At 40.1% G+C, this 70690-nt stretch overlaps 5 protein-coding genes across 5 annotated transcripts; 1 reads left to right on the forward strand and 4 right to left on the reverse strand.

The window, feature by feature from the left end:
* Positions 1 to 239: 239 nt before the first annotated feature.
* On the reverse strand, positions 240 to 8790 carry ahcy (adenosylhomocysteinase). The gene is made up of 11 exons (XM_084543929.1): positions 8699 to 8790; positions 6331 to 6521; positions 5033 to 5108; positions 4722 to 4874; positions 3890 to 4002; positions 3525 to 3732; positions 3339 to 3426; positions 3055 to 3172; positions 2150 to 2272; positions 1913 to 1984; positions 240 to 1499 (listed from the first exon to the last, which is right to left on the reverse strand). The coding sequence occupies exons 1-11, from the start codon at positions 8724 to 8726 to the stop codon at positions 1368 to 1370; spliced, it is 1302 nt and encodes a 433-aa protein (XP_084400055.1). The 5' UTR covers positions 8727 to 8790; the 3' UTR covers positions 240 to 1367.
* A 2212-nt stretch (positions 8791 to 11002) lies between these two features.
* On the reverse strand, positions 11003 to 19422 carry chmp4ba (charged multivesicular body protein 4Ba). Its single transcript, XM_084542759.1, has 5 exons — positions 18923 to 19422; positions 14319 to 14496; positions 13841 to 13955; positions 13450 to 13576; positions 11003 to 13333 (listed from the first exon to the last, which is right to left on the reverse strand). Exons 1-5 carry the CDS (start codon positions 19104 to 19106, stop codon positions 13269 to 13271), a joined length of 669 nt encoding a protein of 222 aa, XP_084398885.1. The 5' UTR covers positions 19107 to 19422; the 3' UTR covers positions 11003 to 13268.
* Positions 19423 to 20406: 984 nt separating this feature from the next.
* On the reverse strand, positions 20407 to 22530 carry LOC311487109 (ciliary microtubule inner protein 1-like; the record flags this gene model as incomplete). Its single annotated transcript, XM_084543228.1, has 4 exons — positions 20407 to 20645; positions 20736 to 20834; positions 21588 to 21669; positions 22472 to 22530. The coding sequence occupies 4 exons, from the start codon at positions 22528 to 22530 to the stop codon at positions 20490 to 20492; spliced, it is 396 nt and encodes a 131-aa protein (XP_084399354.1). The 3' UTR covers positions 20407 to 20489.
* A 1851-nt stretch (positions 22531 to 24381) lies between these two features.
* Positions 24382 to 28810, reverse strand: LOC311486483 (rano class II histocompatibility antigen, A beta chain-like). Its single transcript, XM_084542351.1, has 4 exons — positions 28664 to 28810; positions 26172 to 26462; positions 24768 to 25046; positions 24382 to 24666 (listed from the first exon to the last, which is right to left on the reverse strand). Exons 1-4 carry the CDS (start codon positions 28716 to 28718, stop codon positions 24527 to 24529), a joined length of 765 nt encoding a protein of 254 aa, XP_084398477.1. The 5' UTR covers positions 28719 to 28810; the 3' UTR covers positions 24382 to 24526.
* A 24084-nt stretch (positions 28811 to 52894) lies between these two features.
* Positions 52895 to 56251, forward strand: pck1 (phosphoenolpyruvate carboxykinase 1 (soluble); the record flags this gene model as incomplete). Its single annotated transcript, XM_084542154.1, has 9 exons — positions 52895 to 53118; positions 53256 to 53440; positions 53878 to 54081; positions 54314 to 54501; positions 54596 to 54758; positions 54900 to 55124; positions 55305 to 55436; positions 55538 to 55633; positions 55788 to 56251. The coding sequence occupies 9 exons, from the start codon at positions 52895 to 52897 to the stop codon at positions 56243 to 56245; spliced, it is 1875 nt and encodes a 624-aa protein (XP_084398280.1). The 3' UTR covers positions 56246 to 56251.
* Positions 56252 to 70690: the final 14439 nt, after the last annotated feature.

The following is a 70690-nucleotide window of genomic DNA, read 5'->3' on the forward strand; positions in this document are numbered from 1 at the left end:
TTAGGTTAACAAAAAACTTCAAACCCCAACAGCGACATGTTATTATAGGGAAAATGTCGTTACTCTGAATAAGCCATAGAGATCACTCCCGAGTTGGAATAACGTTTTTGCATTTGAAGAAGAAATATCGTTTTAAATCGATTTAGGGTTTAAAAAAAAATCTCAGTAAGGTCTTTAGGTCTTTTGTCATAAACCTCTTGTAACACGACCATCTGAGCAGGAGTAATAACAAGGCAACATGTTTTTAAATTTTTTATTGTCACATTTGTCAGTTTGAACATCAACCCATCATTCACAAGCAGTTGTGCTTCAGGCTATAACCGTTGATAACAAAACGACCACTTTAATCAGTTAACGCCCACAATCAGAATAACCTGATTGGCTACAGTGAGTCATGAATCATGAAGTCAAAGAATTGGGGGTGGGGGGCTGTTGCACATGTTTTGGCCCATCAAGAGAAATTAAATAATTACAATGAAAATGAAGAAAACGAGGCGACAAAAAGAAATAAGACTTTTCTAAATCATGTAAAAACATGATGCGCATTGGTGATTACTTTGGCAACGGTGTCTCTCGACTCTCCACCACCATCCAATAGCTCTTTGTGAGCATCTCCAGTCTCGTCACACAGTGCAAGTAGTTTTATTAAGTGCCAGCACAGGGCAGTGTCAGTGTGAGAACACTGGAATAAGGCCGCTGTTCACACGTTTGTCTCGATTCATCAGGTTACAGAAGAAAAAAAACATAACTGTACCTTCCATCTCGAGTTGCTGCTAGACAGAGAGATAAGTTCAGATAGAAAAGTATCAGGATTTGTTTAATTCCATAAAATGGAGAGGGAATGACATAAACAACAAGAGGAATTCTCTTTGATGCGATGTTTGTTTCAGAAGAGTCGCAATGAGAAGGAGGAGAGACGGCCGAGGATGTCGGTGTGTCAGAGCAAAAGAAGACAGTGATGATGCAAATAAATACATTTTCAGTTGAAATACACCGCCCTAAATGTCCAAACTCCTACAGAGTTACTGATGAAAGCTTTGGGTAGATGCAGTATTTCAATTTTGCCTGCAAAGTTTTTCTTCAAGCATTAGCTAGTCATTCAAAAGTAGCTGGTTGGCAGATTATGTTTGAGCTCCAAACTCCAGTTGTGCCCAATCACTTTGACACGGATGCAATTTGTGAAAAATAAATGTCTTTAGGATTTGAAATAAGAAGCTTTTTAAAAAGGGAAAAACAAACAGAAATCTGCAACCTGGTCAGACTCTACATGTGCTGCCTCCAAACCCTGCTACAGCATAACACCAACACCAACCGTTCTAGCCACACCACCTCCTCCTCCTCCTCCTGCTACTGCTCCTTCTTCTTTCTCAGTAGCGATAGTGGTCCGGTTTGAATGGCCCCTCGGTGGGCAGGCCCAGGTACTTGGACTGCTTGTCTGTTAGCTTGGTGAGTTTCACACCCAGTTTATCCAGGTGAGCGGCTGCAACCTGCTCATCCAACTATTCAGACAAAGAGAGAAATGTGGGAGAGCAAAATTATTGTTAGATTAAAGTGGTGGTTACTTGTTGATCCACATTTCATCTACTTTTCTAGTTTTGCTTTTTTTTTTTTTTTTAACTGTTTTCAGCCATCTCACAAACATCAAGTTGTTTTCTCAATTTCAAAACAAGCCTTTCCTCCTTGTAGTCACTGGAGGTGTCTGACAATAATCAGGATTTAAATGAACACACTAAACAGATGAATTAAGGTTGGCCCTGCTGCTATACAACATCCTAAACCTCAGATTGCATTTGCAGTTTTGACTCTGGATGACCTACAGAAGGACTTTCATTCATTTAAAAAGTGTGACTCATTTCAATAAAAATGTAATACTGTAGAAGACACAGGGCATTATCACAGTGTTGCTTCTGACCTTCTTGGGCAAGAAGTAGACTCCCACAGGGTACTTGTCGGTGTTTGTCCACAACTCAATCTGAGCCAACACCTACAGGAAGGAACACAATACAGAAAGACAAAGGAAACTGATTACATACCATTCCCATTGCCATGGAGCAAACAGAAATCAATATGAACTTCATTTTAATTAACCATTACTGCTGCATGTATTATAATAGTATTTTTTATTGTCTAGCTCACACAGTCACAGTACCTGATTGGTGAAGGAGTTGCTCATGACAAACGATGGGTGTCCCATGGCACAGCCCAAGTTGACCAGTCTGCCCTCAGCCAGGATGATGACATGACGACCGTTCTTCAAACGATAACGATCAACCTGAGGAGGAGAAGGATAAGCAGCTTTTCAGGAATAATTCAGTCTCCGGACTGCCATGGGAGTGAAGCACCTATAATATGATAAATTACTAAAGCTTTTAATTTAAAGATAAGACACTGTGTGTTAAATCTGTTGGTGGTGAGAATCACTCCAAGTCCTCTGTGTGTTATAGAGTCTCAGTGCAGACTACCACCAGTCTCTCTCTGCCACCTTATGACACAGCTGCAACACTCACAGTTGAGCTGCAACGCCTCAAGGGGCAATAAATTGCTACTAGTTTTCTAGATTTTTTCGATTCAATATCAAAACTATGAGATATTTCTAATATAACTAATTTGCTTAATAATGTAGAGATTTTCACAAAACTAAATCATTTGTTTTGGCATTTCCTCAATATTTTAACCTTTAACTGGCAGAGCCAAAATGCTTTCAGCAGAGTTTAGCTTCTGTCATGTACTGAATTTTCCCTCACATTTGGACTAATCTCATTGCCTACCACGAGATTTCAAACAAGAGGATACAGAAAAATGTATAAGTTTAAACAAGTAAAATAAATACATTTTATCCATCCAACATCAGATCCTTCACATCAGGAACACTTTGAATGAGAAAGTATTCATTTATTTTTAAATAAAGTAATGTCAATGCAATAAATCTTTTCTGTTCTCCCTTCAACTGTAGCCCGACTACTTCATAGAATCATTTTCAAATACGGCAGCAGATAAAAGGCACTTAATATAAAAGTATATTTTAACTATTATTTAAGTTTTAAATCTTCCTACCTGAGGCTTGACATTGATCTTCTCGGCTGAGTTTTTGTTGAGCCAGCTCACGTCGATCTCACAGTCAAAGTGTCCAATGTTGCAAACGATGGCATCGTCCTTCATGTTCTCAAAGTGACTGAAGGTGAACACAGACGATAAACAACATGCTGCTTATTACTGTGTATGAGTAGACATTTTAGAGGAAGGCTGTAAGAATTAATATTATTTCAAACATACTGAAAGTTCAACTCTAAAAGTATTGGAGTTCAGTCGCAGCAGAAACCTCGGTCACTCAAACTTACTGTCCCATGATGATGTCTTCACAGCCAGTTGTGGTGACAAAGATGTTTCCTTCCTTACAGGCTTCATCCATGGTGGTAACCTCATAACCTACAGAGCAACAGACAAAAAGGAGTTAATATGGAGAACTGTTTAAAGCTTCAAGAATATACTGCTGACGGTTTAGATTTAAGACCATCATCACGTACCCTCCATGGCAGCCTGCAGGGCGTTGATGGGGTCGATCTCCGTGACAATGACGCGAGCGCCGAACCCACGCAGAGCCTGGACACAGCCCTTACCCACGTCACCGTAACCTGCCACCACGGCAACTTTACCAGCAATCATCACGTCAGTGGCTCGCTTGATGCCATCGATCAGACTCTCCCTGCAGCCGTACAGGTTGTCAAACTTGCTCTGCAGGTGGAAGAGATGACCAGACGGGATGTTCATGTTATATTTCCAGAGACAAGCGATAAATAAGGTTGACTACAGAGTCACTTTACGGATGAACTTTCAGCCAAGTCATATTTAATAATGCTGCTTAAGAGGCTTACAGCTCAAGACTGGTTACCTTGGTGACAGAGTCGTTGACATTGATGGCAGGGATCTTCAGTTCGCCCTTTTTCATCATCTTGTAGAGGTTGTGGACACCTGTGGTGGTCTCCTCAGACACTCCACGGATACCTGAAAAATATCAACCAGTCACAGAAATGTTACAGTGTATACCATGTTTATTGAATGACAATATTTCAGTAGTGAGCAGAGCCTTTTGGAGCACTTTTAGGAACACAAGTTTAGTATAAAACACAAAACTGAATTGAGTAGTATGTTTTTAAGTCACAAATCAAAGCTCCACAGAGGGACCACTTTGTGCATGTTAAAAACTTCTACTGTGCTGCAGTGTGATAATTTTATCTAGAGTCCATATAAACAGTTAAGTCGGATTCTTCCGATTACAGATTCTAACTTGAGTCGAAGAAATATTGTCCATGTAAACACTGTTGGTGGTGAGAATCACTCCAAGTCCTCTGTGTGTTATAGAGTCTCAGTGCAGACTACCACCAGTCTCTCTCTGCCACCTTATGACACAGCTGCAACACTCACAGTCGAGCTGCAACGCCTCAAGGGGCAATAAATCAAAACAATGATGCAAATATAGATAAGATTGTTCGAAGTCTGTGTAAAAAATATTATCAGCCTATTTTAAGATCAAATGTATTTAACATGAATGAGTTGTAGATGCTACAGTACATCTTGTGAAAAACATTTACAGCCCAAAGAAGCAACTATGGGTTATTATGAGAGAAGAAAAAAAATTAAAAATAAAAAAAGATTCATAGGAATCATATTTTAAGGACACTAAACAGAAACCTTACAATAAACTGTGCACGCATAAAACCCACCTGCCAACAGTTTGGGGTACTTCTGGTGAACCATGTTGGTGAGGTCTCCTCCATCATCCAGGATCATGTTGAGGGGCTGACCGTCTTTGAAGTAAATAGTCTGCTCGATGCACCACACGTACTCCTCGTCTGTCTCACCCTTCCACGCATAAACTACAGAGACAAACGGTTGTTTTCCTTGTAAGGTTCAAGTGAGAATACGCAACCTTAACAATGCCTTAAAGCATGAGCACACACTTGCTTATAAAAGCTGATTTAGGAAAGTTTGGAAAGACTGTAACAATTCAAACATCATATACACAGTGGGTTACCTGGAATGCCAGACTTGGCAATGGCAGCAGCGGCATGGTCCTGAGTAGAGAAAATGTTACAGCTCGACCACTGAACCTGAGGTGGAAGAGAAAAGGCAGGTCAGTAAGAGCTTCAGTTCATCCATCTCTTCGAAAAAGACAGCAACCTAAAAACAACTGGTTGTAATTGGATTACCCATGAATTTGTTCAGTAATATGATTTTACTCGATTTATAATCGACTCTTGGGTTTGTAATGTACATTTTGGGTTTTCTTATGTGCTGCAAACAGACTGGGAAGATTACTCTGCATTTACACGTTCGTATTAAAAATCTCTGAATTCAACTAAAAATGAAAGTTATATCAATATATTCACTAGAACATGCTATTTTAAGCCCTATTTGGTCAGTAATGACAGTAATATGCGTGTATTTGGTTAATTTAACAATTTCACATCTACAGTACACCTTGTGTTAAATCTGTTGGTGGTGAGAATCACTCCAAGTCCTCTGTGTGTTATAGAGTCTCAGTGCAGACTACCACCAGTCTCTCTCTGCCACCTTATGACACAGCTGCAACACTCACAGTTGAGCTGCAACGCCTCAAGGGGCAATAACTGCATTAATATGCAGAATACAGGTACTGAATTTTTAATATAAACTCTAAAACTACTATATTTTGTAGAATCAAAGTTGGAATTGCAAGTCACACAGAATTAGAGCGTCATTACTGCCACAGAGCGAAACGTAAAGCCAACATGCTGAGAGGGCAGGTTGTTATTGACTCTCTGTTGGTTCTCAGGCTGCAGGTTCCTGCAGGATGAGACCAGTCCTGGTCTGACAGATAAAACCAATACGATAACAGAACGTACTGGCCTTGAGACACACAGTGAGAGAGTATATTCCTCAATTATGTGAAGGTCTGTTCCAGTAAATGGATCAATAAACTTGTCCTCTTGCTAACTATTGCTGTAGTGCACCTCAGCAGGGAAGAGGACCGACTGTGCAGACATTTTGCAAAAGGTCTGTGATATAGATCATAGATTTGGGAAAAAAAATTCTTCTGTCCTAGAAAAAATAAATAAAAAAAAAACATAAAAACAAAAAGATATTAATAGAACTCAGCAGGGACACTCTGATCCCAGTTCTATGTGGTGTATGAAAGGATGACAAGCCTTTAAATAAATAAGTAACAGATAACGTTTTGTCTGTCTAAATTTCCTTTCATTCGTTTTTTTTTCTAAAAAAAAAAAAAAACACCATTGACCATTGTGTTCCATCTGAAAGGATAAACTCTAACAAGCAGCTGCTAAATGTCACCTCAGCTCCGAGGGCTGTGAGGGTCTCGATGAGCACGGCAGTCTGCAGGGTCATGTGGAGGCAGCCGGCGATACGGGCGCCCTTCAGGGGTTTGGACTGACCGTACAGCTCCCTCATTTTCATGAGGCCCGGCATCTCGTTCTCTGCAATATCGATGGCCTTGCGTCCCCATTCAGCCAGGCTGATGTCGGCTAGGGAAGGGGGAAAGAAAGCAGGATGTCACAAAAAAAATAAAACATGACTACTAAAATACACCTATTCTCGGGTGAGTTACTTCGTTTTTGCTTTATTGGAAAATGAGAGATGAAATAGTGAGTGTTTTCAAGCCAAAACCCTCAGTCTTTATTTTGTTCTGTAAATATTTAGGCCAATATAGGTGTTAAGTATCAGCATAAATGTTTTATTACGACACAAGTCTGACAAGAGTCTGAACATGATGTATAATGAAAAAAACAAAGATTTACACACGATTCAGTCAAAAGCTATAGCTGAACCACTAAAACCGGTTCTGGGCGAGTCGCGTAAGCTGTGGTGTGAGAGCTACTGTTACAAAAGCTTGAGGCAAGTTTTGTACAGTGTTCATTTTCAGCATTCCGCAAATGTTCATATAACATGTTTCGAGACTGTGCTCGACGTACAGAGCAAGTTGGAAAGATTTCATGCGGTCCATAATGACCAGGAGACGGACACAATATTGAGTTTTCACCTGCCAAACGTTTCCTCAAGAAATCCGACATGTGTGATTTAATGAAGTCAATGAAATCATTTGTTGAACAATGTATTAGCATGATGGTGTTGCTAAAAGGCTTTGAGCCATACATTTTTTACTGGAGGATTTTATTTAGCACCCGTGTATACAGTTAGGTTGGAATCTTGAATCAGAAGGATTTCAATCAAACTGAATGAATATTGTCCATTTAAACGCAGCCTGTGTTGGTGGCGAGAATCACTCCAAGTCCTCTGTGTGTTATAGAGTCTCAGTGCAGACTACCACCAGTCTCTCTCTCCGCCACCTTATGACACAGCTGCAACACTCACAGTTGAGCTGCAACGCCTCAAGGGGCAATAAATCAAAAAAAAGATAAACTTGAATTACAATTTGTTTCCCCATCAACTAAAATAATAATCTAAAAATAATACTGTAGTTCTAACAACACTGTTCTATACATGTATCATAGAAGAATTCTGAATTGGCTTGTTCTTCTACTTCCTGCTGTAACCCCACTAACCGGAAGCAGCAGCATGGCTTATACGTAGTAAATGAGTGATATTGCCCTAATTAATATGTCAGCGCTTGACAAGTGCGCCGTTGAGTTTAACTCTTGACCCCCGATTGCATGTAGTCCCTGGAGAATGTAGACTTTGCCCCAAACCTGTTAGCTGGCCATTGTGCAACTTCTTCTGGTTCAAAATGACCCGTTTCTCACAGTAGAGACCAGTGGTCACAGCAGGTGAGCTTCACATTTGGTAGATAACGACCAAGTTTCAGTTGCATATAAATGGACAATGTCAATCAATTTCTTACATTTCCCCAATATCTTATTATTATCTTGTTATTTTAAAATAAAGTTTTAAATTGCCAATGCAACTTATGCTTAATTTTAAATTCCCATTTCATTTGGAGCTTCCCTACTTAAAGTCTAACAAAAACATTTTAACATTAAATAAAAATGTTCTTCTAATAAAGAAACTTTAAGACAAACAATCAAAAACATTCACCACTTCAAACTAAGGCGCAGTGACAACACGTGTAGTCACAGCATTAGTGGTATGTAAGTTGCGTACAGTGCAGCTTAATTCCTGCCTGTTCCTGTCACTCACGCAGAAACTGGCGCTGAGGCGCAAGACATCACGGGAAATGAAGTTTACAAACACAGTCCAACGCAGGGGGCGTTACGCCTCCCGCTAAGGTAGTAAACTACAACATCCAGAGGCTTTGGGTGTCGTTTCTGTTCACAGCATGCTCGGCACTACTCCGGCTGTTACATGTCGATTCATTCTCAGATTTGAATTAAAGTCTACAAATTGAAAATGTGTGAAAGTGAAAATCTCCAAGTTACAAGCTATAACGTCTAACGAAAAACTAACTAACTAAAAAAGGACAGTTATATGGTAATTGCAACGCCATATAAATTGCCACATGCTAGCATGTTAACGTTAGCTACGACGTAAAGAGCAGAAAACCCGCTCTATCTTAAATGTCTTTATCGTTGCAGTTAGCTCATAGGCTAAATCCAGCTAAAGTGAGAGCAGTTACCCGACATGCGCATTACCACAAACTTAACACCACTCCTGTGCGCAAACCGCTATCGCACTCACCAAAACTTTACTCACACGCACGGCGTAAGCAATAAACCTTCACACTCACCAACTTTGAATTTAAGTTTCTCAGACATTGTTGCTTTCAGGTGTTTTGTTCCGGGGAGGTTGAGTGCAGCAGCAGCCTGGCCGACAGACAGAGGCAGAGAGGGAGGGACAGAAACATGACGGCTCGGTTTTTATCGTCGGAGCTACATTCAGACGAGTTTGCACGAGAGGGCGGTCGAAACGCGAATATACTCTTGACTCCTATTGGCTGCAGCTGCTCCCGCCCAGCGATTGAGTGACGTGATTGGATACGCTCAATTTGGGCACGTTTGCCAATCACAACTTGAGATAGAGTGTGGGCGGGGCGTTGTGCGTCAGTGTGGCTGGAGCAAGTTTTGTCCTGGTTTTGTCTGGACTCCGCTGGTGTTTACTGGCTGGCAAATAAGTGAAAGTGTTGCCCATGGACGGTCAGTGGTCTTAACTTTGTATTGTGTTATATTGTAGCCGACTGCTGGGTTCAAATAAAACATTAATGGTCACTCATGCACTTGCATAACATTTTATTCCACACATGCTGCAGACTTCCTGCTTACAAAACATAAATATTTGTGCACGTTTTTTCCCCCTGAACAAACAGGTAATGGTAGAAAGCTCAAAAGGCTTCAAGGTGGCTGTCTATGTATTCTCGTAGACCTGATTTAAAAAAATACAATAAAATTAAAACAATTAAACATGTGACCCTAACATATACAAGGGTCCTGTGTCAAAATCTTTTAATCTGCATGTGTTTGTTGTTGTGTGTGGTCCGGTCTTCTCTAATCCAGGCCATGGTTATGTTTTCCAGGCTGTATCTGCTGATGTGATCACGGAGAACAAAACTGATTCGAGATAAGCTTGACTGAAATGGTCCCATGGCCAGAGGTCAGCTTGTGCCCCTTGGTAGAAATACTGCACTACAGCTAATTTAGGAGCATGTTTCAAGTTCCCCCCCGAGGGTCTCATGTCTTCTGGGTTTGAGTTTGGTAAACATGATCAGAGACTGAATGTGAACGGAAGAGCCATATTGTCTAGTTTAACTATTTATAATCGGTGTACATTACACTTATATCGCTTACCTTGTGTGCAACTACTGTTTACTGTAGTAACTACTGTTTACTGTAGTACTTATATATTTTTTTACTACTGGCTGCAGGTACAACAGTACATTTCACTGTGCATTGTACTATGTATAACTGTGCATGTGACAAATAAAACCTATCTATCTATCTATCTTATATTAACTATAATTATATTAACTATTACGTGTGAACATTAAATTTAAAAATATTGTATACCCAAACACGGAAATTTCATCATTAAACTCTAATATTTTTAGACCTGAATCAGGGGGAGAAGGTCATCGTCCGCACAAAACAAACAAATAGCCCCAATCAACCAGGTTACCAGCGAACCTAATACTGTCTTCAATAACGCTGTGACAGGTCACAACTCTTGCTCTCCATAATTCCACTTCTTATTACAGTTTGGCTTGGAGTTTGGAATTTGAAACAGCTGCGAGCGACTGTCAGCGTATTCTATGATTTATCTGAGGTATTTCTGCATTTATTCCAGTAGCACATGTTAATGTTTCTTGGGTAACATATGGAATTGCACATTTAGAGTTCACATTAGCACACGTGTGTTGCCTTTTAAATATTAATAGTGAGTCATCCTGCCTGTATATCCAGTCTATCCATAATTTGAGGTCACAAGCCAACCATCATAGCTCACTGTTACATGACACAAATAAAAGAGAAGTCAAAAGATTTGATCAAATCCTTTGGTAATTATGCTTTAGTCCCAACCCACACGTTCAGCCAGGGTGGTTTAAGGGCTGTGACACACCAAGCCAATGGTTTGGCGTTTTCTCGTGTCAGGCTGGCTGTGAGCATACTGGTAGTTTCGGTGTTGTGTCCCACACCATCACCACTAGTTTTAATATTATTGGACCCCTATGAACATTCAAATCCACAAATATTTCCACAACAACATGATCATCTTGAATGAATGTGTCGACAAACTGATCAGCATGATTCAGCAAAGGGCCAGCTCTGTACGATGGTGTACAGACTACTGCCACCTGCTGGTAGGAAGATTTATTTCCTTTCAGGTGCAGAACATGTGTCATTGGCTGTGGTCTTTGCGCCATGTTTTCAAGAGCAACTTTTATGTTTTTGAGTGTGTACAGCAGTGCCCATTGCCATCTTGGTAGCACCTGACTCCCCCAGTAAATTTTGTTATTTTAACAGGGTGGTAAGTAATTCATAGGTATCAGCATGATAGAGAAACTAATTCCTCTATTTACATATGAAACAGTGGCGACACATGCATTGAATCCCAACTTTATTAAGATAAACTGCATACAACCGCACACTGACAACAGTCACATGACTGCCACACAGAAAACCCCCAGGGTTCATCCTTTGTATAGATCTGAGAAGAACTGGCTACGGATCACATTATATATATCTGTACAGCCAGAGAGAACATGAATGATATCTGAGGTAAACAGAAAAAAAAAGAAAAACAAACTCTATTGTCATATATGTATATAAATATGTGTGTAACTACTGGGGTCTTAACCCAGACGGTCCATTCATAGACCTGAAGGAGGAAGTGTTGCAGCATCCATAAGTAGTGGGGCAGTGAGCAAAAGTTAGGCTAATTTTTGGATCAGGAAGACCGACACGGAGCAAACACGTCTCATGCTCTTTACTCAGTGCTTAAATTAATTTGTACCGCAGGTAAGACAACTGAAAATGAAAAAAAAAATATCATTTTATAAGAGGTCACTATGTCAAAAGTCAACACACACTCACACACAGATGATCTCGAAATTCAAACAATGCAGGATTTTCTCAGATTCTATCACTGTTAAATCACACACAGAGAAGGCGCTGCAGGTGTCAGGCACAAGCAGTTTCAAAGTAGCAGATGTTGTAATGTGCCTTTTGGCAGCCATATATCCTAATATTAAAATAACACAATATTAGTTGTTTTTTTTTTTCCTTCTTCCACATTTTGACTACAAAATGGTCCCATTCATGCAAATCAATCAATTTTTTTTGGATGATGTCAGCTAGCTAAAAACCCCTGTCTTGTTAAGGCTAAAATACAGCTCAGATAGTTTTGCTTTTATTTGCCTCAGCTTTTAGGTCTTTGTCTCTGAGATTTCCTTTTTCAGCACCACTATTTCTTTTGTACAAAGTGTGTTTTGTGGATAATCGAGAGTTGATGGGGGGGCTTTAGTATTAGAAATATCTTTAAACTTAAATAATTAGACTGTTCTCTTGTGTTTTTTTGTTGTTGTTTTTTTATGAATGGAAAGGACCGGTGTGTAGGGTGTAAGGATTGGTTAGCAGAAATGCTAATGCTCGACAAAACATTGTCCTTTATGGCACTGACAGCTGAATTAATGACCAAGTTTATATATGATATGACACAGCCTGCACATTGTTCTATGGAGGTTGTAATTATAATGCTGCTTTAAGGAAAGGAGGAGCAGCCATTCAGGACTAAAAGTGAATTCTCAACTCATAAGAACTTCATTAACTTGTTTTCTTTAAATCCGTCTATGGTATGGCAGGTTTGAGCTGAAATTCAGAATAAAGACCAATCAATTTAACGCCTTCTATGTCTAAAGCACGTGTTCACAGAGCTTCCCACACTATGAAGTGGGTTCAAAACGAGTTTTGCAGGGGCCACAATTTGATCTTAAAAGGATTACTCTTTAAATGAAGCAAACTGACAAATCCTTTCACACTCGTGTCTATATACGAATAGTTCTCCTGGAAAATGTGTTTTGCTTCCGATTTTATTAGTAACTTAACCTATTTACACCCAAAGGTTCCCCTGATGAGTGACCAGAGGTTTCCATCTGACATTTCAGCAGGCGATATGACTGACAGAGGGATTGAACCTCAAATCCTTCCATTGTCCTACTGATTTTCCACTGCAGCAGCATGTCCTCCTTTTGTAATTTGACAGTGACATTTCCATCCTACATATTTATATTTTATTTACCATTTATGCCTGCTGTATATTTAGCAGAGATGGGTTGTCGTCATATCAGGAGAAGAGCAGAAAGATGACAACACAGGAAGCAGAAAAATGACGAGTCATATTGGGTTTCTGTTTTTTTTGCATTTTTTTTCCCACACATGTTGATTCTTCACATTCTTTCCAAAAACAAGCCTCGTCCTGTTCCTCCACACACCCTTTCCTACAAGTATGCACCTAAGTGCTCATTCATGCATCTTTGATATAGATAACCACAGGCTGACAGGCATGGCATTTTCCCAAAATGTTCCCAGACTCTATGCCCTTCAGAAATAGAGGAGTGTGCAATTGGAGCAAAGAGATTCATTCTGTGACAGTAATCAGAAGAGAAAAGCCCGGGTTCATTTCATTTGTAGTCAGCAACAGTGCACAAGTGCATACTTTAGAGTTGGGGTATGGTTAGATACTGGGATGTAGGCTTTAAGACAGAGCAGCAGCCAGCTCAGCCCAGAGTCCCTGTCTCTTTTACAGATGTCTTGCAGCTAAGAGACAGACAGGAGAGGGGGGCTAGCTAGCTAGCATGGCAAGCTAGCTCAGTTAGCTGCCCAGGCCGTTAGCTCCGACATGTCGTCTTCGTCTTCTTCCTCCTTCTTCTTGGCTAAAAGAAGAAACAAGATAATAAAACATGACGTTTAACTTTGATGTGACACAGATTTCGATGACGTGCATGTGGCTCTGAACTGAAATGGTGATTCTTTGTGCGTCTTGTCATACCTGGTCTGGAGGGAAGTGATGAAGATGGTACGCTGGGTAGAGGGACGTCTTCTGTTCCTTCGATTTCCAGAAGATTTTTGTCCAGCTCTTCCTGTTCCAGCTCCTCAAGCTCTGCCATGAGCTCATCCTAAACATACACAGGGAACAAGGAAGTTAAAAGAAATCAGCAAGACAACCTCAAAAAGCCAATGAGGAAAACCACAACTTCTGTTATGACATATGATACACACTGTAAAGATGATTATTTTCAAGACAGGATCTCATTAAAACATTATTTAATTCAGTCAGTAGCAGCTCTAACTGTCGTCCCACCTCAATGTGTTCGAGCACTAAGAAAACTAAGTAAACGTCACAGAGTTTCAGTGTTTGATATGCCTTTCTTTGCTCTCACCTCATCGTAGTCTTCCCCAAAGCCGACTGGTCTGGAAATGACATCTGAGATCTCCTGAGCCACTTCCTGTTGTTCTGTGATTTCAGCCATCAGATCGTCTACTTTGTCTATGTCCCTGTGAAATGGGAGGACAAAAACAGAAAGAGAGAGAGAGGTGGCATGTAAAACATATGATTCAGGCCAAGCAAGTAAAAAACAACATGTATTTCTATAGCCAAAGTACGACTAAGCAGGAGAGAAAATTAAAGGAGAACAGAAAATGGAATGTGGAACGTGGAAATGAAGAAAACTGATTAGTTAAGGGAACAAAAGGTAAGGGGGACAGAAATGGGGAAATAGGCTAAAATATAAATGCAGAGAATAAATTGCAGAAAGTTGAGTTTAAACAAGGTCTGCACAATAAATACAATAAAATATTATATCAATAAATGAACGTCTCTAGTCCAACCTGTAACGTGTTTCTATGCGTTTTTCTTACATGTTCTCATGTGCAGCTTTCATTGCTTTGGCGGCGAAGCCCATGTTCTTGAGCACTTCTGTGTTAGTGTTGGCGTTCTCCAAAGCCTCCCTCTGGAACTCAATGGTAGACAGCGTCCCGTCAATCTGGCCCAGCTGCTTCTCGTAACGCTTTTTCCTCTTCAAGGCCTGCAGAGCCGCTGGACAGGAGACAGGAAACAAATCCTTATTGATCTCAGCAGTCATGTCCCTTGCTGTCACAGACGCTTACTATTATCACATTTACAAAGCTTAGACTCTCACTTGTGGCTCCCTTTAGATCGCATCTCTGAACTGTAGCCTTTACTTGTAAAGACATTTGCGTTTATTGCCTGACAGAATAACTTATATTTAATGTTGACAATGTGTTGTTTAAAGCAAACGTATTAATCACTGTTATGGTGTGCCTTTAAACTGGATTTATATTTTTCAATTCAGTTCAATTTTATTTAATTTATATAGCGTCAATAACAATACAAATCGTCTCAAGACACTTTACAAAACCCGGCCTGAAACCCCCAGAGCAAGCCTGAAGGCGACGGTGGCAAGGAAAAACTCCCTTTTAACAGGAAGAAACCTTGAGCAGAACCCAACACGTTTACTTTTGAAATCTTAATTTTTTTAGGAGTAAATTGTAAAGCAAATTACATATTTTGTTGACTGTTTTTAAAGCAAAAAGAAGAAGTAACTATTGCATGACTGTGACAAATTCAGTGGACTTTTGGCATTACTTTAGTGGCAGTGGACTGCTGTCCTAATAAAGAGGAACTCTCTTAATCTGATGAAATCCTGTCAGAGACAAATCTCAGGGTGCAGATGCAAAATGCTTCAGCCAGACTGATTAAGATTTACACCGTTTCTCTTTAGAATAAGCCCTGAATCTTATCAAGCCCAAAGAGTTGTGGTCTCTCTACCTGGCTTCCTGTGTGTGGCTTTAAATACATCAAAACAGGAGGTCATCTAAACCATAACAGACAGAGTTTCTCTTTGCTATCGACATAGGAAAGCACCTCGACGACAGAGCACTGAAACGTATGACTGAACTAAACCTGCTGAGTCATACAGGAGACGAGTGATTATGCAAGAAGAGATACTTTTGTACTCTCTGTGTTAGCCCTGCGATAGACTGGCGATCTGTCCAGGGTGTACCCTGCCTCTCGCCCAATGACAGCTGAGATAGGCTCCAGCAACCCCACGATCCTTCACAGGACAAGGCGGTTACAGAAGAGACACTTTTGTACATTAAGTGTGTCTGGATTATAGTTTTACTTTAGATTCTGGATAACAACGTGAGACAGAATATGGGTCAAAAGCAAAGGTTAACACTACAGTTTGGGTTTGACATTAAAACATCTCCTGGTCCTGTCGCCCTCTTCAGCAGCAGTAGGTAACCGAATCTGTATAATATAGTATGTGTCGTCATCTTCCTGCCAGACAGATAATTTTTGTATCTGTAACCTGTATGGCACAAATGAGTCAGTTGGAACAGACTGGCACAATCTGAAGCAATTTCAGGTTAAGAAGGGTGGTGTACACTTCTGGTAATCTATTCAGTAGGAAAATATTAGCTTTAATAACCATGTAAACATCTGATCTGATGGTTTTTCTCTGGTTGGAATAAATACATTCCTTCAGCAGGGTTGTCCCACGTGGAGTAAACATCAGAATTTGTGGCAAGTTTCCAGGAAGGACAGAAACAGGGAGGATCGGTTGTTCAAACAAGTGGTTGTAGAGATGAACAAAGCCAGAACCCATGTGGACAACAACACTGAAAAGATGGCTCCTTCTTGGTTCCCTTATTCTACTGAAAAAAACGACTTCTTCTGTCCTTCTTCCGACCAATTCAACACTCTACTAGTCGCAGGGCCTGTTTCAACCGATACATAGAAACAAAATACTTCTGCACACAACTGAATAGTCCTACAACCATTCAGAGCCATCTTGTAATAAACAAAATCAAATCAACCACGCTCAGATGACATGTATGTATGTACGTGGCTGTCACTCATCTGTCCATCGGCGCATAGAGCCGGCCCAAATGATTTGATTGGCTCAGCAGGTCTTTGCCAGGAATAATGAATTCCAAACTCAGGGACTCCTGACCGAAATTCTTCCTCTAAAGTTTTGTGAGCAGGGGAATGCTGGAATGCACAGTGGGCAGAAACGTTCTGCCAAAAAAGTTTCTCATGTAAACACTCCTCATTCTATTCAGCAGGAAAGTCTAAAACAGTTAACTTCGGAAAGTCTAAACTAAATTAGTTCAGCTGTGTTGAAGAAATGTTTGTCAGTAATGGTGATGTGATGTTAGCATTTAGTTCAAGACAGCCGTACAAAACTGTAAATTCTGAGTCTTGTTTTAAAACAACATTGTGAGGAATATACAAAATGATGTTGTCTTAGTGTCTGATAAAAGAATAATAATAGATAAATATGTATCTGAACAGACGTGCCATGCATTCAAAATGTTAATAGAATATAATATAACACAGTCAGGCCAGCTGTTGCAACAGAGTTTGTGTCCAAGGCTGCCAAATATCAATATTACACAAAACTTTAGCACGGTCCTTTGGTCCACTAGGAGCCAGACAGCTGCTGACAGTTCCGGTTTGATCAGATTATATCAGCACACGGACCTATTCCTAGCCTGATAACATCGTTACCCAAACACCACACCAATCATTATCAGATTATGAGGGCGGCAGAGCTGCATTCAGACCATCCCCTCCAATCTCAAGAGGTTATGCTGATTCTGTGACCTGTAGTGAGCGTTTGCTACAATCAAAGCCTTACGAAAGATCCACTGTCTTTATGCTTTTAGTACAATTTACATGCACAAGCTGTTTTATGTGCCGCTGCTTCTGTGAACTCCATGCTCAGAAGAAACGAAAGTGACACAAGTGGATACTCCACACCACTACTTTGACGACATTAATTCAACTATTCTGGTGTAAATTTAACAAGATGGAATCACATCTAGTGAGATTTCTTCTCACCATTACATAATTATTCTATTCTCTTCTAATTGCTCTCTGTGGTTTGGATAAAAACCACAAGTGGAAAATTCTAAATAAAGGCAGAGCTCTATTATGTTGTTATCACGGCAGGATGACAGGTTTGGTATGCTTATGAGGAATGTATGTATTGTTGTTGTCATTTGCCCCACAGCTAGACAGAGGCTAGGTTATGCAATGAACTATGTTGAAAACCGGTTTCATTGCTGGAAAAAAACACATGCAGTGTGTAAGTCAGCAGAAGACCTTAAAAACTAGTTGTGGATTAGCACAGAGTGTTGTTTTTTTTTCTTCTTAGAAAGGACCTGTAGTGACGTCACAGATTACCCAGCAACCACTGATATCCCAGCAACCTCAGCTGTAAACCTGGCCGTATCTGTGTATATATTTAACAACCAGGAAACTGAGAGCAATCTGTCATGAGCTTGTAGGTAGTCCTGGCCTCTCCCTCTAAGAGGTATGCTAGAGAGAAAGCTTTCTGTGACAAAATGATACCACTTAAGATATCTTGTAGAGCAACAAAATGATATATAATCTACCTATACTCTCACCCGGTTGATCACTTGTGAAAATAAATACAGTTCTCTATTAAATATTAGTTTTGTGAAGGTTATGGTATAACATTGAACTGTGTTGTAGTGTGTGGTACTGACACATATTCTTATTGTTTTGACAACCTCATTTTAGTCAGTGGGATAGGCTAAATAACAGGAACGGTTAAGGGTTTAACTTAATCCAATTTAAGAGCAGCGCAAACAACATCCCACAGAATGATCATAAAGTTCAATTAGCACCTTTCTGACGCACATGAACATTATCATTAAAATTTAGTGCAGCACTGTTATATTAGAATTTGTTTTCACTCTTATACCTAATGAATCAAAAGGGTAGTTAAATGTAATGTTAAAATGCTTGGAAAAACACACTTTTTTGAATCTTTGTATGTACATCTCATTATGTAACAAGTTACTGAACAATTAATATTTAAAATGACTTAAAAACAAGGGAGACAACAGCTTACGAAATCCCCGTAATCGTTTATCTGGATGAACTTTATGTGCACAGCCTCTGGAAATATCGTCAGCAACAGCCTATCCTTAAACCAGCTCATAAACACAAACTTAAGCTCTATTTACTGACTATAAAGAGGCAAAACTCGAGACCTTTTCTGCAAAAAACAGTCTGAAGTAGCAAAATATGTTAAAGCAGGAAGGCATCGAGTTAATAAAGAGCAAACATATAATATTATCCACATATTAAGAGCAAAACCTAGAAACATTTACCTAGGAAGTTAGTTATATTGCTAAAGACACAGCCCAGATTTTTTTTAAACTTATGTCTGGTTTTGGCTAATTATAGCGAGGTTTATAACCTTTGTTGTTTAATTTAGTTTAGTTCTAACCCTGCCCTAAAAACAGACATTTAAAAATGGAGTCCTGTGTGGACACAGGAGCAGGCAGCCTGTCAACTGCCAACTTCCCTGTTCCTTCTTCTGGGTTAGCCTGCGGGCTACCTGCCAAACTAACTAGGGATGACTTCCCGTAAAACCTCTCTATTTTTCTGTTTTTTTCCTCACCTCGTTTGTTTTTCGTGCCATACTTCTTTGCCGTCAAGAGCTCCTGTTCGATTTTCTTCTCTAGAAACTCCTGTTTTTTGGCCAACATTTCCTCCGTCTCTCTGAGTCGCTGGATAGCATCTTGGGGAGTAGGCGCTTTCCCACCCTTACCCCCGCTGCCGAATATCTTCCCAAATAGTGACATTTTAACAACAAATGTAAACAATAACTGGCGTATTAACGCTTCTCAAGCAGTCGGAACGCTGTAGTACCCAAGAGGAAAGTGTTAAATTGTTCTGTCACGCTCTCTTGTCAACTATCGTCACCGAGCCAGAGTCGCTGCCACTCCGGTTGTTGTTTTTGTCTCTTCTTCCGCCTTTGGAGACAGGCCTCGTGATGTCATTACGTCAGCGACATGTGACTACGTGACTCATACCTGATATACGGAGGGGATTTCACAAATGAGCAAACCCTGTTTTCCAGTACTTTTATATTTATAGCTGTTACTATTTTTATATATATATATTCATATATGCAAATTAGAACCATTAACCTTTGGCCGTTGTTGTCACTTGCCAGATTATCGTTATCATTCCTGCAGTAAATAATAAAAGTTATTATTTTAGTCCTTTAATGTATTAACAAGGCGTCCAGTCAGTCATTTTAAGGTGTAACTTGTGGTAATTGTGACAACGTATGCAGTTACTACATTGTGCCATTGTGACATGCAGCTGCAGCTTCTTCCACTCTTGAGATCCTATCATGACTCCGGCATCAGCCATCCAATTTGGAACAGATCAGACTGGCGAAGAAGGCCGGCTTTGTTCTGGGCTGCCCTCTTGAACCTGTGGAGGTGGTGGGTGATCGGAGGATGGAAGCAAAGCTGTCATCCCTGATAGAAAACTAATCCCTCCCCCTCCATGCACAGCACTGGGAAGTTTATCATCTAGTTCTTATCTTATCATCTTTGAAGTTACAGTTTTGAGAGAGAATGATATTATTAAGAAGGAATAGACTTATTGAATTGGAATAGACTGGTGTGTTTCTAATCCACATTTATTCCCGAGTCACTGATTAGCTAAGAGGAGCAGCTACTTAGCAATTAAAAAACAAACAAAAAAAACCCCCCAAAAAAACAAATTACATCTCCAAATTACATTTTTAAGAGTGATTTTGCTGATTTGCCATCTTAAAGCGTCAGAATAAATATATGTACCCACAACCCACTCGTCAATTGCTTGTGGGCAACTACCATCTAAAAAGTGGGGTAACATTTGAGTTTAGCCGCCCTACTAGGTCTACAGCCATTGAACTATACTAAAGGTTTCTCAGACTACCAATGTACCAATGTTTAACTTGTGGTAATTGTGATATAACATGTAGTTACTACATTCTACCTTTGTATGGCAGTATTGTGACATACAGATGGAGTTTCTCTGTCACTTAACATCCATGTCTAGTCTGAAGTTCAAGTTTTGAAAGACGTTAATTCATTTTATTAAGAATGGTTATTAGTATCGGAAAGACCATATTATTTTTTAATCTACATTCAATACTGAGTCGGTGGAGACGGACTGGAGATTTCCACTCAGTAGCAAGCATCCATAGGCCAGTCCAACTCCTTCAGAAAACTACGTCTCCCATGATGCACAGTGCCGTATTTTTCCAGCTGAAGATGTGAGTGACCTGAACGCCAACCAATCAGGGCCTGGGTTGTCTGAGGGACAGGAGGAGAGGGGCTGACCTGGAGGGATGAATAATAGGATGTTATAGATAGATAGATAGATAGATAGATAGATAGATAGATAGATAGATAGATAGATGATGGTCGTACATGGATGTATTTTTCCAGAGGGGTCAGAGGTCGTGCAGTCCGGTGGTGGGGGATCTCCACTTTGAGGACCTTCTTCAGGTTCACACTCTCCATCTCGTACTGAAATAGAAATAACAGAGAACATGTGATGCCCGGCAATGTGTGTGAATGCAAAGACATAAAGCAGTAAGGAAACACACGCAAATAGACAAAACACAAGCAAATTAATCTGACAACTCATGCGCTTCTAAAACACACAACATAACCGGGTGTAGGAAAGCAAGGTCACAGCATCAGCAAATACAAAATGCAATGAAAGTAGTACAAACTATAACAGAAATACAACAACTGGAAAATAAAAAAATTATGAAAATGGGTTGTAATAAAATAAACATTACTAATGCTCTCAATCTGCAAATGAATAGTGTATTTTGTCTGGTTATTTGAATTGACAAACTAATATTCAAAAGGTTTATAAGGAATCTGGTGATCAGGATGTCAAAAAAACCAAAACAAAACAACAAACACAACACCTTACTGTTAATTTCCAACACCACTGACATGTAGCAAACATGAATAACTCCCAAGATCATAAAGCTTATACCAAAAAACGGTTCATCACTTTTTGGAGTTTCCTGGAAATATTTCCTGTTGTTGTTTGTGCTACTTACAAAGTGTTTCTGCAATTGCTGGTGTTGTGAGAATTTGCAGCCCACGTCGTCAAATTGATGAAGATGCTCTAAATTTGGTTGCGTTTTGTCTGCACATGATTTTTAAAAAACAGCTGCAGAGCACTGAGCTCTGTCAGCCACCGTACTTATCTATAAACCAAACAGATTCAATAACATGGGTGATGCATGTGTGAGTGTTTACCTCCTTGTAGGCTTCAGTCAGGAAACCCCATTTTTTGGGCCAAACTTCAGCTGAATCCTTCTCAACTTTTACATGTGCTTTCCTACACACACACACACACACACACACACACACACACACACACACACACACACACACACACACACACACAGAGTAAGTTGTGTATCGTACACATGCAATATCCTGCTTTATACAGCACAGAAAAGGAGATTAAACATGTACTTCCTCAACTTGCAGCACATTTTGAGTTTGAATTTCTATTTTGATAATAAATTACACGTATAATAATAAATTGCATCCTTTAGAGTTGTGAAAATATGCACTCAAAAACGGCAGGAACCAAACCTGAAAAATATTGTTTTAACTGTGATACAATGTTTGCAGTTTGTCAATTGTTAATTGTTACATACATAACAAAAATAAAGGAATTAAAAATTCATTGTGAGATTATCTTATCTGATAACAACATAAAATTTCATTCAATCATATATTTGTGTCATCACTACTATATGCTGATTTTACGAGAAAGGTTTTGTTGTATATTATATTTAGTTTATTTACAGTTTTACTCCACAGAATCAATGTTATATGTCTCATTAAAATCAGTTTACTTGTCATTAAATAACTCTAAAACCGTAATTGAAAAATGGAATTAGATCAGTTATATGATCATGGTAATAGCTATAATAATAATCATATGACTCTATTATTAAATCACAAAGAATGGATTGTATTTTATTCATGTTTGCATATGAAAATATTGTAAGAACATTTTAAACAGCCAGTCAATAATAATCCCTCAGCAAATATAAAGCGAGAACATATATTTTTATAAAAGGTGACACAAAAGAAATGAAAAGAAAAAAGTCTATCAGGAGTTTTACCAGATTTCATCTTGATGCACAAAGTTGATGGCTTCAGATGTTCGCTGTGAATCCGCCATCTGTCCTGATCAGTGAGGGAATGCGTGTGTGTGTGTGTGTGTGTGTGTGTGTGTGTGGTTTCTTTCTCTCTGCCCGGCTAATGTTTCACCTGTGTGTAAGCCACACTGACAGAGTTGTTTACGGTCGCTGTGGAGACAGAGTCTGCTGACACATATATGTCTTCTGCCCGTCCTGTGCGCGTAACTGTGGCGACGGTGGGGCGGAATCATTGGAGAGTCACAGGGAAGCTCAGACAGCTCTGTTGTATTTTCAGTTCGCTCCAGTTTAGGGATAACTAGCAGATATTAGCATGCTAACATGCTAAAGTAAGACTGTGAGCGTGGTGAACATTGCAGAGAACTGAAGTGACACCAGGCAGGCCTTTCATTCCTTTAAGTCCTCATCTATTTTTGGAATCACTACCTGAGAAAATATAAATTAATTCAATAACAGCTATGAGCCTGCCTTTAGGGAAAAGGTACTGGAGCCTCCGGGCCTGCTCCACAAGACTATCAAACAGCTTCATCCACCAAGCTGTCAGGATGCTGATATCTGCCCACTACGTCTCTCTTCTGCCCTGTGACCGTGGACTGTACACACCCATTACACACAAGGACTCAGCTGTTTTTGAACATAAAATACTCAATTACACTTTAGTCCAATCTGCAATCTGTCCTGCACCTTACTGTACTGTATTATTTGCATTACTGTCCATGTACATCTCAACAAGCTGCATATTGCACTGCCGCCACTGTTGTACATAGGTTGGTTTTATATATAATTCATTCATTCATTCATTTTCTATACCCGGTTATTCCTGTTAAGGGTCGCGGGGGTCTGCTGGAGCCTATCCCTGCTGTCATCGGGCGAGAGGCAGGGGTACACCCTGGACAGGTCGCCAGTCCATCGCAGGGCTAACACAGAGACAGACAACCATTCACACTCACATTCACACCTATGGCCAATTTAGAATCTTTTATATATAATATTACATTTTATTTTTTCTATGATTAGTTCATATCTATATTTTCTATGTTAAGTTGAGACAGAAAATTCTTCTGTATGTCCTGAAAATATAAATAATTGATAATAAAAAGCCTGAAATCTCAAAAAACTGAAATGTTTATGACTTTTTAACAGTCTAAGCTTACAGGAGTAACACGCTTATCTAGTCAGTGAAACAGCAACTCTACAAAATTTGACAGAACAGAAATCACAGAAATCGCACAATATTGTGCCGAGCAACATGCAAAAAATTGCAGCTGGTTGCATTTCAGTGAGAGTCACAGCCTGGTGCCGGTTCATGGATTGACAGGGTTAATGAGCTTCATTGTCCAGATTTTAGATATAAGTTTACAGATGAAACATCTCTCATCAGGGGTTGTTGTTTGGTTTTTCAAACATCGCAAGGTGCAACTTGAACACATCTGAATTGATGAACATAGGGTCATATGGTGTTTCCGTTCCCTGATCATCAGATACCCTCACCTGGGTGATCAGCCCCTGCCTTGTGTGAAAGTATCATACTACACAGCGGCTGTGCATCAAGAATGTTTTAGGTGGCTCTGCTCTTTTGCAGCACTCTATCTCCAAGAAGGCTGACTGACCACCCTACCCTCCAAAGCTCCTGCAGCCAACTTCAGTGGGCAATTGAAATATATAATGGCCCAAACTCTGTGCTATACAGATACCCCTCCCCTCAGCACATAGGGCCCAAAGGCCCCCACTAACAACATTCTGTTGCCAGACACCACAGGACACCCTCAGAAGACCCATGTCCAGTCTCTGGATTATGCATATGAATGACTAAACTTCCATTTGGCCAAAGAAATACACTTCAGACCTCTTCACAACATATATGAATGCATGAATGTAAACTCCAACTTGCAGTAATTCCATGTTTTGTTGTTTAGATGGGAGAGCCACAGAATTGATGAGCAGAAGAAATAAGAGTGAAAAATGTCCAGCATAAAGAGACCTAAGAGCACACTGACTTAAGAGTCGAACTTTTTTGGATTATTGAGCATCTGAAAAATGTGGATCGCAGCTCTTCCTTCTGTATTGGATCAGTCCCAAAGTCAGAAATACACCTCCCAAAAGCAAGGCACAAGCTCCACCTGTTAGGAAGCTCTTTTCAGACGTATTCCAGGGAGAATCTGCAACAAAATAACAAGGGAAATGCGAATTAAATGTCCATAAAATAATGCGTTACAATTAGTTTCTCTGAGGTATCACAAATAAAACTTTCAGCTCTCACCCCATTCATAAATCTTGGGCTCCCAGAGGGTGACATGCTCTACCATACAGCTAACTCTGTCTTGATGTTCAGGTGTGTACTCGAGGTAAGAGTGAACGTGATAGGTCCAGTCTCCGTTTGTCATCACCTCACTGAAGGTCACACCTTTAGTTATTTCCTGTCCGTTTCGGAGCCATGTCACCCTGATGTGTTTGGGGTAGAAGTCGTAGGCGCTGCACACGAGCATGATATCATGATCGGAGCCGTGGTCCGCCGCCTGCAGACTGACGCTGGGTTCAGCTGAAATCAGAATAACTGATAATGAGATATGATGTGTTCTCCATTTTGAAAGCCAAGAGAACACATCTAGAACGATTGGTGTGTTCTTTTGAATTTTAAAATTATACAGTACAATTAAGCTTTGTTGCTTTGTCAAAAACCCACCTTAAAGGTCCTGAAAACATTTTTTTCACATCCACATCTCTTAAAATAGAACAGCTTGGGCCAACCTAAACACTACAGAAATTAAGCTAATCAGTACCTGGTAAAATTGTGGATACATTCCCATCCTTCTGCACAGATAAAGAGGCTTTTTACATCAACTGACATTGACTGTCAATACTGAAGACAGGAGCAACTACAATGACTCATATGGTATATGGTGAAAAAAAAGTAATGGTTACAAAAGTAACCAAGGTTCAATGAATTCACCATCCCTGGCGGATAAGAGGGGAGCATCCAAGAAATGTTTCTGACACTCGAGATAGAGAGGAAACTCTGCGTTTATAGGAAGTTTGGCAATCTAAACAATAACGTGACATACTTGTGCCGCTGGTTTATCAACATTGTGTAATTACTCTCAAAACCTTTGGTTGGTGGTTAGCCAGCGGTGTTGAGTTTCTCTGTGTGCTTCAAACAATGATGAAAGGAACTCAGTGGCTTATGTTGAAGCTGATACATGTTTGATGACAGTGAATTCAGACTGTTTCGGAAATTACTGCAACGCAGAAAAGAGGTATCGAACATGAGAAAATGCTTTTTGTGGTCTGTGCCGCCATGGCGTAGATTCGACACAGAAACATAAATCTAGTTTAGGGACTATATATTGCAAAAATATCTCATACGCAGTTTTGTGTAATTACTCTCACGGCCTGTTGGAAGAAAACTCCAGCTGCCCGTCGTAACAGTCATTTTTAATGGAAACAACCAATCACGTATAAGCCAGTGGGGCACCTTTGCAGTGTGTTTCTTGATGATCCTGATAAAGGCCACATGCTGAAAGGTGTCACTTGACCTTTCTCCGATCTCTTTTTCATCCTTCATTTTCATGCACCTTGGTAGCAGGTGAAGTAGCGCCAGAAATACAACTTTTACAGCACATAATCAGTGTGGGTATAAATGCATTTTCCCAGTGTAAATATTCACCCATATTTTCTTTAGTGGCGTTAAACACCAGATCAAGATTGTTGACGCATGTCAGCTGTCTCTCCATTATTCTCTGCAGAACGTCGTGCTTGTCTCCATTAAACATTGACGCCGTGATCAATCCTGCCGGAGTGAGGCCCGTCCAGTTCCCGACCGTGCTGTTGTACTGCATCGTGAACTCTTTGTTAAAATACCAGTCGATAATATACTCCACTTGCTTCCGTTCTCTGGAGTACACTGCACACCGGAAGTCAGCAAACATGAAGTAGCCATTTCCATCAGTAGAACAATCTAAAAGGTTGAAGACAAAGGTATAAATACTATTGAATAACAGTATATATGGACAGATGCAGTAGATCCATTAGGATTTCATACATGGTATGTTAGCATAGAAAAAGTTTTTGTTTGTTTCTTCTGTTCCTTTAGAGCTGTGACAAACCATGCCCAAGATTGGACATTTTCTGTTGGCTTGCCATCTGGGATTTACGTGGCCCTAGTTTTGTCGGTGTCCCATTTGCTCAGCTGTAGTCTTTGCGATGAATTCAAGTACAACTTTCTTCAAAACAATTATTGGCTATGTCAGTGTAACATAAACATCTTTAATATCTCTAATAATTACGCAAAATCAGTTGTTCATGAGTTCAAAGAATTCTAATTAAGCTAATCAAGGCCAGGTAAAACTTTTTGGATTTTGCAACATACCAAAACGTGTTGTCTGTGGAGACATTCCTGTCCTTGGCACTGGTAAGGATGCTTTTTACTTCAACTGGCAATGATTGTCAGTACTCAAAAAACTAGCAACTACAGCAACGAAGTTGTCTAACACATATGGTATAGGCCTATGGCGTAGAAATTAGAGTTAGAGATTCACCATCTCTGGCGGACAGGATGGGAGCATCTAGGAAAATGTTTCTGGTACTCTAGATAAAAACAGTGATAACAAACAATGTGTTTCTGTACATGGCTGTCAAAAGATTAGAAGCCAATGTTTAAGTGTCACTTTATCTTCAGTGTGTTAAGCTAACTTTCCTCCTGCTTCATTCACCTCAGACCAAGAGTGGGCAGTTGAATTACATGGTGGCCAGTCGCCAAAAATAAATGGAGATCACCTCCAAGAGCTAGCTGTGAGTCAAGTCATCATTTATCCAACACAACACAGAAGCCCACCGGTTACGCTAGCAGCATGACTCAAATGATGGTAACCAAGACTAACTACTGAACAGATTGCCATTAGTGCCGTTTTTCTCTCCGGATCTGGTTCGCTAAGCTTAACAATCAACCGGGGTCAATCTCACTAACTCATTCAACATGCTGGACTGATTGAAAAGCCAGCGATGAGGTCTGTCTAGTGCTAACAATGTAGGACAAACAGACTAGGGCCACACCTGATAATCTGCTTGGTGTGTCATGGCCCTGTCATTATCTTGTGTTTTGGTACCTTTTTGTTATCCAGTTTAGTTTTCTGCTTTAATTTCTAATCCGTTTTCTCATTGTATTTTAGTTTTACTTCCTGTCTCTGTCATTTCCCGCTCATGTGATAATGTTACAGGCCCTTACACTGAAGGTTATATGCCTTTGTTAAAAAGGCATATAAAGACCAACACGGAACAAGAGGAATAATTACTGTAAATGGAACATTTCAACATTTGTATTGGTACTAAAGTTTTAAGACAGATGTGATAAATTGTGTTTTTGGTTTATGTCTAAGAAAAGATATCTAAATGTCATGTAATTACAAATGTCATTCGTGTGACTTTGTGGCCACCAGCCTGCTCATGATTTGTGACACCAATGAAGAACACAGAGCTGCCCTAAAATGTAAGTTCCTCATTCAGATAACTCCAGTGCAGATTGAAGAAAAAAAAAAACTCTTTAAACCTCAATCAGTCAATCTGCAGACCTCTGAAAGTCAACATGTTCGACTGCACAGTTCACTGAAGACAAAGACATGCTTTCTGACTTACTGCTAGCACTATTTATCCATGCAGTAAGCTCTGTTTTCAGTTTATGGCTACTGCTTTCAGCTGCTTCTGCTGTTTTAAATGGCTGAAGTGAAGCTGATTTTATTCCCTCTTTTAGTTACATTTTATTATATGATATTAAAGAAGCTGATAATTTCAATTGACTCTTAAACATTTAACTTAACTTTTTCGGGCCAGAATAGTGTATTTATCTGAAATGTGTGAAGGAAAAGTACAAAAACACATGAAAATGAAAGAACTATCAGTAAATGTAAACAACTACAGTTATTAGGCATAAATCTAGTTGATCGAAGTGAGATTTATTAGGGTATAAAATCAATGTCTGTAAGATAAGAAGCGTAGCAATTGTATTATTTTCACTTTCAGTTCAGCACAAGATGAAGTAAAAAGCCTTTGACTTTGTGTACATATCTGTACTTGAACTATAACACAGGGAACATAGTATGAAAATATAGAAAATAATATTCCATACTATTGCACAGGTAAATGGAAAAAATGAAATATACTCACCAACCACAGATGGAGAGAAAAGACACAGAAACAGCAGGTACTTGAAGCGTTTCATGTTGAAGCCGCACTGAGATCTACCCGCAGATGGACTCGCAACCAACTGGTGGGCAGTTCACCAACGAGTCGTAACTTTCAGCTACAGTTCAGTATCAATTTATTCATCTTTGTGCTGTCCAGTTTAATATATATTCTCCTAAATAGATGTTTATGCACCATTAATTGGCAACAGTAAATGCATTTTACAAGAGATCTCCACCAACCACAGCAACTCTACTTACTTAACTTTAGTTAGCTAAAGATACAGGGACTGTGAATGTTTCTTGTATATTTAATATTTTCTATTTTCTATAGTTTTTTTTTATATATATATATTATTTCTGTATCTATTTATAAAAAACTTTTTGCATTTTTGCACAGTCTCGCCTTGCTGCTGTAACACCTAAATCTCCTCTCTGGGATTATCTTAATTAGAAAACTTTGAAGGAATTTGCAACACTTTAATTTGTTTTCCTGTTTTGAAACAACTAAACATGGATTCTTTGTTGAAAATGACCCTGAATACAAACTGTTATGAACTAGTTCAAATAGTCCACATCCTAAAAAAGAGTCAGACTTCTCACACAATGCATAACAAGCTGAAGAGAAGTCCGGTTCCTCTTTTTCTCTTTCACATCACAAAGAAGTGCTTGAGCTGTGAACGTATAGTTTTATGTTATATCACATTAATGAGATATGTTCTGGCCATTAATGGAAACCACCCAGGTTAATCTGAAAAATGTCCTCTCTTTGCAGATGAGTAATGGTAATAGTAAGTCAATAACAGATTTAGGTGGACAATAAAATCCTGAACTTCCTACCAGTCATTTAGAAATGACGAAGCCAGTGAAGAAGCAAGTTGTAAAATGTCTCTGGGAAAACTTTAACAAAGGTTTCATGTGATGGTATGCACCTTTATTCTGTCTTTATTTAATTTTGTCTAAGTATCTGACAGTATGACTCAATGAGGAAGAAAAGGAAAAAAGAAAAATTGCTTTTAAGAATTTGTAAATAGTTTTTTCAGCTTTTATTGCAGAAAACCATATCATGGTATCAAGGTTTGTGGGTAGTGAGGTAGGACCCAAGTGCAGGACAGAGCGGGCTGAGGCAGGAGTTGGCACAAAATCTATTTAATGGAAACAAGAAAAACAGAAAGCGCTGCAGAGATGACAGATAATCCAACCACGAGGAGAAAAAAAACATTGGGAGACATGAACACGGCAGGATGACAATAAGATACAACCGAGAACAAAGGGAAAGGAAGGCTATATGTGGGCAGAGGGGTGACGAGACACAGGCGAAACTAATGAGAGCGAAGAACACAAGGAGAAACCAATGAAGCAATCAAAAGGGGATAACACAGGGAGGAGCACTAACAGGAAACCAAGGAAGAACTTAACAAAATAAAACAGGAAACTCAAAACAGGTTCACGGGAACTCATTAAACACAGAACCATGACACATGGATTTCTTTTCAGTTTTAGCAACTTGGTTTATTGATTAAATATTGAAGCCATTTCAAAGAATAATACTAGTTTTTAATTTACCATTTTATTACAGTATAGTAAAAATCTTTGGCTTTTGGAGGATTGTTGGTCACGTGATAATTTAAGTAATTTAAATATGGAGAAGTTGTGAGGTGCATTCCTCATAATTGACATGATCTGACAGATCACGAGTGCAAACAATGTTTATTAGATACAGAACAATTAACTATTAATTAAGAGGTTATTGGGTTGAGAGGTGACACTATTGGCATGAAGCAACACTGAGATTCTGTGCAGCAAAAGTTAGAAGCCCACATGTTCCACTGGGTGATCCAAACTTGCAATGTGAGAACAGTATATTGAATGTGTAACTCCCCGTTTTGTCCACTAGATGTCATCGCTGGCCTTAAAAACAGTTTCCCTGTCCATTCTGTGCTTTTATCTTTCTCCATTATGCTCTTGACGTATCTAGGCTTTTTTATATTTACTGGATTCCCACTTTTATTAAGATCTTTCTTGTAAGTTACCATGGAAACATGACTCCTAGTGCAGGTATAGTGGAATAAACTGCCTGAATTCTGTCCTACAGCAGGCCTGTACTCAGAGACACACGGTGGCACTCTTATCAAAGAGGTCTTATCAATCAGTGCTTCACCATCTCTGGTGACTGTTCGTGATCTGTCTCGAAGGTTTTTCTTTACCATTGACTTATTAATGTCTAACCACCTCAGTCACAACAGACCGGTCTCAGTGAAAGGGATTTTTAATCAGATTGAGAAAGAGAGAAATAATACATTACATTGAAATATTAGACAATTAATCTAATGGTTCACAATGAATGTTTTACATACTGTAGATTAGATCCTGAGTTAGAGTGTATACACATTTTACCCATATTTTGCGTCCTTTGTGACATATTGAGCATTTGGGGGTTGTCCTAGCATCAGCCATTAGCCCAGGAGGTTTTATTGTTGCTGTTGTAAATATAAAGAAATCTATATTTATATACTGTTCTTGTATAGACCTAGACAAATTCCACCTTTTGCCAACACAAACTACTTTTTTTAGTATAAAAAATAACAGATTTTTTTACAGCTTACTAGTAAGGTTGACACATTTAAGGTTTTTAGGTACACACATTTGGTGCTTGTAGTTTCATAATTAGTGAAATGGAGACCACCTAAACGTAATTTAGAGATGATATTTCAAGATTTTTAAGGTGTGCCCCCCCGTGAAACTTGCTTTTTTTTTTTTTTTTTTTACAGTTTGCGCAGATTTCCAGGTTGAAACTGTTCTCTGTGTCATATTTATGACTCCTTTGACAAAGGTGGTCTTCACCCCTCAGACCCAATGTGTTATCATGTGCGTGTTTCTTTACGTCAGTGCACTTGGTACTTTACCCTCCTCTGCTGCAGCTGGTGTTTGCTGTAGGGTTGAATCACGCGTTGCACAGTTCAGACTCAGACTGAATGACACTGTTTTCTGTCCACTGCTGCCGTCACTCTGGTAACAATGATGCAGAACCCCAGAGGTCACTAAACCCCCTAAAGTATGGCAAAGGCTATAGTTACAATCTAGCTAAGGTCGAGGCTGGACTCGACCTTAGCTAGGAAATGACAGACCTAGAGATGACAGAGATAAGGGTTCATTTTGACAAATTAAGTAAGACAGCAGAAATGGGCTGCAAAAATAAGATCATGGCGAGCTTCACCATCAAGAGTGGTGACCTAAGCAGGCTTCGCCAAGACCATGCACCACCAAAAAGACACTTGCAACACCACTGCAAGAGCTATATGAAGAAAGAGGGAAGGAGATACTGAGGAATGAAGTTGCCACAGCTCAGGTGTTAACCCCCACAAAGTCACTCCAATCACACTGGTCTTCATTACTGTGTTCATCTCTTGCATATCTACAAACTTACTTCACAAGACAAGACCCTTTGCAGTAAAAATTTAATTCTCTTAAGTAATTTTTAGAAAGTTATTTCTCTCCTGCCTGACTCGCAGCAGTGAGGTGGTTTCATTTTACCATTATATGGTGCAGCTTTGCGATTTTGCTTCATGCTACACAATGAACCTTGAAACATGATCCACTGATCAGTTTGTGAACATCTCTGATAATCAACTTTTGCTCGAGTTGAAGAGGAGTGCACTAATTTCACAAATGAGAATGACTAATGCTAAAGGTTATTTTAGCATTGTTTGAATGCAAACAGAACTATTGACTTCAGGTTCACATACGGGAATTCTTGAGGCGATTTCTTTTTGCTTCTTTTTCTATGGTATTTGACTAAACCACAACCCTTTAAACTGTTAGATTTGTGCTACCCATCTGTGTTTAAAATGGTCTTCTCCAATATCCAGAGGTGGCAAGTAACGAAGGACAAATACTTCGTTACTGTACTTAAGTAGATTTTTCAGGTATCTGTACTTTACTTGAGTATTTCTTTTTCTGACGACTTTTTACTTTTACTCCCTACATTTGTACACAAATATCTGTACCTTCTACTCCTTACATTTGAAAAACAGGCTCGTTACTTTTTTAACCTCCACGGACGACAAGACGTAAAAGACGTGACATGATCGGACATGATTAGAGCATCGGACTAGACAAGGAAAGTCGAAGATGCGCTTCCAGGCGGCAACCTCCGGGTCTGAAAATTGAAGCCAATGCGGAAGTGCAAAAAACTGCAGTTCATCGAGTGACCGCTTGAGGCTGGCTCCAAAAGGGAGCAAATCCCCATAGACCCCCATGTTAAAATGCCCAACTTTACAGCAATATTAAACATGTTTACAGCCTGGTACAAAAAACGGTTTTAGTCTCAATGCCTTATTTCACTATTCGTGACAACTGTACGGGGGGTGAATTTTTTTCTAACGTGTTCGTTTATTTTTTATTAAGGTTTAAAATTCTGCATTATTAAGGGCGTTCCCGCCTTGAGTGACAGGTGACGTATGGGCCGGTCCCTTGGCGGTAGCTGCTAGCTTTGGTCTCTCCGCTAGTCCCCAGTTAGCTAACTGGTGTCACGACCATCCGGCCGTGCTTGTAGTCAGTTTTGGAAAATAGTACACACAAATACCACTGACAAATACCGAATAAACAATGGCTTGTTGTTCGGTTGATTGTTCTAACAGACCTTCAAAGAAATCTGCTCTTCAGTTTTTTCGATGAGTGAAACACTGGTTTTATTCTAAATAAGTTCGCACTAATTAGCAAGCATTGGTGTTTGCGCTTAACAAAACAAGCGCGTTAGCTCAGCTTGTTAGCTAGCTCGTTAACCAGCTAATGAATTAGCCTTCAGGTATTTCATTAGCTGCGATGTTAACGGGAGCACATTGTTGGTTGTTACGGTCATTAAACCGACTTGTATAGAAATCAATACGTAATATAGAAGTGTTGGACTTTACGATGATGATACTTTTAAACCTCATGCCTCTGTATGAGGTTGGTAAAAACAGTTCACCTCATAAATTAGCTGACATGCATGTAATGTTAATTTTGAACTTGATTTTGGCAATATAACGAATATCTTAAAATCATTAAGAAGTGGCGACCTGTGTGCAATTACAATAAGATTTGTATAACCTAAAATGATTAATGACACCTGAACAGGCCTTTGTTGCTACAGTTGTCATACACAGGTTCTCCAGTCTTGGATCTGTCATATTTATATTTTTTTATCCTCATGTCCTCGTGCTTTTTAGTTTCTTATATGTTTGTCCAGTGTTCCTGGCCTGCACCAGACAGACCATGGTATTTCTTTCTGCAACTGTTATTAACCAGTTACCTTTTTCTTCTATAGGACACTCTGGGAGAGATAAATCTGGGCAACAAACAACACTAACAACAACAATAATAAAGAGGTTGAAAACGTTTCTTATTTCACAAGACATATGAATCTGTAATTACTGTTACATCTGTTAACATATTAAAGCATACTAAACAACTTGGAAATGTGTTGTCTATAATATTGATGTTTCCCTGAATGCATTGGATCCTAACTTGTTAAACCACTGCTTGTATAACAGTAATATTTTTGTTATTAAAATAGAAAAGACTAAACATAATTTAAATTAACAGCAAATGTTGGACTTGCTGACATTCATCAGTTTTCAATGTTAATATTGTTGTCATTTTAACACAGTTTTTGTTTGTTACCTTTCTACATTAACTACAATTCTGTATTCTATCTCATGTGTTGAACACCATTGCCTGTTATTTTTTAACTTTCAGATTAACAGTGACGTTTGTGAAAGATCTACAGTAACCATGAAAGACAAAATGAGTGCAAATACAAATAGGATTTTAATGTAATAGTTAAAAATATTTGCTATAGAAAAAAAAAAAAGGAAAAAAGGGAATAAGGCCTTTCCACTGTAGTCCACCCAGACAAACCACCAGATGAGGACGTCCTGCAGACTGAGGTTGTTCCCATGGTGGTCACAGCTCTCTAGGCCCCACACCGTCACCAGTTATCATCACTGTATCTGTGGAAGGGGAAAAAGTATAAGTTAACAAAATTATGTCACATTTGAAGGGTAAAAAAATTAATACCAGTACGTATATTAACTAGTTACTGAAAGAGAATCATCTTGTAATAAATATAAATGTGCCTGTCTTTTACAGATCATAATGTCATTTATGGTAAGAGCTTTAAACAGCAGCCAGCACCAACAATGTTTATTAACGATAGTAAACATATTCAAGGAACATAATCCACTAAAGTTGTTCGAAATATTAATTATTTAATAAAAAATATAACTTAAAAGTTTAACGGTGAAGTCATTTGATTCAGGTTCATTGGTGTTTTAAGTAAACGTTTTATGACAACTTGACAAAGTTCTGCAGCACTCGACAAAATCTACAGCTGTAATTTAACCAAGTTACTACCTTTATTTATTTTGTTGTGTATAACTAAAATTAAGACATAACTGATTATTTCGAGTGTTATATATCTTCTGGTGAACTTACCTCGAGCAAGGTGAGCTGGGGTGCTGGGAGGACGGGTGAGGAAAAGGGGGAGTTGGCCGCTTTGCCGTGTTAGCCGGCTGCTAGCACCGCGGATAGCGATTAGCCTAGCTCGGTAGCCTGAGCTAACACGGTAGCGGAGAGTTGAGTGGGCGGGTTTCAGCGTCCAGGCTGCCTTAGGTCCGGCCAGAGCCCGTCTACGGAGAGCCTTCCCACTCTCTATTAAGTCCCATTGTAACGAATTGTGGTTGCAGTTCCACCAGATTTCCACTGGGGGCGATCGCCATGAGTGCAACATGAATGGGACTCTATGGAGCTAAACGGCTAAATGTGTCTCTTTCACCCGATTGTCGTTGAGAAATCTCAGATTTGATTGTAGGTTTTGCAAGTTCAACATGGGTTATAGGTCAAAAGTTGAATGAACGAGAACTTATGTCCTTTCGTTTTCTTACAGGTTGAGTTGTTGTTGCCCATAACACGCTAGCATTGTGCTAATGAACGCTGATTGGTCAGTGAATGACTAATTACGACAAGATCCCGCTTGACGGCATCGTGGCATCCGAAGCGGGACCAGAATGTTAAGACGGACTTTTTCGCCCATGTTTTTTTTTTTTCGGCCCGGTCTTTTAAAACAACGAAACAGAAACTCTTCTAGCACGAGTATTTACCCGTGTCAGCTGTGTTGTCCATGCCTCGAGAGAAAAGAAAGTGCAGAGCGCGAAAGCACCAAAGCAGTGGCTGAAGGATTGCCGTAAAGCAGTATCTGGTCGTACGATGTGTATGACGTCATTGACATTTTAAAATACTTTTTAAAGCAAAATAAGTGACTCTAAAAAATCTAACACCCAGCAGTGTGTAATTTCTTTGCATCTCCTTTCAAATTCAATATTCAAATTACTGCACAAAAAATTATATCCTGAGAAAAGTGGATTTTGAGGGGTACTGCTCCATAGACCGCCATTCATTCTGCACTCGTCCTGAGAGCGCCCTCATATGGAATCAGAGTGGAACTGCAACAGTTCAGAACCCGGAAGTTCAGTGAGAGTGGAACTTCTCCCCATATTAGACGTTCTCTGGTCCGGCCCAACACGACGCCCATGTCCATATTTGGAGTATCCGCGTGTGGGCGGAGTAAAGCAAATCCAACATGGCGACCGAAGTCTCCGCCCACTAGAGGCTTCATTTTTGAATTCAGAAACCAATGGGTGACGTCACGAAGGGTTTGTCCATAGTATATACCAGAGAACGTCTAATATGGGGAGAAGTTCCACTCTCACTGAACTTCCGGGTTCTGAACTGTTGCAGTTCCACTCTGATTCCATATGAGGGCGCTCTCAGGACGAGTGCAGAATGAATGGCGGTCTATGGAGCAGTACCCCTCAAAATCCACTTTTCTCAGGATATAATTTTTTGTGCAGTAATTTGAATATTGAATTTGAAAGGAGATGCAAAGAAATTACACACTGCTGGGTGTTAGATTTTTTAGAGTCACTTATTTTGCTTTAAAAAGTATTTTAAAATGTCAATGACGTCATACACATCGTACGACCAGATACTGCTTTACGGCAATCCTTCAGTCACTGCTTTGGTGCTTTCGCGCTCTGCACTTTCTTTTCTCTCGAGGCATGGACAACACAGCTGACATGGGTAAATAATCGTGCTAGAAGGGTTTCTGTTTCGTTGTTTTAAAAGACCGGGCCGAAAAAAAAAAAACTTGGGCGAAAAAGTCCGTCTTAACATTCTGGTCCCGCTTCGGATGCCACGATGCCGTCAAGCGGGATCTGGTCGTAATCAGTCCTTCACTGACCAATCAGCGTTCATTAGCACAATGCTAGCGTGTTATGGGCAACAACAACTCAACCTGTAAGAAAACGAAAGGACATAAGTTCTCGTTCATTCAACTTTTGACCTATAACCCATGTTGAACTTGCAAAACCTACAATCAAATCTGAGATTTCTCAACGACAATCGGGTGAAAGAGACACATTTAGCCGTTTAGCTCCATAGAGTCCCATTCATGTTGCACTCATGGCGATCGCCCCCAGTGGAAATCTGGTGGAACTGCAACCAAAATTCGTTACAATGGGACTTAATAGAGAGTGGGAAGGCTCTCCGTAGACGGGCTCTGGTATATACAGTCAAAAGGCGCGTTCGACTTGTCTGCGCCTGTCTGAGTCTGACTTGCTTACGTCAGCGTGATCTTACGCCGACTGTAGGGGCGGAGCATAAAACGGCTGCAGACAAGTCGGACACGGTCAACTTCGTGTAAACAATGGCGGATCTCGCGGTGTTTGCATTCGTTGTTGCCGACGAAATAGAAGCTTTGGAGTTACCGGAATTTATACCCGTGTTACAACAAGCATGCTGTATGCAAAGGATTGTGAATAGCAGCAAATCTACTGAATAAGGATTAAGTAGCATAGTGCTTTGGTCTCCAATCTTGGCGAACATGAACTGCTGATTAGGCTACTTATTTGAATATTTACTTTTACACCCAAAGTCGTTTAGCACCTGTAACTCAACCATGAAACGAATTCACAGAAAGATATTGAGATGGAGATTAAATGCCATTTGTTTTCATTTTTAGACAGACAGGTGTGAAGAAGAACCCCAAAAATCTACTAACCGTTAACAAGATTCGAACTACGGACGGTCGATCGCCAGACTGACGCGTTACCCACTAAACCAATTTAGGATGATACTGAAGAAGCAGCACTACGATATAAGTAAAGGCTAATGGACGACACTTCTACAAATTGAATGCACGCGTTCTAGATGGTAAAACGGCCCAACGCGAAGCCTTAGAATGTAACCTGCGTTGTGTTGAGCTCTGCACACGCCCGGACTCGAACCAGCAGCACCTCCGATCGGGAGGCGAGCGTGCTGACAGCTGAGCCAATAGCCCAGGGTATTTTTATGTTTTATTTTATAGTCTAATGGAGTGAAGTCCATTATCCTGCTTATTCTACTGTTACCAACATGTTAAAACTGCCTTTTTACTGTTTAATCGAAGAAATGAACTCTGCATTGAACTGCAGTCAGATGTACAACGTTTTCAGTAGGCCAGCCTACCATTGTTGCAGAAATCACATATAAGAAGGTATCCCTTCGATTTCTGTTCATTTTCGCATATTCCAACATAACGAAGCGAGAAACGTCAAAATCGTCATGAGGAGATTCCTCCCAAACTGCCCAATCACGTCTTTGACTTGACGTCATGAGGGCGGGTTTCCGGTCGTGCAGATCGTGGAGAGCAACTGCAAGATCTGTCTGCAGGCGAAGACTCCCGCGATATTTTAAGGTCATGTGACATGGTGACGTAGTGGTAAGTCCCTCCCCGTCTGACTCAAGTCGGACAGGAGTAGAAAACAATTTTTGTAGTAATTGGGAAATTTTAAAATTTGAATTATCAAAATTCCTGAGAGCTTATGGAAGTTCGGTTACAAAAGCCAAAAAAGCTGAAGAAGAAGCTCTAATCTCAGAAATAACATCAATAACACAAAAAATTCAGGTAAATATAACTGAAAATGATTCTCAGCGTTTAATTAGTCTACAAAACAAATTAGATGACATTTATAGACTGAAAGCCGAAGGGGCCTTTGTGAGAAGTAGAAGAAGGTGGCTCGAGGAAGGGGAGCAGAATACTGCTTACTTTTTTAGACTTGAAAAATATTTTGCTAAAAACAACACAATACAAAAATTAAATATTGATGGAGACATTACAGATGACCCCCGTAAAATAGCCAAATTCTGTTCAGATTTTTACACCAAACTATATGAATCCAAATACTGCGAAGAGTCTACCCGTAAATTTTTAGGGTCTCTTACAGAAACTAAATCAATTGATATTGACTTAAAAGAATCTTGTGACAAACCAGTTACACTACAGGAAGTTCTATTGGCCATCGAACATCTCAAACTTAATAAATCTCCAGGCACAGATGGTCTTACCTCTGAATTTTATAAAACATTCTCCAAACAGCTTGCACCTTTCCTCTTAGGTCTTTTCCTAGAATGTATTAGAAATGGATCCCTTCCTCCCACCTTAACCCAAGGCCTTATATCTTTAATACCAAAACCAAAGAAAGACAAACTCTTTATTGACAATTGGCGCCCAATTTGTCTACTTAACAATGATTACAAATTATTTGCATTGATTTTTGCTAAAAGAATTAAATCTGTTTTAGACTATATAATTGATGAAACTCAATCCGGCTTCATGAGAAATAGACACATCTCTAACAATGTTAGATTAGTGCTCGATTTAATTGATTATTCGGACTTATGCCTTGATGAAAGTTTCATTCTTTTTCTAGATTTCTACAAAGCTTTCGATACAATAGAACATAAATTTATTTTTCATGCCCTAGAAAAATTTGGCTTCGGTTCATATTTCAGCAGTGCCATCCAAACAATGTACACAAACGGAAACTGCTCAATCAAATTGCATTCTGGTACTTCTCCCCGTTTTTTCCTCAAACGTGGAGTCAGGCAGGGATGCCCTATTTCTCCTTACCTTTTCCTCTTATGTACGCAGCTACTCACTGACTCTATAAAGCTTAGTCCATTAAAAGGTATCTCAATAGCTGGCAACGACGTTATCATCAGCCAACTGGCTGATGATACAACCTTATTCTTAAAAAATAGCTCTCAGATACCTTTAGCCATTGATTTGATTAATACTTTCTCTATTGCTTCCGGACTTTGCTTGAATTTAAAGAAATGCGAATTGCTTGCTCTCAAACTCTGTAATATCCCTTCTATATGTAGTATACCTGTAAAAGACTCTGTTACTTACTTAGGTATTGTTATTACTAAGGATAAGGAGACCAGATGTGATTTAAATTTTAACTTAATTATTGATAAAACCCAGAAAAAACTCAATCAGTGGCTGCAGAGAGATTTGTCATTGAGAGGCAGGATCTTGCTAACCAAAGCTGAGGGACTATCCCGTTTAACATACGCTGCTCTATCTCTTGATGTTAACAAAAAGACTTCAAAAAACATTGACAAGATGCTATTTAACTTTGTGTGGCGAAACAAATGCCATTACATTAAAAAAACAGTAATAATGAACTCTTATGATAAGGGTGGTCTTAACTTCCTAGATTTTCACACTCTGAACAATACCTTTAAAATTAATTGGCTAAAACAATTCCTCAAGAACCCCTCTTCAACATGGAACTTTATTCCAAACTTTATTTTCTCTAAAATAGGAGGCTTAAATTTCCTTTTATTCTGTAACTATAATATTGAAAAAATCCCCTTAAAGCTATCCAACTTCCACAAACAGATGCTTCTTTTCTGGTCATTAATATATAAACATAATTTTTCGCCACATAGGTACTACATATGGAATAATAGAGACATTATATATAGAAACAAATCTTTATTTTACTCCCATTGGTTTATACACAACATACTTTTAGTTCATCAGCTGTTTAATTCAAATGGATCATTATTTACATATCAAGAATTTATCCTAAAATATAGAATCCCTATTCCTATTAGTGAATTTAATATAGTCATAAATGCGATCCCTTCTGGGGTAATTATGTTATTTAAAAGTACATTTATACAGAACCCAACACTTTTGCCCTTTGATCCAACCAAATCAGATATAGGCCAGGTTTGTTTCTCCTCAACACGTAAAAGTAATCGTAATATACGCTCTTTATTTCAGAAAGAAGTCGTATCGATTCCATATGTAGTAACTTATTGGAATAACTTTATTAATAACCTTAACTGGAAAAAAATATGGAACCTACCTGCTAGATTCATGATTAATAATAAAGTAAAAGAAGTATCCTTTAAAATAATTCATAGAATTTATCCATCTAAAGTTTTTTTACAGCGTTTTATAAAAGATATAGATTTAAACTGCTCTTTCTGTGCAGGACACCCTGAAGATGTTTTTCATTTATTTTGGTCTTGCCCTTTCACAACCAAGTTATGGGAAGATATTTGTAACCTGATTTGTCACTTGATTGAACCTCTTTTGTCCCTGTGCTTTGAACATGTATTGTTTGGCTTCACTGAAATTCCTTCTGCTAAAGAAAAACAATATTACATCATCAATCTTATTTTACAGTTAGCTAAATGGCACATCCACAAATGCAGATTCTCAAATCACAAACCACTTTTTCTTATTTTTAAAAATGAAGCCAAACAATACATTAAATCTATTGAAAAATCCATTAATATGAAAGCCGTAAAAACGCTGAATTTATGTTCGCTTTATAATGTTTTTGTATGAAAGCTTGTCTCTCTACTGTATTATTTGCATTGAAACCCCCTGGCGATATTTTATTTTGTTGACGTACCAATTTGTATGATTATTTTGACCTAATAAAGTTTATAAAAAAAAAAAAAAAAAAAAAAAAAAAAAAAGTCGGACAGGATTTCTAACCAGCATGCATTGCGTCCATCCCAGCATGCATTGCGTTCATCCCAGCATGCATCACGTCAAGTCAGACTCAGACAGATCTGCATCAAGTCGAACGCGCCTAATGTGCGCTTCCTGTGTTCTTCTTCTACTGTTTTGAACAGGCAGCCTGTTGATTGGTTTGAGCTCTGCTGCCACCTAGTGACTGGAGGCTTGTTTATCGTTTAAGAATCAATAGAGACACTAATACTGAAAGTCCACCTGACCCCACTATTTGAGAAATATTGGTCTAATGTGAAAAAACAAATTCATGTATGGTGTGGTTTCTGTTGCTATCATTAGCTTTTTGGATTATGATTTTTTGGAAGCTAGTTTACAACGTTAGCAATGCTATCGAAACACACCGTTTTGAGAGTTTATAGCTAACACTACCTAGCAGTTTAAAAACAACAACCCAATAACCCTCAGTTTATTATTAAAAATGATCCAGATGCTCATGCAGGACATCTGCACTGTAAATGCAAACATGGTATTTAATTAAAAATAGTAAATTGACTTCAATCAGTTTTTATCAAATTGCTATTAACACTCGCTTTTAGTAAGTTACGTGTAATTTGTGGTTGAAAAATCTCACCAGCTCAGTCTACTTGAGCTGGATACACTTAGAAAAAGTACGTTTTTGATAATTGTGCTTTTTTTCTATGGATTTGAAAACTTTTTTCGACCTTTGGGCATGCGCAGACCCGTCCTCTCTGCATTTGACGATAGCCTACATGTCAACAACTCGCCCGCAACGGACGCGGTGGAGCTGGACCTTATTGAGCTGGACCTAATTGCTGCAACGGCACTCGCGATAATTATTTTCAGCATTTTTGTGCTTGGCACACTCATTTGGTGAGTAATATTTTACCCTTGTTTAGACCGTTTTGTTTCTGTAAGTAAGCGCATATTTTTCGTGCTAGCTAGTAATGATGTGTGTAGTAATGTCGGTTAACGCTAGTTTAACTTATAGACATAATGTGGCTAAATTGTGATGAAACTTGGTCAATACTTTATTATTTTTTCAAACCACGAGTTGCTTGTTATTAAAAATAGGTAACATTGAAGACTTTTGTCACGTTAAAGTTGAGGAGAAACTTTAGCGTAACGGTCGCGGGCGTGCTCGTCAAGTGCACCCGCACACCCGCTGCCGGACATTTTTATTTTTTATTTTACTTAAGATGAGAGACTGATCCCGGCGGTTTGTACAGGAGGTCATTCACATGGCAGAACATCAGAACAAGTCTGAATGTATCATTTTATTTTAAGCTATTAAGTTAGGAACGATGCTAACTTAGCTAACTTTAGCTACCAACAATAACAGTCTGTGCTTGTCAAAGACAGGACTACCACTGTGTAGATGTACATTGTTGGAATGTTAACACCTCTACCATCTCTCCATCCCTACCCACCCCTCTCTTTACTTTTTCAGGTGTTTGCTGAGTTTAATAGAATCGCCAGTAAGGATCTTGAGGGAGACTTCTTTGAGGCTCTGGACCAGTACGCCCCGCGTTTCATCGAACTTTTCAAAACAACTGTTGGCCAGAAACTCAGTGAGCTGATGCAGCACATGAGCTGGACGGTAAGTAGGTTAATTTTGCTTTTGATCTATATGATAGTTCATCAATCAAATTGTAAATGAGATGATCTAGACCAACCTATTCTATTTCCTGTCTGACTTGTGCTTGTGCAAATTACTCTGTTAACTGGTCTTTTCTCTCTCTGTATTATTAGACACCAGACGTGACAGTACTTCGCTCTGTTGTCCTCAAAGGCATTCCCATTTTACTTGGTGACGACTCCGGTGAATTCTTCAAGACATGCTCTGTAAGTACTTGCACATAAGAAAAAGTTTGGTCTGCATTAATATAGAACTGTATCTGTGCTGACATAGAAGATGTAATTCTATCTGCACAATATACAATATACATTTGAGTGTGATTGATGTATTTTGTACAGCATTTCCTCCACAGCTAATCTAAGAGGTATTTAAACAGCCAGTAAATAAAAATGAAATTTGCCACATAAACGTTGTACACATTAATACATTTTAAATCTAAGGAGCAGGAGTCTAGGTTGAAAAGTCAATGTAACTGTTCAAGAATATATTGACCTTGTGGACCATAGCTTTAGTTTAAACTATACCAAATTAATTTTGTTGGCTATATTACAACAATCCAGTGTGAACACATATTTAAAATCATATTCTCTATCAAATGCTTTCAACACTAAAAATTAATATTTTAGAAGAGTACAAATTGCCATGCTGAAGAACGTGTGTGTCTTTGTAGGATACAGCGAGAGACGAGGCCCTAGAATGCATCACTGTTGGTGTGCTGACAGGTGTCAGTCAAGATAGTCCTCACGAGGGTCCAAGTTCAGTGGACCTCCAGCCCATCTCCACTGCCATCATTCTGGAGGGAGGTATTGTCATGGACTGTATTAAAAACTTGCCTCAGGCAGTTTGTCTGTTACTTGGGGTTACATATGCTTTGCATTTGGATTGGTTGGTTTAAACCTTGGACTGATGCTCGCTTTGGGACACAAAAGCATTTGTTGTACTTTCAGTTTTGATCAGAAATGCAATGAATGTAATGAATAATGAATGCCTTATTGTAAGGTTATTACATGAGTAATAAAACGTTTATTCTTCAGCCTAGATCTGTCAATGATGCAATTATTTTTTTAATAAATGTTGTAATACAGCTGAATCAACCAGTGAGTGTTTTTTTAAGTATATTTTTGTGGTGTTTTTGATTTATTAGATAATAACAGCTAAAATAGATAAGAAATGGGAGAGAGAGAAGAAGGACAAGGACCCATTCAAGGAAGTTGATTTGTTTAATTTAAGTGAACTTTATAAAAATGAGTGAGTAATAAGTTGTAGGTATTTAGTAATTCTAAGTGGGGTTAAATTTATATCAAGCAGTCGGCACAAAATGAAAAAATTAAGTTAACAGTAAGCATTTTTTCTTTTTAGTTGTACTACTCGATTTAGTACTGCACACTTAAAATAAACAAGCTTTTCTAACTCACTAATCTTAAAATTACTTTGCTTAATTTTTTTGAGGCAACGAGTTTGCATACTTTTTTTAAGTAAGGTCAACTAATTAGATTTTACAGTGTGGTCAATTCGGTCTAGATTATTCTGCTAGAACGTTTTCATTTTTGCAAAATTATTAACAGATGAATTGTTTCATTAATAGCAAAATCATTTTTACTTTTTACTTAAGTACATTTCAGAGCCTGTACTTTCTTACTTTTACTTGAGTAAAGGAGTTGAATCAGTACTTTTACTTTTACCAGAGTATTTTTTTACACAAGTATCCATACTTTTACTTAAGTACAGAATGTGAATACTTTTGACACCTCTGCCAATATCATGTTTTTCTACCTCCGAAGGTGGTTCAGTTCAATTCAATTCAGTTCAATTTTATTTATGTAGCATCACTGACAATACAAATAGTCCCAAGATGTTTCACAAAACCTCCTTTTACGAAACCCCCAGAGCATGCACGAAGGCGACAGCGGCGAAGAAAAACAGGAAGAAAATGGTTCTTGCCCAGTGACACTTAAGCATTTGCAGAGTTCTGGGATCAAATTGCGAACATCATCACCTGAGCCACAGCCACCATCAGTGTACGTGTTCAGGGGCTGGACCTCATTCATTTTGTCTGTATTTTCTTTTATTGGTTATATACCCTTCCTGGATTGTAAAACCACCAGAGGTGCCTTAACGATCTTTGAGTCTGTCTGTAGTTCATATACCAATCCTCTGTTATCTTCTTTGCAGATAACTGGTCAAACTCTTTCTTCTTTCAAACATAAATCAATGATTATGATTATCTCTAGATGTCCTATTGATGTGTACAAATATACGCTCACTCACTTAGGGGCGGCTGTGGCTCAGTAGGTAGAGCGGGTTGTCCACGAACCAGAGGGTTAGCGGTTCAATCCCCGGAATGAACTGCTAACCGAAGTGTCCTTGAGCAAGACACTGAACCCCCAGTTGCTCCCAGTGCGTGGCACTGGTGTGTGAATGTGTGTGTGCTTATGTGAGCGAATGGGTAGATGTGTCTATGACTGTAAAGCGCTTTGAGTACCAATAGGTAGAAAAGCGCTATATAAAAGCAAGGCCATTTACCATTTACTTAATGAGTTACAGCACATAAACCATGAAACAATCAAGGTCGTATTAGTATAAACGGATCTGAGGTTTACAGCTTTAACACATAATGCCTTGAAATAACATCTCATATGTGCACAAGGTAAATTCATGCTAAATCCTGTTTAGTGTGTTTGTTAGCTGCTACACCTGTAACCACCTCCACTTGCCTTGCAGAGTCAGTGGTGCTTGAACTTCACTTGTCTTGAGTTGCCGCATCTGTGAAGGTGGTTGAAAGGCATATGTCGACAGGCCTGCAGTATGTCACCATTTTTTTGTTTCTGCAACTTACAACTTTTATTTGTTGTTTTGATTATAGAGAGTTACAGAAATGGCTTGCTGGTGACGTTAAAGTCATATTTAAGGGGCTTGTACCAAATGCCATCTCATGAGACTTTGCTGATCACTTAGAGAAAATAATTTGCTAAGAACAACAGGACTGTGCACTGTTGAAACTCCATTTCCAAATAGAGCATTGATCACAGTCTGTCACCTCAGATGGAAGATCACTGCCAAAAAAGCTCCATGTTTTCCCAGAGAAGCTGCTCAGTGTGTTCTCAGTCTGACAGCCTGTGCTCCAAGGGGTAATTCAAATGTCAGCTTTTGTAGCATATATGTGAGTTAGTGGATGTCTGAATATGATCTCTGGAAACCCACAAGACAACAATCAAAAGGAAAAACTGGAGATTGGATATCTGTCTGTGCCAGTTTAACACAAGACTCTGGCTTATGATTGAAATGCAGCGGATGTTCCCAGCATACACTGTAAGGTCTTGTCACACATATGGAGTACATAAACCATGACATCACAGAGGATGTCATAATGTCTTAGAAACATTTTGTTCACTGATGTCTGCCCTCATAAACAACCAGGAACCAATGCAGTTTTTTTTTTCTGTGTAGCTATGAGTTTACATGGCTGGGCATTGATAGTTGCTGGTGGCTAGACACAGTCACACATGCACACACGGCAATGTCGTCATCAGTCATGGAGCGAGTGGCGAGCAGTGCGCAACTAGCGTATGCAGATGACACTGTTGTATACACAAGTGCTAAAACCAGTCAGTTGATGGCTTCTAAATTATGGTGCATCCTCCCAATGCTTATATCAGGACAAATACATTAACTGATTGTTAATTTCTTGGTGTGATACAGAGACCAAATTCGAACTTGTGTTTGAAAATGGGTAAAACCTTAAGTATCACAGAGGAAATGCTCTCTTTATTTTGGCGTAGCCAAGATATTTTTTCATGCTATGACTGAGTCTGTCATGGCCACGGCAGTGCCACCTTCCTTAGTGTCTCCTTAGCTCGAGTTAGGACATTGGAAGCCATGTAATGACTCTTGACTCTTGAGGTTGTGAATGCAACAAGAGAGGTCCGTTCACGTAAAGTTGACCCGTGAACAGCCACACTATCGCACACTATCCTTGTTAAATAAATTAAGACACAAGTGTATGTGACATTTATTTATTTATTTTTTTTTGATGTTACAAACTGGTTGAATGCAGAAACTTTGCGTGTGGCTTTCTTCTTGTGGTAGGTCACTTGTGTGTTGGCTTTATTTAATTTAAGTTGTGTGACACTTGTGTGGCTATTTGACTGTAGTGACAACGGTTCACTTGGTTGGTAGTTGCTTTGTGTAAGTAATCCATTTGGTTTGTGGTTGTTGTGCTCTACGTTGTGTGGGTTTTGTATGTAGATATTTTGCGTAATCGTGTGTAGGCGATTCTGTTTTTGCATGTCTTGGAAGATCTGGCATGATCACTAGCCACACATAAGAATATGTGAATAAAGGGCATTGTTGAAGAGGCCTTACACGTCCCCTTTTCAGCTGCAGAGGCTCCCAATGCCTCACTTGTTGCATTTTCCCTTTTCTTTTTAATGAAATAAAGCCACAAGCTACAAGCAAAACCTGACGACAAAGGTCTGACAGCAGATTTAGACCGGCTGAAACTTGTACTGTATGAAAACACACTCTGTATGTCACACTGTTTACTCTCGGAACACTATCGGATAGCATAATCTGTGTTTGATAGCTGAATTTCCTCTGTTACATCACAGATAATGTTCCCAGTCACCGACATGTATTCAAATCTCTCTTAGTGTTTTTATCCTGAGCCAAACAAGGCCTTTTTCTATTTAACACATCAGTTGTGATGCCTGCTGTGTCAGTTTGACATCTACACTTAATTCATGTTTTATCTAATTTTTTAAATCCTTGTTAATTGTTGCTTAGTAGCTGTTTATGTTTAAGTGAACTTATGGTTCAGGAAGAACACACAAAAAGAACACATGTTTAGAAGCAGACCAAGATTGTCTGGTGACAAGGAGTCCGTAGAGAGAAAAACAGGTGAAAGGAATTTCCAGGTCCCCAGAAAGTCATGTTTATGATAAAGCTGCATTTACTGCGTGGGGGCTACAGAACGAGCTGAAGACAAATCCTTATCATCTTACAAAGATCTTACGAGGAAAACATCATCATCAGTTTGGAGACCATCTGAGGACTGGTGAGAGACTGGATGAAAACATATTCAATGAAACTAGATGAAAAGATCTGTAATAAAACAGGGAGGGTAGTCACTATAAGTGGATAATAATGCATTAAGCTGTATTTTGCAGACGAGCAACCACCACAAGTTGGACATGACACAAACTGCACAATACGGTAACAAAATAAGAAATTACTACAGCTATTTATTCTGTTTATGCGCGGATAATCCATCCTTGATGTTGGTATTGTGGGTCATCTAACTCTCCAAGTCACAAATCCCCCAACCCCCCGTGACCCTTCACAGCGGTTACAGAAGATGAAAAGGCTAGGAAGCTAGGGACAGCTAAAAACCGTCGTGGAGCTAATCTCTCCTGAATCAGTTGGTCTACAATTTATTCATTCACTCAATTTGAGTCTCTCATCACTTCTGTCTCTCAAGGCTTAACAGTCAATTGGAGTGATATCGCTGAGCTCAAACGCTGTACGACACAACAACAAAATCTAGGGTTGCAGACAGTCACCAGCAGCCCCACACGACAAATGGTCGACTGTTGGATTGGAGCATTAACACATTCAGACAAACGCTCACTTGTTGTACATGTGTTACTTTTTACTAGTGTTGTGACATTCTGATGGTACAGATAGTAATAAAACATGAGTGACATTGAAGTTTAGTGGGCGGGTCAAAGGTCACGTGCCGACATAAATTCCTTGAGCGGCAGGTGTTATGTAACTATAAGTGGCATCATTGGTGCTATTAAACTCCAATATTCAGTCAGACGCCTGTGAAGTTTCTCCTGTTTCAGCTGCATCAAAAACAAGACATGCACATCTAGATGCTCAGCACTTCAAACCACTGCAGAAACAAAAATATGTCACAATATCATCTACAGGAGTTTAGGATTGTACAGTTAAAGGTTTCACTCCCGTCCTCCCAGTTCTACTGCAACATCAATTAAATACAGTATAGTTACAGCTAATTGAGCACAGCTGAAGCTGCTGAACCCCCTTCCATTTTGTTACTACTAATAATAATACACTTGGTGCAATTATGGGTTCATTACTGCCAGGACAATTAAAATATTAGTAAATCTTTCCCCCTTTCCTATCTGCTTCATTTGCGGCTTCTAGTATTTGAATGATTGTATTTAATAATGTAATTCATATAATTATGTTCGACCTGCATGGCCCTCCAAGACAGAACACATTCATGCAAACCAGGTTATTGTGCTGAGCAGACCTTAATTACATGTAATTTTATAAACATGTATCTCTTTAAATAATTATAAGGTTGTAGGTAAAATAAACCCTGTTTAAAACCTATTCAATAACACATCTTGCCTCATTGTCCATGATTTTAACACAACATTACAAATTCTAAACTAATAAGCTTTAAACCGCAGCTTTTAATTGGTTTATGCACCAGAATATTTCATATAGACTTTTAATCATCAATGAAAAAAAAAGAAATGCACTTTCCACTTGTACCAAATGATACAGCTCAAGCAGTCACAAATAAGGCATGAGTTTTTCATGATCTGCCAAACTCATTTATCAGCTATGCAGATTCCTTGGCTTCTAGATGCAACATGATTTATGGCCATGGTATTGTTTAATTTGCAAATATTTTTTGATATAGAGACAATATGTACAATGTACAATATTTGGTTGAAGATGGCTAAAAAACTGTAACACAGTTTTAGGTGATACATTTTATTTAAGGCTTTATAAACCTACTACTACCTCACTCATCGTTGGTGCCAATAGCTACATTGCATTGGCCATTTAGATTTCTAAAATGAAATAAATACAGTATAAAAATGTTTTATTTTAAGCATTCATTGAACAACCATGTTTTTGAGATTAGACCATAAATTCATGCATGCCTGCAGGATTTAGTTTTAATTATTTTTTTTTTTTCATTGCAATTACAGCTCCTTTCCAGTTGTGGGTGTTTCAGCTGCCACAGGACTCCTACTTTCAGCTTCCCAGTGTGTGTCAGGTGCATATGGACCATAATATGGACGAAGCAAATTTCTAACACCGGTCACTTGATGATAAATACATTTCTTTTTTAAAAAAATAAAATAAAATCTGCATATGTAATTGACAAAGTAGAAGCATCAGTAAAATAAAAGCAGCACTGCAGTTGCAGTTGTTATCAGACTTTAATCGAGACCCAGCGAGCTCACTGTCTCCTGTTTGCCAGTGTCGGGACGTGTGTGTCCTGTTACAGAATTAATGGAAATAAGCAAAACCAACTAAGTCCAAAGGGCACACAGAAGGCTGTTTTTGTTTATTTGTTCTTTTCATCTGAACATTCACAAACAAATTAAACTGTCAACGAACTAATCAGCATGATTCAGTAGAGGTCAGCTCTGTACGAGGGTTTGTAGATCTTCCTAGCCTCCCAGATAATAGTAGATCGCTTTTTTTGACTGATGAATACAAACTACTGCCACCTGCTGGTATGAAGAGTTTCCTAACATGCTGATGCAGAACAAAAGTGTCAGATGGCTGCTGGTTGTAGTCTTTGTGGTGTGTTCAAGCGCTACTTTTTGATCCTGACCATAGATTGTATAAAATATGGACGATGCATCTCCACTTCTTTCCATTGGTCAAACTGATGCTAGAATTCCAGGGGGTTTGTAGCCAGAGTCTGAGCAGTACACTTCAGGAGTGGAGCCACGTTATCGATGACTCGCCCATTTTCCCTCTAGATTCACTCGTGTTTTCATTTAATTAATACTGAGGTCTGTTTTAACTCCTATGGTTATAAAGAAATGTCGGAATACACACTTTTGTCACGGAGTGATTGTCAATGTCAACTCTTTCTGAAACATCCTGTTTCTATAGCGTCAAACCCCAACTAAAATGTATGAAAATATGGACACATGAACACATCAGCCTTATATTAACTACCTAAAATGACAGAAACCATCTTTGGAATAAAATTATTTGACATTTACTTTAGTGTTTTAGTTTGGCCCACATCCCATCCACTAACATGGAGGGGGTGGAGCTTTTGAACTGTACTGTAGCCTGCCACCAGGGGGAGCTCTACATGCCTTGGATTCACTTTCGAGGAGCTGTCCTGTCCTCCATCTTTTATATATAGTCTTTGTTTGTAGATATTGGCTTGGCGTGTCCAGGCTCTTATTCAATCAGAATTTCAAGTAACAATTTGAGCACTTTAGTCTGCCATTAAACCATTAAAACTGACTGACAATTAAATGTTTTACATCTGAAAAAACTTGTGATTCTAACTTACCTCCAACTCAAAATCATCTGAAAAAACTGTTAACATTTAAAGGATTCAGAGCTTCCTCTCAATTGCTGTGCGCACACACACACACATGCGCACACACACATTCCCCCCTACTGACCTTTGACCACACAAGGGTGAGCCCCCGTTTGTTAGCCAATAAAAAAGAGGCCAGCCAGGCCGCTGCCCACGTCACACACCGGTCTGACATGCTGAACCCTTAACTTGCATCACTCAGCAATGTGGGTCAAAGTTCACAAAGAAACTGCTGTAAGAGGAGAGGAGGTTACCAAACCCAAAGCCACATGCCCTAACACTGAATACTGCAGAATAGTTTTTTCTCTGACTTAAATAAAAGGGCAAAGAAACAAAAAACACTTAATTAGGTAGTTTGTTTAAAAGTTGTACAAACATATGGTAAAACGTGAATCCTACTTGTTCATTTCATTTAAAAGTTTTTATCTTGTATCATTATTGCATCTGTAAATTTATCCTGTCTCTCTGGTGCAGAGAGACAGGCAGTGACAGCAGCAATGCAGACAAAGCTGTCTGTCTGTCTTTGAGATCTAAGCCAGCTATCAGTGGTTCTTTCGGCGACAGCAGGAACCGGTTACGCAAAAAAGACATGACGTCCTGCAGCTGATTAATGATTCACCGGCAGCGTGTAACACGCTGTGTTTTTCAGATCTGCAAGGAACAACTGGTTCATGCAAATACCCCCCCACCACCACCCCCCCACCCAACCCCCCACACCCCCCCACCCCATCTCCACTCACACCCCTCCTACCCATCCTCCCCTCCTTGTCCTGTGGGACATCCCAGGGTATATAAGAATCAAGCCCTCTCCACAGCAGACACAAGAAGGACAAAAAGTCCGAGACTTTCCTGAAAAAAGGCAACAGAGAAACCTTAGCCGATGAGGCCAAGCTAAAGACTCTGCTCCAAACAAACTACTGAAGGTAATGCTCTTTCTTTTTAGTGGGACTTAATGTGAAGGGGAGTTTGCAGCACGGAGATGCTGTTGCATCATCCAGAGTCTGTCTGACCTGGATGTTACATCAGTTGCATGTGGTTTGATGTAGTGTCTCTTCAGGGGAAATGTTCTGAGTTGAGAGAAAAAGCATATTTGTATTTTGCTGTGCTTTTTATATGCAAAACGTAAAATTTTCTTTGTTCCTGTATTTCTTATTTTCCTCCTTATTTTCATTCCTAACTTTTAATTTTCACTTCCTCATTCTCTTTGCCCATCAAATTTCTTCTTTTCCTTTTCCCATCTTACAAACTTTTCTTCTTTTATCTCCCTTTAACTCTTTTTTTCTAAATCCTAGTCTTTTTCTCGTCTCTTCTCCTTTTCCGGTCCTATCGCCTCTCTCTTGCTCCAGACTCGTCCACCATGCCTCCTCAGCTCCAGTCCCAGAACCAGAGCAGTCCCAGGATCCTGCAGGGCGACCTCAGCGCCCTCAGCCCAGCAGTCAGGGAGTTCGTGGAGGCCAACGTCACCTTGTGCCAACCTGACTCCCTGCACATCTGCGACGGCTCCGATGAGGAGAACTGCGCCATCCTGACCCAGCTGGAGGAGCAAGGGATGATCACGAAGCTCACCAAATATGAGAACTGGTAGGTTGGCTGGTGTAGGTTGATATTTAGGTGCAAATAAAAAATTGGGCAGAATTTTATTTTATTGCTTGGGTTGTTTTTGACATTCCTGTCCTTTTTCTCCTTTGTCTCCATTTCCCTGCTTCCTCCTCCTGCAGCTGGTTGGCCAGGACCGACCCGAGAGATGTGGCTCGTGTGGAGAGTAAGACAGTGATTGTTACTAGGGACCAGAAGGAGACGGTGCCCACACCGCTGGGAGGTGGAGTCAGCCAGCTGGGCCGCTGGATGTCCCCAGAAGAGTTCGACAAAGCAATGGCTCAGCGGTTCCCTGGATGCATGAAAGGTAACACAGTAAAACCAGATAGGATCAGAAAACAACTGGATGGTGAAGGAAAAATGTACAGAATATTTTCCTTATTTGGATTATTTGTCTCTTTTTCACCAATAATCAGTCACAGTATACTTATATAGTCACCTATATGTCTTCTTGTCACAGTTGATATGCAGTGTATAATCTACTAGTTGGATATTTAACTTTTAGAAAAAACAAACTTATTTAATTTACCTTTAATTTCGAATATTTGACAATCTTAAGAAATATGGACAAAGAACAATGTTGAAAATTAGAGGTGCACAACAGGTGCAAACTGGATGACACGAGTTTTCTGATGCCTACAAACCTGACTTCTAAACTCAGTAATACGTTTTTCTTAACCTGCTGTAGAGAGCAAGAGTGCAACTTTTAAAGTAACAACAATTTCTCCTGCTCTCCATCCTCAGGTCGCACCATGTACGTGATTCCCTTCAGCATGGGTCCAGTGGGTTCCCCCCTGTCTAAGATCGGAGTGGAGCTGACCGACTCTCCCTACGTGGTAGCCAGCATGAGGGTGATGACTCGTATGGGGAAGGCCGTGCTGTCCGCTCTGGGCACCGGCGAGTTTGTCCGCTGTCTGCACTCTGTCGGCTGCCCACTGCCACTCAAAAGTACGTTAAAAACATCAACTTGTTTTCACTTCATTCAGTCATTGAGCAGGAGTGAGTGACACATCCTTAAATCCTTTGGTTACCCAGAACTACTTTTTGGTGCTAAATTAACAGTAAAAGTGCTATTAGTGCTACTAACTGACAAAAATTGCCAAACTACTCCTGCCACTTCTGCATTTATAGTTTTGGACCCATTGATCCAAATTAACCAGTGCAATGACTACTCTTTCAGAGCCCCTGGTGAATAATTGGCCCTGCAACCCTGAGCAGACGTTGGTCGCCCACATCCCAGACCACAGACAAATTGTCTCATTCGGCAGTGGTTATGGAGGAAACTCCCTGCTTGGAAAGAAGTGCTTTGCCCTGCGGATCGCTTCACGCATCGCCAAGGAGGAGGGCTGGCTGGCAGAGCATATGCTGGTGAGGAAGTAAAGCCAAGATTCATTCCCACATCCCCTTTCAGCCCAACATCAGCTTTTACATTCTTACCAAACCAAATGTTTCTTGTGTTCAGATCCTGGGCGTCACAAACCCTGCTGGGGAGAAGAAGTACATGGCAGCAGCCTTCCCCAGCGCCTGTGGGAAGACAAATCTGGCCATGTTGTGCCCCACGCTGCCCGGCTGGAAGGTTGAGTGTGTAGGAGATGACATTGCCTGGATGAAGTTTGATAACCAAGGTGAGAGGGGAATCATTCTTTCATAATTTGGCCATCAAGGATATTAAAGCTGCTGTAATATATATATATATATATATATATATATATATGTACTGTATATATAAATCCAAACTTATGATTTTCCTTTTTCCATATTGCTAGGCAATCTACGTGCCATAAACCCAGAAAATGGCTTTTTTGGCGTTGCACCCGGCACCTCAGCCAAAACTAACCCCAACGCCATGGCGACCATCGTCAAGAACACCCTCTTCACTAATGTGGCAGAGACCAGCGATGGCGGCGTGTATTGGGAGGGAATGGACCAGTCACTGCCCGAAGGAGTCACCATCACGTCCTGGAAGAACAAGACCTGGAGCTCAGAGGATGGTAAGACGCTTCTTTGAGTTTATTTAACTGCTCACATAAAATTGTGCTGATTAAGATCAATCTGTATTTGAGGTGGAAGCTAAATCTGGGAACTGGAAAGAATCAAGAAATTAGATATCATAAAGTTGTGAATGTGTGTCAGGAAAGTAAAATACTCTTCCTCTCCTTCTTTCTTCTTAGGCGAACCATGTGCTCATCCCAACTCTCGCTTCTGCACTCCAGCTGGACAGTGTCCCATTATTGACCCGCAGTGGGAATCCCCGGAGGGAGTCCCCATCGAGGCCATCATTTTCGGAGGGCGCCGGCCAGAAGGTACGAGGAAACTGGAAACTCTGAATTATAGAACAAGATGGATTATTACTCTACACATCAGCAAATAATCAGAAAACCTAATAACTCTACGTCCTTTTTAGGTGTCCCTCTGGTGTATGAAGCCTTCAGCTGGCAACACGGAGTGTTTGTTGGAGCAGCCATGAGGTCAGAGGCCACCGCTGCAGCCGAACACAAAGGTCAGTATCTGGTGTTTCAGATAACAGTGATTTTGGTTCACTGATCTTTGAAGTGAAGTCAGAAAAGTTTTTTGAGTCTGAATTATCCAGGTTTTCTGGTTACATCAAATTTGATTACTGACCCATTCTCTCTCTGACTGCTTTGTTAATCCAGGCAAGGTGATCATGCATGACCCTTTCGCCATGCGCCCCTTCTTCGGCTACAACTTCGGCCAGTATCTCTCTCACTGGCTGAGCATGGCTGATCGCCCTGGCGCCAAGCTCCCCAAGATCTTCCACGTCAACTGGTTCCGCAAGAGCCCCACTGCCGGCTTCCTTTGGCCCGGTTTCGGCGACAACATCCGCGTCTTGGACTGGATGTTCAGGCGGGTGAACGGTGAGGCCGGTGCCATGCCCTCGGCTGTGGGCTACCTGCCATGTGGCGACTCCCTCAATCTCCAGGGCCTGCAGGGGCAAGTGGACCTGGATGAGCTGTTCGCCCTGGATCAGGAGTTCTGGCAGAGGGAGGTGGAGGACGTGAGGAAGTACTTCACCACACAGGTGAACAACGACCTGCCCAACGAGGTGGCCCGGCAGCTGGAGCTCCTGCAGCAGAGGGTGAAGCAGATGTAATGAGGAAAGAGTTGTTCATGCAATTCTGAAAAGCCACGTTGGTAATTTTTTTGTTCAGCTTGTCAAACAGCTGGTCTGTAATTATGGAGCAGAATGTCGGTGACACTGAAAATACCTGAAGAGCAGAAGTTATTTCTGAAAAGGCACAGTGAAAAATGTAGAACAGAATTTGAGTAACTCTGTCTTACTGACACGTCTTTCTAATTATACTTCCTTTGAGGTGGAGCCTCTCAACCTTAATGAATGAATTCTCCTCATAATTCTTCACCACTATAGTTTTATTTGAAATTCTACATTGATTATTCAGTGGCTAGAAATCTTCGAGATTATTCTTCAGAATCTGTTAAAATTTGTACTTGTAGGAATAGTAGAGTGAATAAACATTCCTCTCATTGCTCATACAGAGCAGAGAGACCAGTTAAGACTACTGAATCCAACAGAAAATATTTCATCTTTACACTGCTGTAGTGCCAAGGTTTTTAAACCGTTGTTCCGGTGAATTGTCCTACTTTACGTCTGAAGTCTATTTAATAATAACTTATTGTGAATGCACATCATAGTGTCACTGCACAAAGAGTCCATGTTAGCTCAGCTCCAGTGTTGTGAGACCTTCCTAACAAGGAGGGAAATGTATGTTTTCTGTGGTTATTGTTTGCCTTTAATTTATTTTTATACTGTGTATCTCTAGGTTCATATTTTTTAATGTAATCCTGAGACAAAAATAAAAGTATTTAAACTCACAGATGATTCTGTTCCATTTTTCAAGGATCTGTTTTTTCTTCAGTATTTCATTAAAGATACATATCATGGTGATAGCACATGATAGATGACACTAAACTTTAAGGGTGCTACCAAGACAAAGGTTTGCCGCTGTTGGGTTGTCAGTGAGCATCTGTGGCCTTAGTTTTTGTGGTGTCAATTCAGTGTGTTTAACTGGCAGAAACATCAGTCGGAGAGAACACTCTGCTGATTGGTTGTTAGCCGTTGGCTGTAGTCTTTGTGGTGCATTCAAGTGCAACATTTTGATTGACCCTGTTCAATTACCAATGTATAAATTCATATATTAATAGCACAAACAGACTACTGGTGTCTTGACCAAGTTAGAGTTTCTGCACATAAAAATGAGACTTACGTAATAAATGTTTGGAAGCATAGTTACAGACGTGTAATGCATTCAGCAGTTCAGATTAGAGACTCATCTCCAGCAGATGAGCTTTCCCTCTTAAGAGTCACAAAGTAAAAAATATGAATCTCATTCATTGAGAAACATGGGAAAGATATGAATCCATTTGACGTCTTTAAGAAGTGACAAAAGTAGATAAAAAAGTAAGCTCCCAGAAAGCTCTTCTCTTCTCATTTTCATGTTTAATCATCTCAACATTCAAAGACACTAATACTTTCGCAACAACATGATCATATACAATAAATAAAGTGCATTCAGGAGAGGGCAGCTATGTACAGTTCTGATGGATTGCTGGTCTTCCTAACTTCCCAGCCTCCCAGTAGCATGTGCCAACATTACCAAAAACAAAAACATCTTTAATCACTTTCTCTTGAGGATGACATAGTTGTTTGTCAGATTGTCTTGTTAGAAAATGTACTTCTTCCAGAGAATGATTTACGTCGGACTATCTGACTGTTCTTGTTTTTCAACAACCTTATCTGAGGAAATGATTACCTCACACACATGCTAGCCATACCTTTACTGCGTGTCTCAGACAGCATGTTTTTCTGCACAGTAAACATGCTTACTTGAAAGATTTCTGTTAATCTCTAAAAGCATGGTTTATAGATCTTCCTAGCTTCCTCGCTAGTCCTATCTCTTTGAGGTATGTGCCAGCCTGCTGTAGTCTTTGTTCAAGTGCAACTTTTTTTGCCAGACACAGACGACTTAAGGCAACGTCATGGTTGGCATTCATTGGTTGTTCTTTGATGTCTGTTTGGTGTGTCCATACTTCAGTATGTCCCACTATTATTGTGCATATGTTACTTTTTGCTAGTCTCACATCAAAGTCCAAGTAAGTGCCCCTGACTAATTTCCTAGAAGTCAAACTCATATCTATATACAGTATAAACACACAGTTTAACAGATTAGAATATATTCTGCATTGCACATTGTGTCCACTTTAAATTGACCTGGCTGACATGGTACAACATGTGTCTGTTTACGTGGCCTCAGCATTACTAAGAAAACAACATCTTTAATCATGCTCTCTTGGAGATTACACTGATTAGCACAGTCTGTTGCTCTTCACATATCTTGATGATTCCAGATTACTGCCACCTGCTGGTAGTTATTTCCTCTTACACAAGCACAGGATGTATTGCCAGCTGGCAGATACGTATAAGTCTTTGTGGTGTATTCAAGGAGGACAGAAGTTGTGAAGAAATGTCCCTGTCAGCCTTTGTAGCACACTCCTGGTGTCTTGACCTTTGTACTGATGGTAGGTATGAGTTAAATTGTATACCATATATTCACACTCTTGTTGTATGCCACTAAACATGAATAACATCTGCATTTCATTGCTCTGTAGCTGTACATGTGTAATGACAATAAAGTTGAATCTAATCTAATCTAATCTAATCTAATTTAATAAATGTAAATTCATAAAAACCAGGGACCACCTGAAAGCTTGGACTGCGGCTTTGTGAGGCCATATGTTTTCATCCCATGGTCCACTGCAGCTGTTGTGCAACATGTGAAGATAATGACAGTGGCTGGAGTTAATCATCGCTAACTTTTTTTTGACCCTGCGATCTGAATCCTGCATGTCATATACGTGCACCATGTTGTATGCGATGTGTTTTAGCTTAGGGTATCTAACGACACTGAAGACAAAAAGCAAATGGCAGAAGATCACGGCCATTGTTACAGAGGGTGCATAAGGTCCAACTCATCTCCATGTACAGCATGAATTGAGTCACAATGGTGTGACGTCACAGCCGTAAAATGCTGGCCGTATGTTAAATTAGTGGGACTGGCATTAAAAACATGGTCTGAAACACAACTGGTGTCCGCGTTTCATTAGATATAACATTGGTGATGAGGATGGAGCTTCCCTTCTCACCCCTGGCTTCATTCCTTGCTCTGCCCGGTGAGCCGATCCCGTGGTCCCGCTGGTATGAGTCTTTCCGGACGCAGAGGATCGTCATGGTTCGCAGCGCTGGCTGTCACTTTTTGTTGGGCTAGGTTGCCTCACTGTCTTCAACCACCAGCCGCTCACTGACCCAGCTGTGTCCCCTGTCATCCAACCTCTGCACCTGGTGGTGACCAAGAAGAAGACAAGTGGTCTACACCCCTGCGTTGACCTCAGACAGGTGAACAAAGCGGTGTTCCCAGACAAGTATCAGCTGCCTATGGAGGAACTCTCAGCCAGGTTTCACAGATCAACGGATTTCACAAAGCTTGAGCTACGCCAGGGCTATCGGCAGGTTCCACTCCCAGACAGCCATAACCTCACTGCCTTTGTGACCCACATGGGAGTTATCCATTACACCCGTATGCCCTTCGGCCTCAGCTCTGCCCCCAGTTGCTTCCAGAAAATATTGGCTACCATATCGTGGTGCACGGAGCAACATCCCCTCTGCATGACGCCCGCCTTTCCAGGATGCTGGGCGTGCTTGCTGACCATAACCTCACGCTGAATGAGGAGAAGTGCATCATCACAGCGCCAGTCAATTCCTGGGGTTCCGTCTGACTCCCGATGGCCTGAGCCCGCTCCACTCCAACGTCGATGCAGTCCTGCCGTTGCCCGAACCCTCCTGTCCTGCGCAGCTTTCGTCATTCCTGGGGATGACTGCATACTATCTGCATTTCCTTCCCAAGTGTTACACTACTGCACCGCTGCATGCCCTCCTCAAACAGGATGCACCTTGGGCCTGGACCGCTGCATGCTCCGCTGCAGTCCACCAGCTCAAGTCACAGCTCACCTCCCCGCCTGTGCTTGCCCACTTTGACCTGCTGAGCCCCACATTCGTGACCTGTGATGCTTTAAACACGGCAGTCGGTGCAGTCTTGTCTCAACACCAGTAGGGGACCAAACGCCTGTTGGCATTTGCCCAGGTTGAGCAGAAGTACTCGGTGGGAAGGAAAGAGAGGGAAGTGCTGGCCTGCATCTGGACATGTGAGCAGTGGCATATGTACCTGTACAGGCAACATTTGATGCTGCGGACTGACCACCAGGCCCTCACAGCAATGCTGACCACAACGGGCTCGGGACACTAGCCACTGCTGTAGCTGACCTGCTTTCCAGAGCCATGCCCAATCCCACTCCAGGTGCCACCCAAGACCCCTCGGAACCGGAACTGGTGCTCATGCTGCACACACCTCTCCAGACAACCGTCTCCATGCCAGAGCTTCAGGCAGCTCCATGCTTTCTATCATGAGGGCTGGCCGACCAGATTTCCAGAAGGAACTAGTGCCCTTTCACAGGGTCAAGAGCTATCTGACCTATCTTACTGGAATGATGTTTGCATGGCGAGAGGGCTGTGGACAGTGGTCCCGAGTGCTCTGAGGGAGCGTGTCCTGGCCGTAATTCAAAAAGGACACTTGGGCGTTGTGAAGGTCAAGCAACGCAGCAGGGGCCTGGTCTGGTGGCTGGGTATCGACAGGGACATGGAGACAATGGTAAGGGATTGCGCAGCCTGTCTCACCAGCAGTAAGAATGGCCCTGCCCCACCTCCGCCCTTACAGCTGGAGGCCACAGCAGAGTGGACCCACATACAGGTGGACATTTGTGGAGAACTCCGTGGCATCCCGCAGCACCAACGTTTTCCACTGGTGGCCTATGACTTCCATTCAAAATGGCCTGAGGCGCTCCCTGCCAGGTCTGTCATCCCATCTGCACAATGAAATCCACATGTATTTCCAAAACAGCATGATCATCTAGAATGAACAAACTGTAGACTAGTCTGACCAACAGATCAGCAGGATTCAAGAGAGGCCAGCTCTATGGTTTGTAGAGCTTCCTAGCTTCCTATCTAGTTCTAGCGCTTCCAGGTTTGTGCTAGCCAGCTGTAGATTCTAGGTTGTGTTCAAGTGCAACTTTTTTGTCCAGATAGATTACATGGTAGTAATAAGACGACACATGTTGCAGTTTCTTGAAAGAATTTGTACACAGATAAACTCACATCAAAGTCCCAGTAAGTGCCACTGAAAGTCAAACTATCTACATACAGTTAGCACACAGTTAAACAGTAGAGTGTGTTGTGCATGGCGCATCCTGTCCAACCTTTCCAAGAAAACAACATCTTTAATCACTTTCTCATGGAGATCACGGTGTTGTTTGTCGCTTTGTGTAGTTAGAAAATCTACTTCTTCAAGAGAATGATTTACCTGGGACTATCTGAATGTTCTTGTTTTTCAGCAACCTTATCTGAGGAAATGATTACCTCACAAGCATGGCAGTCATACCTTTACTGCGTGTCTCAGACTGCATGTTTTTCTGCACAGTTTCAAGATTTTTGTTTATATATAAAGCATTTCAGAGTTGCATTGACAACAAATAATCATTAAATGGTCAAATTTGTTGCTTATGTGTATTTGAATAATTTTCCTCAAAAGCATATTGTCCTTGCTCAAAATGTTGAATGGCTTGGATGATAAGAAAGCAGCCTTAAGTTTCTCTGTTTGCTGAGAGATTATGCCACACACAGAAATGTGTACCCCATCGTTTTTTATGTTTTTTTTTTTTTCCCAGAAAAACATTTGCCGATATTTGCACTGATGCACACTCTGGACAGTTTATCAGCTGCACTGATAAAATACCACAATCGTTATCTGTGTCAGTGTGCTGTTCTTTCCCGATGACTGTCAATTAAACATTATGAAAATAACTGATAACAAGTTGAAAAAAGGTGGAAGTTTTATTGTGTTCATTTGCAGATTTTTTTCCATCTACGCTTTTCTCTTTCACTCATTTTCTTTCTCTACGTCCTTGCTCCTCCTGTCTTGCTAACTTTCTTTCGATTAACCTGGTCCTTTAGAATAAGCACAATGTTCAGCTTTTTTTTTTTTTTATCTCCCCATCAAGTTTTAACTTAATTAGACACGGTGACATCGATGTGTCAAACATATGGCTTGCAAAAGTGCGAAAATTACATTGAAGACATTAACTGCAATTTTTCACTAAAACTGCAAATGAATTGCAATTCCTAAATTGTCTACTAGGAGCTGCTGAAGTTATCCATGATTAAGGGTGAGGTCGCTTTGAGTAACAGGTGGGTGCTAACATAGGTAGATATCTGTCTGCCATGGCGTCCCCCGTCCACCTTAGCTCCAACTGTTTGACCATTTCTTAATTTGATGTGAGTTAGGAGGAATCAGGCACTGCTTAGATGGCGACAGCTGCAGCCACCACACTAAGATTCAAAACCGCTCTTTTGGAAATTAACAGGTGAAGTCACAGAGGTCTCATTCAATTTTATATACAGTCAATGTCCCACATATACCAAAAACTGACTTGACCTCCAAATGTGCTGAAAATAGTCACCAACAAACACATTTTTCTTTGGGTGTGGCTAATATTATCTAAAAATTAAATTTAAAGGATTTAGATGTGGAGTTAGAATAAGTGGGCTTGGCATTGTTACGACCCACCTCAAGGTACAATATGTAGTGGAGACAGACGAGAAAAGAAAAAGATTTTTCTAATAAATGAAAATGCAAAAGGACAACAGGCTGTAAAGTGGCATCTTCTTGACCCTTTCTGTGCCATGGTATTATTCACATCCTGTGACTGCACCCCTACTGACTGCAAGGTCAATAAGGGTGCTGAAGGGCATAACAGGGTTGAGACAACATATGGTCCAAAGGTTTTGGTGCAGTCACAGGATGTGTATATAATATAAAATGTGACAAAACATCAAAACTGTCTCACATGAAAAAAAGGGATGAAAAGAAGAAATAGTAGAAGTTTGAAGTTATGTACTGAATTAAGGATGGGTAGTAGTACCAAAGGCGAAGGGTTATCAGCTTTGTGTATTTGTGTGTGTGTGTCTTTGTGAAGTGGACTTCAGCAGTAATGCTCTCCAACTCTGGGAAGTAATTAGTCACAGGTAACTCCAGGTGATGCAGCAGGATATGATGCTTCCCACTTAAAACTCCATCCATCACTGAAACATCCAGTTTAAAAATCTGTCCACGTGAGCTGACCTGTAGAGCAGGTGTGTCAAAAATATGGCCCACAGGCTAAATCTGGTCCACTAGAGGGTCCAATCTGGCCCACAACATGAATTTGCAATGTGCGAAAACTACATAGAAGACAATAACTTCAATATTTCAATAAAAATAACAGCCGTTCCTGATTCGCATTTTAGTTGCGGACATAACACAACACTGAGACTCAGAACCAAACACCAGATGACCGCAATGCACCGAAATGTCAGGTTGTCCATAAATGTTTTTGTAAAAGTATAGTTCATTAAATGTGAACATTTTCATAATGTACTTGTACTTCTTTGCACTAAAACACGGTGGAAAAAATGGAGTAGGAAGGACAGTAATGAGCTTTTTTAATCACTCAATCCATGACCCTTCGGCGATCTTTGGATTCAGTTTCCGCAATCAACATGATTTTAATCACCTCATTAATTACCCTATCTCCACTTTACGTCACATCTCTAACTTACTCAAGTTTTTCATCTCGTCTGCCAAGCGAGCCATAAAACAGACTGAGTGGTGATTTGTTCAGTGGGAAACTATGTGGCAAGACAGAGAGACAGATAGCAGGGAGAAAGAGACAAATAGATAGGAGGGTGAATGGTGTAATAACCCCGCTGTCTGAGGTGAGAGCTGACATAAGAACTTGGCAGGAAGAGTAAAGAGTGTAATGCAGTTTAAAGTTGTTGAGTCACTGGGATCTGCTCGAAAACTGGATCAGACCCACCTAGATGGGAACTGGTCATTCAGTGATCAGGCAGCTGGCAACTGAGCAGAGTTTTTAAAGACAAGTGTGACAGGTCTGACTGCCTTTCAAGCCTCTAGACAGTTTAGATGCACTCTGTCAAGACCATAAAGTCCAAGTCAAGTCATTCCAGACAAGCCCAGATAAAACCTCAAGTCTGTCAAATATCAACTCAAGACTTAAATAATTCGTTATTCCTGTTAATGTCTCGTCAACTCATTGCTAACTTCCATACTTCATTTATTCTAAGAGGAATGTTTCAGCTCATATTTTAAACACCAAGTTGTTAAGGGAAAGTCATTTGGTAGTCATTCTGGGTCTGAAGTCTGAACAGGCCGATGGATTCGAACCTTTTTCCTGTTTGGCATCAGTGTTAAAAACCACACCACTGTGTCACCCTGGCTTCATGTTATTGCAAGTCCAAATTAAAGCCGAGACAGTCACAGAGGGAGAAACTAGTTAATTAACTAGTGTTTATAGAAGTATTACTTCATTCTAAACAGGTTCAAGTCAAGTTTTTTTCTTGTTGTGTATGTCAAAACTTCAAATCCATGAAAGATCCACTGTCTTTTAAATCAGGTCAAATTTCAAGTTTACATGTGATTATAAACTCTTAAATATTTGCCAGAACTTCTCTTTAAAATCTGTATTTTGGTTGTCTGTCTCTCTGTGTTAGCCCTGCGATAGACTGGCGACCTGTGAAGTGGTGTACCCCCGCCTCTCGCCCGATGACAGCTGGGATAGGCTCCAGCAGACCCCCGCGGCCCTTCACAGGAACAAGCGGTTACAGAAGATGAATGAATGAATGAATGAATGAATCTGTATTTTGGTGGTCAGATCTGTACAGCTTTGTCTTATACCATCATATCTGTTTTACATCATGTTACATTTGGCATTTCTTTTCATGCGTTCAACAAGAGAGTGACACATGAATCCTTCTTTTATAAACAGAGATAATCAGTGTCTGTTCAGACAGGTGTCTAGATACTGAATGAAGTGGCATATAGTGTCCCTATATCAGCTGATATGTTTCCATCTGTTCTGTCCTCGGTGTGTGAGGCCAGCTGAGGTGACACCGTGGCTTTCAGCTGATGTCAGCTGTTATCTCTTTTCCCTTTCATAAAGCTCACCCCCTGCTTTTATTTAAGCTTTCCATCTAATCTCTGTCTGAAGGCTGAAAATGTGAGGACATTTTCTCTGTTTTGTGAAAGAAGAACTGCTGAGTCCTGATGAGTGAAGAGATACAGACAGAACAGATTCTGCAAACAGTATGTTTGAATTTCAGCTTCTGGGTGTCTGTGTTCCTGATGACTGTTACACACTTTTTGGTCTTTGGTACTCCACACACCGATTTGCAGGCATGAAATTAAATGTAGAATTAGATAAATAATGTCAATTATTAATGGTAATTATCTGAATACTTATATGACAAGACACATAAAACATGTTAGTGTTACTTCTTTAGATTATTTTTAAAGTCACAGTATCTTTGAACGTACACACACATATTTATGTGAAAACACATAATACCTTCATGGATTTACAGTTTTATTTTACTGCTGAGTTACTCTCAATGGAAAGTACTTTAGTAGTACTTTATTTTTTCCACACTGTGCTGCTTTCTACTCTGCTACAGTTTGAAAGCAGATGTGGCACTTTGTCCTCCACTACATTTATTTTAAACCTTTATTTTGCATATTATTAACATACATATATTGTTATAGATTCACATGTTATAGATTAATATCCCCAGCAGTAGATCGTATTGGATCAGATGATCATCTGCCAGTTGTTTCTTCATATGTTAGTAACTGGCATGAACGTCACAGTCAGAAGGATTTACTCCCGCTGCATCTCCACAATGATATTAAAGATCCACTTCAAAATAAATATAAGTGCACCACCTGCTGGTGCATCATGTTTCATATGCTCTGAGGGAGACATACTCTTCTCTGACTCTGCAGTTAAAAATCACTTGTGTTTGGAGATTTACTGACATAATTTAATTCTAAATGTAATTTAATTCTGCTTCCACACGCAAAAAAAAGTGTCGGAGTTGGGAGGTAAAAACGTGAACACAAGTTTTTTTATTTATTTTATTTATGTCTTTTACTTATTTTTCCCTTATAGCACTTTGGTTCACTTTGGAGGTTTTCAAAGTGCTTTATGAATAAAGTTGCTTTCGATTGGATCTATCATGTGTTGAGTTGACAGTTTAGGTTGCTACTGCTCTACTGTTCTGGGTGCAAACGGAGGCCTACCCAGCAAAAGTGTACCCAATAACTGTTTAATAAAGTATGTAATAATAAAAGTGTGGGCTTATGGGATAAAAGAGTGAATGTATATATTAAACCCCTTTATATAAAATATAAATAAAATAAATATAAAGAATAATTAAATGAAATTTGATTCCCTATGTTCATTTTTGTTTTGACATTTTTGGACCTCTATAAAAAATAACCCCCAAGTACAAATCACCTTTGACACAAAACAGCAAAATATTTTCATAAGTGTCTGGTGTGTTACATACATTTGGAAATCAAACATTGTGAAGAAAAGGAGGAGTGAAAGGTAAATATGAATAATTTATCAGCAGTGGAATAAGTGTTCAGATCATTTATTTAAGTAAAAGCCACAATAGACCACTCATTCATTCATTCATTTTCTGTAACCGCTTGTCCTGGGAAGGGTTGTGGGGGGGCTGGAGCCTATCCCAGCTGTCATTGGGCGAGAGGCTGGGTACACCCTGGACAGGTCTCCAGTCTATCGCAGGGCTAACACAGAGAGACAAACAACCATTCACACTCACACTCACACCTATGACCAGGAGCATGTCTGTGGATGGTGGGAGGATAATCTATTCCTGGTAAAGGAATTTTTATTTTGTTGAAAATATTATTTTATTTACTCTTTAATTTTGGCAGTTTCAGTCCTCCATAGAAACAACCCCGCACTTCTAAGAAATACATGAATAAATGACGCGAGGAGACACGGACATATTTATAAAACTTTTTATTCACGTTTTAAATCGAAGGCTAACTGAAATGTGTCCGATTCATACCATGTGTTCTGTGACAACAATGATAAACCATTGTCTTCTGTTTGCAACAGAGGAGAAAATGACAAACATAACAAACCCGGCAACACATAGAACATCCAATATAAATAAAAAATAAACAGTCTCAGTACACAGATAAGCAGTTATTATCATTGAGAATAAGTAGGCCTCTATATAAGTGTGTGAGCCATGCAGTGACAGATTACAGACTGAACCATTGTTTAGCACCATGTTCATCTTTTCTCCACTTCTTCGCTTGGATGGAAGAGTCATGAGCCTGGCGCTAAATGTGACAAGAACAGATCAGGATTCCTGCACGTTTTATCCGACGCCTGGTCCCAGACTCAAGGTTTTACTCCAAAGCATCTCACCATATGTTGTCTTAGACGTCTGGACCAGCCGTGTGCAGGAATCCCAATCAGAACAAACAGATCTATTGTACAAGTCCCACATTTTACATGCTTGCAGGAGAAAAACTCAACGACAGGTGGAAGACTTTTACACTAGTCACTGCAGCGGACGGACAACTGACAGGCGCGCTGTCGTGTCGTTTTAAGATACAGAGGCTTCTTTAAATACGTACACATAACATACTGTAACAAAAAGAGAGTGTTTCTGTATATTTTTTGTTTTCTTCAACATTGTCAGAGGAAAGGCGCCATGCAGCGCTGATTCAAAGAGCAGAGTGAGCGGAGAAGAGCATGCAGAATGAGCAAAAACCCCAAAAGGAGTGGTAAACAAATGTTGCAAAGAATAGTTCAAGTCATGTGTGACTTGTTTAGGATGATTACTTCTTTGGAAATGTACTTAAATTATGCTGCAGATAGGAAAAAAATGGACTGTGGTGTTATTCTTTATAGGAAGGTGGTTCATTTTAAAGCAGTAGCCAGTGTTATGTCCAATTAAATATTGGCAGGAAAACTAAAATCAAGGAGGATTCAGTCAGCAATGTATATGGACAATATTCCCGACATCTCTAGAACGTAGCAATGGTGGCCACTGCACTAAATTTGTAATAATGAAAACCCAATTTTTTTAACAGGAAAAGGCAATGGATGAAAAGTTGGAATGATAACAGGGAAAAAAACACTTATGATGGGTTGAAATGACTTTGTGTTCTTCCACTGGAGACTGAGGTTTGCCTGGTTCAGTCATCCAATTTCAGATTTTTTTATTCACATTTTAACTCATAAAAGCAGAGATGTCATTTCAGTTTTCATTTTAAATGTTGGATTATTTTTTTCCCTTTTCCTGCTTCCACACATTTTGGTAGTTTTAATATATTGTGCTGTCCAGGGTTAAATATCAAAAAGGCAATAGTAATGGAGTGTTAAGTGGAAGTCTCCACTCATGCTGGACACCAGAAGGCACACGTTGGGACGCTGGACCGGGGCGAGGAGACGCCATGATTAGCCGACAAACTGCATTATCGGGACTCTATGCTTCACACAAATTCCGCTGGCTTAAACACGAGAAGCTCTCAAATGACGTTTAAGTAAAAATGGTAGAATTGAGTTCTGCTCTTCAGACAGCTCACACTTTAAACTGGAAAGGGCACTTAAAAGCTGAAGTACATTTTCTCGTATTTACACGACCTCCCCGCCGATCTGAAGCTTTCTGTGTGTGTTTGTTAGGTAGTTTTACACGTTCAAAGTTTACAAATGTGTCAATGGATTGAAGAGAATTCACCTTTTCTTTTTGTTCTCAAGTGAATAAAAAACAACAACAACAACAACAACAACAATAAAAAAAAGTACATTTAGCACACTACGTTAAAACATGACTAGTATTATCAAAAAGGCAAATAGTAGGTGTATTGCAACGATCTTTGCGGCATCACTATCAAAAATCTTCATCATCATCAATCTCATCACCATCATCCAATCATCATCGCCTGAGACGGCGCGCGGCTCGGGATGATTGACAGCCCGAAAGCACGATTCGCCCGTCTCAGAGCAGGCAGGCACACTTGTACGACATAGCAACAATAATAAAGGAGGAACGTTTCTGTGAAGACGGCCGGGCAATGGCAGCCAAGGCCAGCTATGAGAGGAGCTCTGTCATTGGACGGTAGGCATCTCTAGGGAACAGGAAGAGATTGTTCAGACAGGAAGTGAGAGGAGGAGGAGGAGGGCAGTCAGTCTGGAGGCGACGCAGGTGTGTCAGGTAAGTGCTATCGTGTGGTCCACGATAAGAAACAAGAAATATAATGGATGAATAAAAGTGTGTGTGTGTGTGGGAGTGTGTGTGTGTGTGTGTGTGTGTAAGTTTGTTTAGTCTGCTCTCTGTGTGTGTTTGTGTGTGTTTAGTTTTCGTCTAGACAGCAGGAGGTCTTTCCCAGGCCAGGTTGGTATACATTAGCTACACACACACACACACACACACACACACACACAGACATGTTTGAAATCCTAACCTTTTGTGAGGACATTCAATGAAATAACACCTTCTCTAGCCCCTTACCCTAACCCTAACTATCTCAACTGAGTGCCTAAACCTAACCCTTACTGTAACCCTAACCATAACTTAATTTAAACCTTTACCCTAAAACCAAGTCTTAACCCTCAACAGTGAGGCTAAAATGTCCTCACTTCGCACAAATGTCCTCACTGTGTAAAACTCAAACTGATAGCTCAGAAAGATAGCTGTACAAGAATATACACACACACACAAACGTATGTGTCTGTCTTTATCAGGACCTTCCGCTGACATAATACATTCCCTCGTCCCTTATCCTAACTCTTACTCTAACCATAACCAAATTTGAAATCTTCAACTTCAAACCAAATGTTTCCAGGTATTAAGTCTCAGAAATGGTCCCACAATGTTAATATTTCATGAAAAATTGGGCCCCACAACTTAATAAAAACAAGACCACACACACACACACACACACACACACGGGCTGGCTAAAGTAGGTAGATCGGGTTGTCCATGAGCCAGAGGGTTAGCGGTTCCATCCCTGCTACATGGACCACATGTTGACGTGCCCTTGAGCAAAACACTAAACCCCTGCTGCTTGTGTAAACGAATGGGGAGATGCATCTTTGTGACTGCAGAGGCAGAAAAGCGCTAGATGAAAACAAAATCACTGCTCTGGGGAAAGTCGTCCTCCGCTGATTTGATGTATTAGGTAAAATGCTAACTTCAGGCTGAAGAGTTCAGACTGATCCAGACTATCCCGAGCAGATTTGATCAGTTCCGCATGTGACACCTTTATGGGGATTTTATGTGACTAAAATCTGCAGCTGTTCTCTCTGCATGTAAACATATGAGTGTCAGCTCAGTCAGCCTCCAGAGGAGTTTCCCCTCCTCGTCATCCTCCTCCTGTCTCATTGTTGTCTTGTCAGCCAGCGCAGCTTTTCCCTGAAGCGAGATATGCTACATTGCTTTCTTTTGTCATTACGCGCTGTGTTCATTATTTTAAACTGTTTGTTTCTACTGTGTCCAGTCTTCTCATACCCGCTGCAAACCCCCCTGATG

Source organism: Chelon labrosus (assembly GCF_963514085.1).
Source record: "Chelon labrosus genome assembly, chromosome: 4".
NCBI lineage: Eukaryota > Metazoa > Chordata > Actinopteri > Mugiliformes > Mugilidae > Chelon > Chelon labrosus.

Bases quoted from the DNA above. Each gene is read 5' to 3' on its own strand.
- ahcy (XM_084543929.1), bottom strand. From the start codon at position 8,726: ATGTCTGAGAAACTTAAATTCAAAGTTG. The intron at 3,733-3,889 runs GTAACCAGTCTT...TTCCACCTGCAG, and splicing joins TCAACGACTCTGTCACCAAG to AGCAAGTTTGACAACCTGTA. The intron at 3,427-3,524 runs GTACGTGATGAT...GTTGCTCTGTAG, and splicing joins CCTGCAGGCTGCCATGGAGG to GTTATGAGGTTACCACCATG.
- chmp4ba (XM_084542759.1), bottom strand. From the start codon at position 19,106: ATGTCACTATTTGGGAAGATATTCGGCAGCGGGGGTAAGGGTGGGAAA. The intron at 13,956-14,318 runs GTAAGAAAAACG...CCCATTTCACAG, and splicing joins AAAGCTGCACATGAGAACAT to GGACATAGACAAAGTAGACG. The intron at 13,577-13,840 runs GTGAGAGCAAAG...GTGTATGTTTAG, and splicing joins TTGGGGAAGACTACGATGAG to GATGAGCTCATGGCAGAGCT.
- LOC311486483 (XM_084542351.1), bottom strand. From the start codon at position 28,718: ATGAAACGCTTCAAGTACCTGCTGTTTCTGTGTCTTTTCTCTCCATCT. The intron at 25,047-26,171 runs GTGAATATTTAC...TTCTGATTTCAG, and splicing joins CGCCACTAAAGAAAATATGG to CTGAACCCAGCGTCAGTCTG. The intron at 24,667-24,767 runs GTGAGAGCTGAA...ATTTTGTTGCAG, and splicing joins GCCCAAGATTTATGAATGGG to ATTCTCCCTGGAATACGTCT.